At 41.2% G+C, this 72,089-nt stretch overlaps 3 protein-coding genes and 1 long non-coding RNA gene across 4 annotated transcripts; 2 read left to right on the top strand and 2 right to left on the bottom strand.

The window, feature by feature from the left end:
- Positions 1-14,147: 14,147 nt before the first annotated feature.
- Positions 14,148-19,841, bottom strand: LOC140628061 (uncharacterized). Its single transcript, XR_012026480.1, has 3 exons — positions 19,239-19,841; positions 18,955-19,047; positions 14,148-14,310 (listed from the first exon to the last, which is right to left on the bottom strand). It is a non-coding gene; the product is annotated as an uncharacterized lncRNA (long non-coding RNA).
- Positions 19,842-26,512: 6,671 nt separating this feature from the next.
- On the bottom strand, positions 26,513-28,234 carry LOC140627396 (histone H2B-like). Its single transcript, XM_072815653.1, has one exon. The coding sequence runs from the start codon at positions 28,220-28,222 to the stop codon at positions 27,764-27,766; it is 459 nt and encodes a 152-aa protein (XP_072671754.1). The 5' UTR covers positions 28,223-28,234; the 3' UTR covers positions 26,513-27,763.
- A 12,796-nt stretch (positions 28,235-41,030) lies between these two features.
- Positions 41,031-41,712, top strand: LOC140628780 (histone H2B type W-T-like). The gene has a single exon (XM_072818293.1). It carries the CDS (start codon positions 41,124-41,126, stop codon positions 41,532-41,534), a length of 411 nt encoding a protein of 136 aa, XP_072674394.1. The 5' UTR covers positions 41,031-41,123; the 3' UTR covers positions 41,535-41,712.
- Positions 41,713-54,283: 12,571 nt separating this feature from the next.
- Positions 54,284-54,913, top strand: LOC140627521 (histone H2B-like). The gene has a single exon (XM_072815882.1). The coding sequence runs from the start codon at positions 54,296-54,298 to the stop codon at positions 54,752-54,754; it is 459 nt and encodes a 152-aa protein (XP_072671983.1). The 5' UTR covers positions 54,284-54,295; the 3' UTR covers positions 54,755-54,913.
- The last annotated feature ends 17,176 nt before the right edge of the window (positions 54,914-72,089 follow it).

The raw sequence follows: 72,089 nt of genomic DNA, 5'->3' as shown, positions 1-72,089 counted from the left end.
TCAAATTAATAAAATCATGTATGAGGAAGGACAAATCACCACCAATACCAGGTAAATACAAACAATTTAAAAAATCTTATTATGTGCAGCTATACGCCAATAAATTAGGCAATTTAGAAGATTTCTGGAAAACCACAAACTACCAAAACTGAACAGGAAAAAATAGAAAACCTAAGCAGGCTGATAACGGGGGAGGAAATTGAAGCAGTCATCACAAACCTCCCAAGACACAAAAGTCCAGGGCCAGATGGCTTCCCAGGGGAATTCTACAAACGTTTAAAGAAGAAACAATATGTATTCTAGTAAAGCTGTTCAGAAGATAGAAAGAGATGGAGTACTTCCAAACTCGTTCTATGAGGGCAACATCACCTTAATTCCAAAACCAGACAAAGACTCCACCCAAAAGGAGAATTATACACCACTATGACTGATGCACACAGATGCAAAAATTCTCTACAAATACTAGGCAATAGGATCCAACACTACATTAAGAAGATTATTCACCATGACCAAGTGGGATTTATCCCCGTGATGCAAGGCTGGTTCAACACTAGTAAAGCAATCAATGTGATAGTTCATATCAACAAGCAAAGAAACAAGAACCATAGGATCCTCTCAATAGATGCAGAGAAAGCATTTGACTAAATACAGCATCCATTCCTGATCAAAACTCTTCAGAGTGTAGGGATAGAGGAAACATTCCTCAGCATCTTCAAAGCCATCTACAAAAAGCCCACAGCAAATATCATTCTCAATAGGAAATCACTGGGAGCTTTTCCCCTAAGATCAGGAACAAGACAGGGATGTCCACTCACACCACTGCTATTCAACACAGTACTAGAATTGCTTGCCCCAGCAATCAGGCAACACAAAGAAATAAAAGACATTCAAATTGGCAAAGAAGAAGTCAAACTCTCCCTCTTCGCAGATGACATGATGCTGTACATAGAAAACCCAAAAGACTCCATCCCAAAATTGCTAGAACTCATACAGAAGTTCAGCAGTGTGACAGGATACAAAATCAATGCCCAGAAATCCTTGGCATTTTTATACACTGACTATGACACTGAAGAAAGAGAAATTAAGGAGTCAATCCCATTTCCAATTGCACCCAAAAGCAAAAGACACCTAGGAATAAACCTAACCAAAGAGGTAAAGGATCTATACCCTGAAAGCTACAGAACACTTCTAAAAGAAATTGAGGAAGACACAAAGAGATGGAAAAATATTCCATGCTCATGGATTGGAAGAATTAATATTGTGAAAATGCCAATGCTACCCAGGGCAATTTACATATTTAATGCAGTCCCTATCAAAATACCATGCACTTTCTTCAGAGAGTTGGAACAAATCATCTTAAGATTTGTGTGGAATCAGGGATCCCTCTGTGGCTCAGCGGTTTAGCGCCTACCTTCAGCCCAGGGCGTGATCCTGGAGTCCCGGGATCGAGTCCCACATCAGGCTCCCTGCATGCAGCCTGCTTCTGTCTCTGCCTGTGTCTCTGCCTCTCTCTCTCTCTCTCTCTCTGTGTGTGTCTTTAAAAAATTTTGTGTGGAATCAGAAAAGACCCCGAATAGCCAGGGGAATATTGAAAAAGAAAACCAGTGCTGGTGGCATCAGAATACCAGATTTCAGGTTGTACTACAAAGCTGTGGTCATCAAGACAGTGTAGTCCTGGCACAAAAACAGACACATAGATCAAAGGGAAAGAATAGGGAATCCAGAAGTGGACCCTCAACTTTATGGTCAACTAATATTCAACAAAGCAGGAAAGACTATCCACTGGAAAAAAAAGACATTCTCTTCAATAAATGGTGCTGGGAAAATTGGACAGCCACATGCAGAGGAATTAAACTAGACCATTTTCTTACACCATACACAAAGATAAACTCAAAATGGATGGAGGATATAAATGGGAGACAAGAATCCATCAAAATCCTAGAGGAGAACACAGGCAATACCCTTTTTCAACTTAGCCACAGCAACTTCTTGCAAAATACATCCATGAAGGCAAGGGAAACAGAAGCAAAAATGAATTATTGATACTTCATCAAGATAAGAAGCTTCTGCACAGCAAAAGAAACAGTCAACAAAACTGAAAGACAACCTACAGAATGGGAGAAGATTTTTGCAAATGACACATCAGATAAAGGGCTAGAGTCCAAGATCTTAAAGAACTTATTAAACTCAACTGCAAATAAACAAACAATCCAATCCTGAAATGGGCAAAAGACGTGAACTGAAATTGCACAGAGGAAGACATAGACATGGCCAACAAGCACATGAAAAAATGCTACGCATCACTGGCCATCAGGGATATACAAATCAAAACACAATGAGATACCACCTCACCCCAGTGAGAATTAACAAAACAGGAAACAACAAATGTTGGAGAGGATGTGGAGAAAGGGAACCCTCTTGCACTGTTGGTGGGAATGTGAACTGGTACAGCTACTCTGGAAAACTGTGTGGAGGTTCCTCAAAGAGTTAAAAATAGATCTGCCCTACGATCCAGCAATTGCACTGCTGGGGATTTACCCCAAAGTTACAGATGCAGTGAAATGCCAGAACACCTGCACCCCGATGTTTCTATCAGCAATGTCCACAGTAGCCAAACTGTGGAAGGAGCCTCGGTGTCCATCGAAAGATTAATGGATAAAGAATATGTGGTTTATGTATACAATGGAATATTACTCAGCCATTAGAAATGTCAAATACCCACCATTTGCTGGACGTGGATGGAACTGGAGGGTATTATGCTGAGTGAAATAAGTCAATTGGAAAAGGACAAACATTATATGGTCTCATTCATTTGGGGAATATAAAATTTAGTCAAATGGAATAAAGGGAAAGGAGAGAAAATGAATGAAAATATCAGCGAAGGTGACAAAACATGAGAGATACCTAACTCTGGGAAACGAACAAGGGGTACTGGAAAGGGACGTGGGTGGGGGTTTGGGGTGACTGGGTGATGATCAGTGAGGGGGCACTAGGGATGAGCACTGGGTGTTATGCTATATGTTGGCAAATTGAACTCCAATAAAAAATAAAAATAAATACTTGAAATTATAAAGCTCCTTAAAGAAAACATAAGCAATAAACTTTTTAAATTTACTTTTTAAGGTTTTATTTTAATTCCAGTTAATTAACATACAATGTTTTATTAGTTTCAGGTGTAAAATATAGTGTTTAAACAATTCCATGTATCACTCAGTGCTTATCACAATAAGTGCACTCCTTAATCCCAATCACCTATTTAAAACAACCCCCCCCACCCCTCTGGTAAACATCAGTTCTCTAAATTAAAGGTCTGTTTCTTGGTTTGTCTCTCTCTCTCTCTCTTTTTAGTCCCTTTGCTTGTTTGTTTTGTTTCTTAAATTCCATATATGAGCGAAATCATATGGTATTTGTCTTTCCCTGACTTATTTCTCTCAGCATTATATTCTCTAGCTCCATCCATGTCATTGCAAACAGCAAGATTTCATTCTTTTTCATGGCTTAATGGCTAAATAATATTCGTATTTCATATATATATATATATAATACCAAATTTTATTTATCCATTTTTCAATCAAGGGACACTTGTGCTGCTTCCATATCTTGGCTGTTTTAAATAATGCTGTTATAAACACGGAGGTGCATATATCCCTTTGATTGTTTTCTTATATTCTTTGGGTAAATACCCAATAGTGTGATTAGTGGATCATAAGGTATTTCTGTTTTTAACTTTTTGAGTAAACTCCATACTGTTTTCTAGAGTCACTGCACCAGTAAGCATTCCCACCAATAGTGCACAAGGGTTCCTATTTCTCCATATCCTTTGCCAACAGCTGTTGTTTCGTGTGTGTGTGTGTGTGTGTGTGTTTATTTTAGGCATTCTGACAGGTGTGATGGTTACCAGAAGGGAGGGGGTGGGTGAATAAAGTACATGATGGGGATTAGGGAATGCACTTGTGAAGAGCACTGGGTGACATATGGAATTGTTGAGTGGTATACCTAAAACTAATATGCATGTTAACTATACTGGAATTAAAATTTTTAAAAATTTGAAAACAAAACAAAAAAGTGGGCAAAACTAATCAGTGCTGTTAGAAATGAGGTTTCTTGTTATCCTTAGACAAAGTAATTACTGGGCGTGGGTACTTTGGAAAGCTTTCAGGGTGCTGGTACTGTTCTGTTCCTTTTTGTTTTTTAAAATATTTTATTTATTCATGAGAGACACAGAGAGAGGGAGAGAGATAGGCAGAGGGAGAGGCAGGCTCCCTGCAGGGAGACCAACATGGGACTCGATCCCGAGACTCCAGTCCCTGGGCTGAAGACGGCGCTAAACCACTAGGTTTGAATGGTACATCGTTCTCCAACATTTCATTTTCAGGCTGGAGGTGTCCTTAGGTCCACAATGAGTCTCTTGTAGGCAGCAAATAGATGGGTCTTGCTTTTTTATCCAGTTTGAAACCATGCGCCTTTTGATGGGATCGTTAAGCCTATTCACGTTCAGAGTTGCTATTGAAAGATACGAATTTAGTGTCATCATGATACCTATTCACCTGTTTTTGTGGATTATTTCCTTGGACTTCCTCTTTCTTTTACAGAGTCTCCATCAATATTTCTCACAGAGCTGGTTTGGTGGTCACATATTCTTTCAGTTCCTGCCTGTCTTGGAAGCTCTTTATCTCACCTTCTATTTTGAATGAGAGCCTTGCTGGATAGAGTATTCTTGGTTTCATGTACTTCTCATTTAGGATCCTGAGTATATCCTGCCAGCCCTTTCTGGCTTGCGAGGTCTCTGTGGAGAGGTCTGCTCTTAACCTAATACTTCTCCCCATAATGGTTAGGGATCTCTTGTATCTTGCTGCTTAAGGATCTTCTCTTTACCTTTGGAATTTGCAAGTTTCACTATTAAATGTCGGGGTGTTGAATGGTTTTTATTGATTTTAGGGGGGAATCTCTCTATATCCTGGATCTGAATGCCTGTTTTACTCCCCAAGTTGGGGACGTTCTCAGGTATGATTTGTTCAAATACACTTTCTGATCCTCTGTCTCTTTTGGCGCCCTCTGGAACCCCAATTAAACGTAGGATTTTCCTTCTGAGGCTGTCGTTTATTTCCCTTAATGTATTCTCATGATCTTTTAATTGTTTTTCTCTTTTTTCCTCTGCTTCCTTCCTTGCCATCAACTTGTCTTCTATGTCACTCACCCATTCTTCTGCCTCATTAACCCTCATCATTAGGACCTCTAGTTAGGATTTCAATTCATTTAATTGAGTTTTAATTTCAGCCTGATTAGATCTAAATTGTGCAGTCATGAAGTCTCTTGAATCTTTTATGCTTTTTTCTAGAGCCACCAATAGCTTTATAATTGTGCTTCTGAATTGGCTTTCTGACATTGAATTGTAATCCAAATTTTGTAACTCTGTGGGAGAGAGGACTGTTTCTGATTCTTCCTTTTGTGGTGAGTTTTTCCTTCTAGTCATTTTGCTCAGCCCAGAGTGGCCAGAAACAAGAGTTATAGAGGAAAAAGGAGAAAAAGAGAGAAAAAAAGGGGGGGGGACAAACAAAACAAAAAACAAGGGTGGAGTATCCTCTGATTCTATATACTGTAAATCCCTCGACTTCCCCTGGAACTTTCCAGCGCTGCTTGGTCAATAACTTGCTTTTCCCCTGTCCTTCCAGCTGGTTGTTGGGGGAGGGGCCTGCTGTGCTGATTCTCAGGTGTGTGCACCTGGAGGAGCTGCCCATCCCCCTGCTTGGTGCCAGGCTCAGTGGGAGCTGTTTATCCTGTGAGGCCCCTGCTCAGTCTCAGGTACAAGGTGACACCAGGAGGAACAACAACAGTGGTGGTGGCCAGCTCTTCAGCTCTAGAGTCAGCTCCTGCAGTAACTACCACAGCTCCCCTTCCACAGGGGCCTGGATGCTCCGGGGGCCGGAGGTGCTGATCTTCGCAGTTCTGGGGCTCCCAGCAGCAGGAGTGTCTTTGCTGACCTGGGCCCTCCCGGTGTCCGCCTGTCCTGGGGGGAGCGCTGGATATTGGGCTGTGTCCCCAGCGCCCCTGGCTCCGGGGCCTGCACCACTGGAATCGTGCTCCCGGGCCGCACACTCCCCTCAGCGTGGAGCTGCCGCCTGAGCTGCTCCCGAGGTCCTGCTGGCGCGCCCTCCACCCCTTTAGAGTGTTTGGCTTGCAGTGTGTGGCGTGCTCTCTCCCCAGGCGCACTTCCTCTGTTAGTGCCCGTGGGAGCCTGAGGGCATCCCTGCCCCTCCTGGGATCCTGCCCGAGTTCCCTGCCAGCGCCTTTCCATCTGGGAAGATTGGTAAAGTTTCTGCTTCTCCAGGACTGGGATTTCCTGTCCTGGGGGCACTCGCCACCCGGCCTTAGCCAGGCTCCTTGGGGGGCCCCTCCCCCTTGAATGCTTTTTTATTTCTTTATTTTTTTCCATCTTCCTACCTTGATAGAAGCGGGAACTCTTCTCACAGTAGCATTCCAGCTGTTCTCTCTTTAAATCTCAGACTGAATTCGTACGTTTTCAGGATGATTTGAAATTTATCTAGGTAAATTGGTGGGGACAGGTGACTTGGAGAATCCAGCCATCTTGCCTGGCCTCCCTAGTTTCATGTATTAATTACATTTAGATCTTTGTTCAATTTGAGTATATTTTTGATGTAAGAAAGTGATCCTGTTTCACTCTTTTGCATGTACCTGTCCAGTTTTCCCACAATTTATTGGAAACACTGTCTCTTCTCCTTTGTATATTTTTGCATCCTTTGTTGTAGACTAATTGACCATATGAGTGTGGGTTTATTTCTCTGCTCTTTATTCTGTTCCATTGACCTATGTGTCTGCTTTTGTGCCTGTACCATATTGTTTTACTATAGCTTTGTGTTAGTTTGAAATATGAAAGTACTATACCTCCAGCTTTGTTACTTTTCATTTTTACTTTGGCAATTCTGGATCTTATGTGATTTCATACACATTTTAGGATTATTTGTTCTAGTTATGTGAAAAATGCTACTGTTATTTTGATATGGATTTCATAAAATCTGTAGATTGATGAAATCTACATTTTTCTCATATGGACATTTTAACAATATTAATTCTTCTAATCCATGAGCAAGGAATATCTTTCCATTTACTTATGTCAGTTTCTTTCATCAGTATTTTATAGTTTTCAGAGTTTAGGTCTTTTATCTCCTTGGTTCAGTTTATTCCTAGGTATTTTGTTATTTTTGGTTCAATACTAAATGGAATTGTTTTCTTGATTTCTGTTTCTGTTACTTCATTATTAGTGTATAAAATCACAACATATTTCTGTATATTAATTTTGTATCCTGTAATTTTACCGAATTCATTTTTTACTTCTAAATAGTTTTTTGGTGAAGTCTAGCATTTTCTACGTTTAGTATCATGCTGTCTGGAAATTGTGACAGTTTTACTTCTTTCTTACAATTTTGTTGCCTTTTCTTTTTCTTGTCTGATTGCCGTTGCTAGTATTTCCAGTACCATGTTCAATAACAGTGGTAAGAGTGGACATCTTTGTCTTATTCCTGATGTTAGAATAAAAGCTCTGTTTTTCACCATTAAGTATAATGTTATTCGTGTAGTCATATACGGCCTTTATTATATTGAGGTATATTCTTTCTTAATCCAACTTGCTGAGAATTTTTAACATAAACAGATGTTGATTTTTGTCATGCTTTTCTGCATCTGTTGAAACGATCATATGATTTTGATCCTTCATTTGGTTAATGTGGTATATCACATTGGTTGATTTGGAAATATTGAATTATCCTTCCATCCCTGGAGTAAATCCCACTTGATCATGATAAAAGATTCTTTTAATGTATTGTTGAATGTGGTTTGCTAATATTTTGTTGAGGATTTTTGTATCTATGTTCATTAGGGGTATTGGACTGTAGTTTCTTTTTTAATAGTCTGTCTGATTTTGGGTTCAAAATCATTCTGGCCTTGTGGAATGTATGTGGAAATTTTCCTTCCTCTTCTATTTTTTGGAAATAGTTTGAGGAGAATATGTATTAATTCTTTAAATGTTTTAATTTTTAAAAAATTTATTTATCTTAGAGAGAGAGAGAGAGAATGAGCAGGGGTAGGTGCAGAGGGAGAGGGAGAGAGATAATCCTCAAGGAGACTTCCCTCTGAGTACACAGCCCAAATGGGGGCCTGGCCTCAGGACCCTGAGATCATGACCTGAGCCAAAATCAAGAGTTGGTCACTCAATTCACTGAGCCACCCAGGCACCTCTAAATATTATTTTATTTTTTAAGATTTTATTTATTTATTCATGAGACACAAAGAGAGAGGCAGAGACATACACAGAGGGAGAAGCAGGCTCCTTGCAGGGAGCCCGATGTGGGACTTGATCTCTGGACCTGAGGATCACGCCCTGAGCAAAGGCAGACACTTAACCACTGAGCCACCCAGAGACCCCTAAATGTTTTAATTTAAATTTTAGAATTCACCTGTGAATATATCTGGTCCTTGACTTTTGTTTTGTCGGCAGGTTTTTTTTTTTAATTATAATTCAATTTCATTACTAGCAATTGATCTATTCGGATTTTCTATTTCTTCCTGATTCAGTTTTGGGAGATTATATGTTTCTAGGAAATTTTCATTTATTCTAGGTTGTCCAATTAGTTGGCATAATTGTACATAGTAGTTTCTTATAATCCTTTGTATTTCTGTGGTGTCAGTTGTAAATTTTCTTTCATTTCTAATTTTATTTGGGCCCTCTTTTTTTTAATGAGTCTTGCTAAAAGCTTATTGATCTTGTTTATCTTTCAAAAGACCAACTCGTAGTTTTCCTGATCTTTTCTATTGTATTTTTAGTCTCTATTTAATTTATTCCTGCTCAGATTTTTATTATTTTCTTCCTTCTACTAACTTTGGGCTCTTTTTCTAGTTCCTTTAGGTGTGAGGTTAGACTGTTTGAGATTTTTATTTCTTGAGATAGGCCTGTATCACTATAAACTTCCCTCTTAGAACTGCTTTTGCTGTATTTCATTGAATTTTGGATGTTTTATTTCAACTTTTGTTTGACTAGAGAGATTTAAAATTTTTCTTTTTGATTTCTTCATTGATCCATTGTTTAGTAGCATATTGTTTGGCTTCCATAGTTTGCATTTTTTCCTAGTTTTTTTTTTTCTTGTGATTGATCTCTAGTTTCATACTGTTATGGTTAAGAAATATGCTCAATATGATTTCAATCTTCTTACATTTTTTTAGATTTTATTTATTTTTTCATGAGAGAGAGACAGAGACAGAGAGAGAGAGGTGCAGAGACACAGGCAGAAGAAGAAGCAGGCTCTATGCAGGGAGCCTGATGTGGGACTCGATCCCGGGACTCCAGGATCATGCCCTGGGCCAAAGGCAGGCAGTAAACTGCTTCTTACATTTTGAGACATGTTTTGTGGCCTCACATGTGATCTATCCTGGAGAATATTTTTGTGCACTTGAAAACAATATGTATGGTTCTGTTTTTGGAACATATTCTTCTATATCCTCATTTTGCTTGACTCTGTATGTTTCTATGTATTAGGAAGATCAACTATGTCTCCCAGTTTAAAGGAGTGACCTTGTGTAGAAGGTATCCTGTGGGTCCCAGAAGTGCAATACACCTAGTCATCAGAACCTGGTGCTGCAAGAGTATCCTGTGTTGAATACATGTGGTTTCCTATTGTGGCTGAGCTACAACTATTGTGGATACACTAGCTGGTGTGGTTGGCTCCCCTAGTGTTAAGGATGCTGATTGAGGCTGAGGTCCCCACCAGGTATGCTGGTGTAGAAGCTGCTTTGGGGGTTGCAGGTCTGGCCAAGGCTTCCTTATATTTCTGACAAGATGGGCAACATTTTGGTGGGGTGCTGGTCCTCACAGAGGCTACGTAGTACGTGCAAATGGGCAGGAACTGCCTTGGAGTGGCACCTGCTAGGGTAGGCATTTGGACCTATCCATGGAGTGGGTCCACAGGGATATGCTGGGGTGGGACAAGCACTGTTAGCAAGGTAGATAGAGTGTCAGAAATGGTGCTTACCAGCACTGGGCCATCTAGGTAGAAGGCAATTTTTTTTAGAAGGCAATTTTTTTAAATGGCTCCCACCACCATTTTTGTTTCCTGGAGAAATTTACTACATATCTCTGCCCCTCAAGTAGACACCTTAAAATTAGACAATAGATCTTCACATATGGCCCCAAGCACTTTTCAAACTCCTGCCTCTCCACTGGGATTTAGAGCAGAGTTTTGGTTTTTCTATAACCCTCTAATTCTCCTAGAGATAGAGATTCTCAAAGTTAGACATTGTGGGGACTTGTATTCCTGGTACAAGACACTAAGGCTGAGGTGCCCAATATGGGCTTGTACCACTCATTCCTCAGGAAGACATCTTGGTTTCTTTAATTGCAAAAATGGTTTTATAAACCAAGACCTGGGTATTAATTATGTTTATTGTTATGGGAATGACAGGTTAAATTGTACATAATTTCCTAGAAATTACCTAGCTTTCTATTTCCTCTTATGTCATGTGAAAATTTATTTGTGTCATATTTTCTTTTCTCCTACTCCATGATATTTGATGCCACACTTCCCTTCCCTAGGTAATAAACCTCATGGTCTAGGCCTAGTGACTCCAGGATAGCAGGGGAAGGATGGATAAAAATGATCTCTATATACCCCCATGCATGTATTTTCATTTGTGTCTTATCCTTGTTATTTTCCCAATCAGATAAAAGTGATTTCCCTGCATGTCAACAGCTGTGTCACTTAACTTCCCCTACCGACAAGCACAAAGGTATTTTTTCACAATTTTATAACATGTTTCATAATACAGACCTCAAAATAGAAAGCAATTTTGCAAAGACCATATTCATTTTTTTCAACTTGCCTGTTTTTATTTTAGAAACACTTTTCAACTGACCATCAAAAATATAGAGGATTTTCTATAGTTTCTAAATAATTTCCCTTTCTCTCATACCCATTTATAACATTTGTATATGCAAATTCATCTAAGACTTCAATTTGTTGTGCATCAAACAACACATTTACAGCCTACATTTTGTTTTACACTAGAAACGTGTTGAAAGACAATTCTCCATGGGTCTCTCTTGTTTCTGCATGTTTTGCAAGCAAAAACCTGCCCTTTACTCCAGGCAATCTTTTCAAGGATGTCTATATAGGGGAAATCCTTAGAATACAGAAATAATGTCTCCCATAAGAGTGAAGGACAACTTGCATAAAGACCTGAAAAATAGAGATAGTGCTTTCCTCTGGAACAAAAGGCAGGCATGCTTACATTATGAAATATTTGTGCCTTCTAAGCTCAGGTTTTCTCTTTTAACACAATTGATTGCAGGCAAAGATGTCATCTTGCCCTATTTCTATTCCCTGTGGCTCAAGAAACCAATGCAAAATGCTGACACTCCGGCTACTGCTACTGCTTTGAGTATTAAATAGTCCTTCATCTCTGCTCCAGAAGTCCCGTGTTTTCTATCAGCATGCATAAAACTGTGGCAAACTAACTTTTATAGTTCACAGTTCCTGAAAATTTTGGCAATGAGGTGGTGACTATGTGGCAATGATGCTGACCAAGATAAAATTTTCTAGAAGAGGAAGAGTTGGGTCCATACAGGCTAATTAATGAGATTTTGGGAATGTTCATGTGAATCAATAGCAATCTATTGACCAAGTTGTATAAGTAGCTATGTAATAAATGGCCCTCCACCTAATTACTATTAATGAGAAATTGAGGAGGTAGTTACCAACTGATAAGTGGGAAGTAAGCTCAAAGATGCCTTCCTGAATGGTGCCCTAGTTGTTAACTACCCTACAGAAAGCAGATGTCTTCCCCCATTTGGTGGTTACCTTAATGTCTATCCCACTGTAACAACTATAGCACTAGAATTCAGCCTGGAAGATCTCCTTCTCAGACAACAGTTACACAACTGCAATGGGGAGAAACTGGGTGAATTTTTAAAACTTTGATAGTAAAGGAGATGAGATTTGTGGGATATGAAATGCTTATTAAAGAAAAATAGCAATCACTGTTCTTTTAGATCAATCCTATCCAGTCTATTGTTTCAACCTTAGATTTGGCTGCATTTAAAAAAAAAGATTTTATTTTTTTATTTATTCATGAGAGACAGAGACATAAGCAGAGGGAAAAGCAGGCTCCTTGCAAGGAGGCTGATGCAGGACTCGATCCCAGGACCCCAGGACCATGACCTGAGCCAAAGGCAGATGCTCAACCACTGAGCCACTAAGGCACTTCTAGATTTGGCTTAGGTATTCTCAGGGAGATTTTCTTGAGACAGACAAGTTCCCATGAAAAGCCATAGGTGAGGAATTGACTAGTACTGTATTACTGGCTTTTATTGCCTTGGATTGGGTTTCAGTGGGGTGACCCATTGGACAATGAGAAACTGACAAAAAGAAGCTAAATAAATTCTTGTGATCAGTATTGTTTTCCTAGAAAACTCTCAGCTCTAATGTTGAAACTGGACCCCAATTTAGGAGATGTTATGACAATGGCACATTAGATGACCCAGATTAAAGTGGACTCTTTAAAAACAATTTGTTGCTACATAAATGAAGCCCAAGGCAGCCAAAACAAGGAAACCTTACAGCCTCAGCCAGAAAGCAGGATGTCTATGGCTGTGGTTGTTGAGTGACTGGGATCTCAAGGCTAAAATAAAAGGTGCCACCATGATGACTTTTTCACTCAATATAGGCATTAAGCATGCTGAAAACATCTGGTTGAGTTATGAGCTGCTGTCATGCCAGTCAAAACTGAAAGTAATGCAAAGTCTTGTTTAATGGCATAGAACTCTCTCCCTCCATGTCTGTAATACCTCTCCATGCATGCCGAACTTCGGTGTTTCAAAGTTGAAAACAGAAGTGGGGCTGATGCCTAGAGGGGAAAGCCATCGCATTCACATGAGTATGCTAAAGAATTTGATGGAGGGGTGGAACTCAAATTTTAATGGTCTTATTGGGTATAGGTGCTCAAGTTACTATCTTACCTGGACCTCTGGGAAAAAAGTGCATGGATTCAGCTAATGGGATTTGGGCAGGGCTCATAGTGAGGCAGGGAAGCTAATGTAAAATCATGGATAGGACCTTTTTGGCCAATTCAATGTACTATAATCGCTGCTTCTACATATGAATGCATAGTAGGAATAAATTGGTTATATACTTATACTCCCCCATACCATATATAGAGATAATCTCAATTGGGAAGAGCCACATGTAGAGAAAAGTGGGACACATTCATTGCTCTCCAATTTATCTCTCTGGACTCTCCCTGGGTGGTATAAGAGAAATAGTGTACCATTCTAAGTGGAAAAAGACAATAAGGAAAGTGGGCCATAAAAGATGTTTTGCACATAGACCTCAGACTCATCTAAGTGTCTGACACATGATTTTCAACTCTAGCATTCAGAATTGCGAAGAAGTACATGTTACTTAAGTTCACCAGTCCCTGGTAACTGGAATAATCACCCTAGAAAACTAATATAGAAATATCTGAATTCACCATAATTTAAAAACTGCTGTTAATCAAACAAAGAAAAGACAGTAAGAATCACAGTTGATTTCCTCTCAATTTCCAAAATGGGGCAAACCAAGAAGTCTCCTAATGGCTTACCTAAGGATACTTCCTCATACAGTGACCAATAACTGTAGCTCAGAGTCTGTAAGGGCCTCATTGGATGCCTCAGAAGGGTGTGGGGTATGACATGTTCTGAACTGACATTCCCATCATCCCTATGCTGAGGTGGCAAGTCATAAATTTTGAGCTTTAAAAAAACACATTATGAAAAGAACAGAGTCGGATAAATCTAAATAGGATAGAATAGTACCTACAGATTCTAGGGAGCCTGAATAAACTTTGTTTTGAACTTTTGGATTTAGAGATTTCTGTAATGGATTTGGGTCCTTCCTGATGCTTTTCAGTGAATTGCATAATGTGAATAGCGTAGAAAAAAGATTGACTTGGGTATGCTTGTCCTATTAAGATGATTTTCCTTGCATTGTTGCTTGTATTCATTAGTGAAGCAGGATCCATTCTCTTATATCACCTTCTGAATAACCACAGCATTAGATGCTCCCCAGGTACCTTTTTCCTCAATCACCCACTGAAGGGAATAATCAGATGCACTCGATTTCCAGCTTGGTCTTCAACATTAAACTTTATTTTCCTTTCTCCTTTGCAAATTTCATACATGTCCCTCATATTTCCACATCCAGTCTTCATCCACAGCCCAGGGATAGTACATTTTTAACTTGTTTTTCTAGTGCTCCCACTTGATTTCTGAAATTACAAATGCAAAAAACAAAAATAACCAAAACAAAAAAAAAATCCAAAACCAAACACGGGTGCATGTGCCACAACCCACACAAATATCCTAATGGATTTATATCCTCAAAATAACTTTCTACATAAAATGACAGGAATGACACCAAAATGCATGAATAATAGAAAAACAACTTTATGTCATATTGACAAACATGGGAATATTGAACTAGCAGCAATTAGCATGATAGAAATTAAGTGACTGGATGAAATGGAGATTTGTTTTTCTAAATAGATCTCAGTTCATCCTCTAAGAAGGCAAATGTTTTTGCAAAGGGCTTTGGTTACAAAACTGCCTTCCTGATATATATGGTAGATCTAGGCACCACACAGATGGATTTACTTCCCTGGATATTTTGGAAGATTATCTTCAGTATTTATGAAGAAAGCCACCTCCCCATTTGAAACATCCCTTTTGCTTTACGTCTCACTGATAGGCTCCAGAAAATGTTGTAACAGACTCTTAAATACAGTGAGCAAACTGGCTGTTGCTGGAAGGGAGGTGGGTGAAGGATGGGTGAAATAGATAAAGGAGATTAAGAATTACAAACCTCCAGTCACAAAATAACTAGGTCATGGAGGAGAAAAGGACAGCATAGGGAATATACTCAATAATAATACATTGAGTATATTATATTGTATAATATATTGAGTATATCATACAAATAATGTTGTATGGTGACAGATGGTGACTACATTTGTCGTAGTGAGCACCGAGGAATGTACAGGATTGTCAAGTCAATATGTTGTACACTTGAAACTAATATAGCACCATATGTCGATTATACTTCAGCAATAAAGAAAAAGATGTTCACTCTCACACTTTTACTCCACATAGTACTGGAAGTCCTAGCCACAGCAGTCAGACAACAAAAAGCAATAAAAGACATTCCAAATCGGCAAGGAAGAAGTCAAACTCTCACTCTTTGCAGATGCCATGATATTATATATTGAAAACACGAAAGACTCCACCAAAAACTGCTAGAACTGATACAGAATTCAATCCAGTAAAGCCGCAAGATGCAAAATCAACATATAGAAATCTGTTGCATTTCTATACACCAATCATGAAGCAGCAGAAAGAGATATTAAGAAAACAAATCCCATTTACAATTGCACTCCAAAATAATAAGACGCCTATAAATAAACCTAACCAAAGAGGTGAAATACCTGTAACCAGAAAACTATGAAACACTGATGAAAGAAATTGAAGATGACACAACGAAACAGAAAGATATGCTATGCTCATGGATTGGAAGAATAAATATTCTCCTTACTCTGGGAAACGAACAAGGGGTGGTAGAAAGGGAGGTAGGCGGGGGTGGGGTAACTGGATGACAGGCACTGAGGGGGGGCACTTGATGGGATGAGCACTGGGTGTTATGCTATATGTTGGCAAATTGAACTCCAATAAAAAAATTAAAAATAAAACGAAAAAAAAAAAGAAAAAAAATGTCCTGCCGAAAGCAATCTACACATTTAATGCAAAATACCTATCAAAGTACCCTATCAAAATACCACCAGCGTTTTCCACAGACCTAAAACAAACAATCCTAAAAAATTGTATGGAAACACAAAAGATCCCGAATAGCCAAAGCAATCTTGAGAAAGAAAAGTAAAGCTGGAGGCATCACAATTCCAGACTTCAAGTTATATTACAAAGGCGTAGTAATCAAAACAGTATGGTACTGGCACAAAGACACAAAGAGCTAATATTACACTCTATGTTTACTAACTGGAATTTAAATAAAAGCTTGAAAAAGAATAGACACATAGATCAATGGAAGAGAATAGAAAGCCCAGAAATGAATCCACAATGTTATGGTCAATTAATCTTCGACAAGGGAGGCAAGAACATGCAATGGGAAAAAGCCTCTTTAACAAATGGTGCTGGGAAAACTGAGCAGCTACATGCAAAAGAATGAAACTGGACCACTTTCTTATACCATACACAAAAGTAAATTCAAAATGGATTAAGACCTAAATGTGAGACCTGAAAGCATAAAAATCCTAGAAGAGGGCACAGGCAGTAGTTTCTCTGACACTGGTGATAGCAACATCTTTTTAGATAGGTCTCCTGAGGCAAGGGAAACAAAAGCAAAAATAAACTACTGGGACTACATCCAAATAAAAAGCTTCTGCACAGCAAAGGAAACAACCAACAGAACTGAAAGACAACCTACTAATGGGAGAAGATATTTGCAAATGACATATCTGATGATGGATTGGTATCCAAAATATATAAAGAACTTATAAGACTCAACACCTGAAAAGCAAATAATCCAATTAAAAATGGGCAGAAGCCATGAACAGACATTTCTCCACAGAAGACATACGGATGACCAACAGACACATAAAAAGGTGCTCAATATCACTCATCAGGGAAATGCAAATCAAAACCACAATGAGATACCACCTCACATGTGTCAGAATGGCTAACATCAAAAACTCAAGAAACAACAGGTGCTGGCACAAATGTGGAGAAAAAGGAACCCTTGTGCACTGTTGTTGGGAATGCAAATTGGTGCATCCACTGTGGAAGACAGTATGGAGGTTCCTCAGAAAATTAGTAATAGAACTACCCTACAATCCAGGAATTACATCACCGGGTATTTACCCAAAGAATACAAAAACACTAATTTAAAGGGATGTATGCGCCCCTATGTTTATTGCAGCATTATTCACAATAGCCAAACTGTGGAAGCAGCCCAACCATCCATCGATGGATGAAGGGATAAAGAAGATGTGATATAGGGGCACCTGGGTGGTGTAGTCAGTTAAGCATCCAACTCTTGGATTTGGCTCAGGGTGTGACATCAGGGTTGTGGGATTGAGTGCCACAAGGGGCTCTGTGCTCAGTGCAGAGTCTGTTTGGGATTCTCTCTCCCTCTCTTTCTGTCCCTCCCTACCCCACGTGCTCGTGCTCTCTCTTGCTCTCTCTCTCAAATAAATAAATCTTTAAAAAATACAGAAGATGTGAAATAAAGATATAGATAATGGAATATTATTCAGCCATAAGAAATAACAAAATCTTGCCATCTACAACAACAACATGGATGGATCTACAGAGTATAGGCTGAGCAAAATAAGCCAGTCAGGGAAAGATAAATACCGTATGATTTCACTGATATGTGCAATTTAAGAAACAAAACAAATCAGCAGAGAAAAAAAAATGAGAGAGAGAGAGACAGAAAGAGAGAGAGAAAGAGAAACCGAGAAACAGACTCTCAACTGTAGAAGACAAAGGGATGGTTACCAGAGGGGAGACGAGTGGGGGATTGGTGAAATAGGTGAAGGGGATTAAAAGTACACTTACCCACTAAGGGGTGCACCTGATGGGTGAGCACTGGGTGTTATGCGATATGTTGGCAAATTGAACTTCAATAAAAAATATGCAAAAAATAAATGAAAAAATAGAGTACACTTACCTTGATGAGCACTGAATAATATATGGAACTGTTGAATCACTATATTGTACACCTGAAACTAATATAATGCTGTATTTTAACTATACTGGAATTAAAGATTTAAGAAAACAAAAAAAAATTAACAATTAGCTGAAAATGGGTCAATGACCAAAATAGGAGTTTAAAATATAAACTGATTAGGAGGAAACATAAAGGTAAATCTTCATGATCTGGGATATGGCTATAGAATTTTAGATATGATACCACAAGCAATAAAAAAAATAGATAATGTGAACCTGATTGAAATGTAAAAAGCCCATGCTTCAGAAAACATCACCAAGAAAGTGAAAACCCACAGAATGGGAGAAAATATTTACAAATATATGTGCATATATCTGATACGGGACCTGTCTCTACAATAAATGAAGAACACTTAAAACTCTGTAAGAAAGTGACAATAACCAAATTAAAAATGGACAAAGGATCTGGATGCACATTTCTCCAAAGAAGATGCACAAATGTCCAGTAAGCACATGAAAAGATGTTCAACATCATTAGTCACCGGGGAAAGACAAATCAAAACCACCGTGAGATGCCACTTCACACCCACTAGGATGGCTACAAGCAAAAACACAGACAATAACAAAGTGTTATTGAGGATGAGAAGAAAGTGGGACTGTCATTTGTTGCTGGTGGGAAAGTAAAATCACACAGCCACTTTGTAAACCAGTCAGGCAGTTCCTCAAAACCTTAAACAGAGAGATAACATACAACCCAGCAATTTCATGCCCAAATATATACCTAAGAGAAATAAAAATCTATGTCCACATAAAATGATAGAAAAGAATGGTTATAGCTACATTGTTTGTAATATCCAAAGAGTGGGGGGAAACCCAAATGGCAATCAATTGATGAATGGATAAATAGAAGTGGTATGGATGGAATATTATTCAGCCATAAAAGTAAATGAAGTACTGATACATGGCGAAACATGGACGAACCTGAAGACAACATCCAAGTGAAAGGACCCAGTCAGAAAACACTAAATATCGTATGATTCCATTCATGTGAAATGTCCAGAACAGGCAAATCCATAAAGACAGAAAACAGAATAACGGTTGCCTATAGTTGGGGATATGTGGAGAATGGGGAGTGATGTCTCCATTGCTGTGTCTGAAGGACTGCTACTACCCACCTCAAGGACCTCCTTTTGTCCATGGTTACAGGGGAAGAAAAGCTTCAGGTAGGTTCAGTGGCAGGCTCGCAGGGGGAGCAAGTCTTTCTGTACCTGGAGTAAGAAGACCTGGGTTTGATCCCCTCCTCAGATGCTCACAGCTAGCATCTTTCAGGCAATCGCTTCATCTTCCATCATATTGCTACTCAAAATGCGTCCCCCCTCCCCCGGGCTGGTGCTGATCCACAAACTGTTACCCTCTCACAACAGCGTAAACGCAAAAATGGAAAGAAGCATTTAAAAACCTCAACAGCGGGAGCAGCTCGGAGGGGCTCGGGCAGAGGAAGAGGCTCCGTGCGGAGGGGCCTGCGCGGTTCCAGGAGCAGCTCGGAGGGGCTCGGGCGGCGGCTCCGCGGAGGGGGCTGCGCGGCCCGGGAGCGCGAATCCAACAGCGCAGGCCCCGGAGCACAGGGCGCCGGGACACAGCCCAGGATCCCGCCTCCCCCGGGACAGGCAGAGGCCGGGAGGGCCCAGGACAGCGAGGACGCTCCTGCCCCAGCTGAGCAGATCAGCGGCCCCGCCCCGGAGCCTCCAGGCCCTGCAGACGGAGTTCCTGCCGGAGCTGAATCCAGGTTTCCAGAGCGGCCCCGCCACTGGGGCTGTTCCTCCTGCGGCCTCACGGGGCAAACAACCCCCACTGAGCCCTGCACCAGGCAGGGGCACAGCAGCTCCCCCAACTGCTAACACCTGAAAATCAGCACAACAGGCCCCTCCCCCAGAACACCAGCTAGACGGACAACCTCCAGGAGAAGCCAAGGGACTTAAAGTACACAGAATCAGAAGATACTCCCCTGTGGTTCTTTTTTTGTTGTTGTTTTGTTTTTGTTTTGTTTTGCTTTTTGATTTGTTTCCTTCCCCCACCCCCTTTTTTTCTCCTTTCTTTTTCTTTCTCTTTTTCTTCTTTTTTTTTTTTCGTTTTTTTTCTTCCCCTTTTTTTCTCTTTCTCTTTTCTTTCCTTCTTTCTCTCCTCTCTTTTTCTCTTTTTCCCAATACAACTTGCTTTTGGCCACTCTGCACTGAGCAAAATGACTAGAAGGAAAACCTCACCTCAAAAGAAAGAATCAGAAACAGTCCTCTCTCCCACAGAGTTACAAAATCTGGATTACAATTCAATGTCAGAAAGCCAATTCAGAAGCACTATTATACAGCTACTGGTGGCTCTAGAAAAAAGTATAAAGGACTCAAGAGACTTCATGACTGCAGAATTTAGAGCTAATCAGGCAGAAATTAAAAATCAATTGAATGAGATGCAATCCAAACTAGAAGTCCTAACGACGAGGGTTAACGAGGTGGAAGAACGAGTGAGTGACATAGAAGACAAGTTGATAGCAAAGAGGGAAACTGAGGAAAAAAGAGACAGACAATTAAAAGACCATGAGGATAGATTAAGGGAAATAAACGACAGCCTGAGGAAGAAAAACCTACGTTTAATTGGGGTTCCCGAGGGCGCCGAAAGGGACAGAGGGCCAGAATATGTATTTGAACAAATACTAGCTGAAAACTTTCCTAATCTGGGAAGGGAAACAGGCATTCAGATCCAGGAAATAGAGAGATCCCCCCCCTAAAATCAATAAAAACCGTTCAACACCTCGACATTTAATTGTGAAGCTTGCAAATTCCAAAGATAAGGAGAAGATCCTTAAAGCAGCAAGAGACAAGAAATCCCTGACTTTTATGGGGAGGAGTATTAGGGTAACAGCAGACCTCTCCACAGAGACCTGGCAGGCCAGAAAGGGCTGGCAGGATATATTCAGGGTCCTAAATGAGAAGAACATGCAACCAAGAATACTTTATCCAGCAAGGCTCTCATTCAAAATGGAAGGAGAGATAAAGAGCTTCCAAGACAGGCAGGAACTGAAAGAATATATGACCTCCAAACCAGCTCTGCAAGAAATTTTAAAGGGGACTCTTAAAATTCCCCTTTAAGAAGAAGTTCAGTGGAACAGTCCGCAAAAACAAAGACTGAATAGATATCATGATGACACTAAACTCATATCTCTCAATAGTAACTCTGAACGTGAACGGGCTTAATGACCCCATCAAAAGGCGCAGGGTTTCAGACTGGATAAAAAAGCAGGACCCATCTATTTGCTGTCTACAAGAGACTCATTTTAGACAGAAGGACACCTACAGCCTGAAAATAAAAGGTTGGAGAACCATTTACCATTCATTCAAATGGTCCTCAAAAGAAAGCAGGGGTAGCCATCCTTATATCAGATAAACTAAAATTTACCCCAAAGACTGTAGTGAGAGATGAAGAGGGACACTATATCATACTTAAAGGATCTGTTCAACAAGAGGACTTAACAATCCTCAATATATATGCTCCGAATGTGGGAGCTGCCAAATATATAAATCAATTATTTACCAAAGTGAAGAAATACTTAGATAATAATACAGTTATACTTGGTGACTTCAATATAGCTCTTTCTATACTCGATAGGTCTTCTAAGCACAACATCTCCAAAGAAACGAGAGCTTTAAATGATACACTGGACCAGATGGATTTCACAGATATCTACAGAACTTTACAACCAAACTCAACTGAATACACATTCTTCTCAAGCGCACATGGAACTTTCTCCAGAATAGACCACATATTGGGTCACAAATCGGGTCTGAACCGATACCAAAAGATTGGGATTGTCCCCTGCATATTCTCGGACCATAATGCCTTGAAATTAGAACTAAATCACAACAAGAAGTTTGGAAGGACCTCAAACATGTGGAGGTTAAGGACCATCCTGCTAAAAGATAAAAGGGTCAACCAGGAAATTAAGGAAGAATTAAAAAGATTCATGGAAACTAATGAGAATGAAGATACAACCATTCAAAATCTTTGGGATGCAGCAAAAGCAGTCCTAAGGGGGAAATACATCGCAATACAAGCATCCATTCAAAAACTGGAAAAAACTCAAATACAAAAGCTAACCTTACACATAAAGGAGCTAGAGAAAAAACAGCAAATAGATCCTACACCCAAGAGAAGAAGGGAGTTAATAAAGATTCGAGCAGAACTCAACGAAATCGAGACCAGAAGAACTGTGGAACAGATCAACAGAACCAGGAGTTGGTTCTTTGAAAGAATTAATAAGATAGATAAACCATTAGCCAGCCTTATTAAAAAGAAGAGAGAGAGGACTCAAATTAATAAAATCATGAATGAGAAAGGAGAGATCACTACCAACACCAAGGAAATACAAACAATTTTAAAAACATATTATGAACAGCTATACGCCAATAAATTAGGCAATCTAGAAGAAATGGACGCATTCCTGGAAAGCCACAAACTACCAAAACTGGAACAGGAAGAAATAGAAAACCTGAACAGGCCAATAACCAGGGAGGAAATTGAAGCAGTCATCAAAAACCTCCCAAGACACAAGAGTCCAGGGCCAGATGGCTTCCCAGGGGAATTTTATCAAACGTTTAAAGAAGAAACCATACCTATTCTCCTAAAGCTGTTTGGAAAGATAGAAACAGATGGAGTACTTCCAAATTCGTTCTATGAAGCCAGCATCACGTTAATTCCAAAACCAGACAAAGACCCCACCAAAAAGGAGAATTACAGACCAATATCCCTGATGAACATGGATGCAAAAATTCTCAACAAGATACTGGCCAATAGGATCCAACAGTACATTAAGAAAATTATTCACCCTGACCAAGTAGGATTTATCCCTGGGACACAAGGCTGGTTCAACACCCGTAAAACAATCAATGTGATTCATCATATCAGCAAGAGAAAAACCAAGAGCCATATGATCCTCTCATTAGATGCAGAGAAAGCATTTGACAAAATACAGCATCCATTCCTGATCAAAACTCTTCAGAGTGTAGGGATAGAGGGAACATTCCTCGACATCTTAAAAGCCATCTATGAAAAGCCCACAGCAAATATCATTCTCAATGGGGAAGCACTAGGAGCCTTTCCCCTAAGATCAGGAACAAGACAGGGATGTCCACTCTCACCACTGCTGTTCAACATAGTACTGGAAGTCCTAGCCTCAGCAATCAGACAACAAAAAGACATTAAAGGCATTCAAATTGGCAAAGAAGAAGTCAAACTCTCCCTCTTCGCCGATGACATGATACTCTACATAGAAAACCCAAAAGCCTCCACCCCAAGATTGCTAGAACTCATACAGCAATTCGGTAGCGTGGCAGGATACAAAATCAATGCCCAGAAGTCAGTGGCATTTCTATACACTAACAATGAGACTGAAGAAAGAGAAATTAAGGAGTCCATCCCATTTACAATTGCACCCAAAAGCATAAGATACCTAGGAATAAACCTAACCAAAGATGTAAAGGATCTATACCCTCAAAACTATAGAACACTTCTGAAAGAAATTGAGGAAGACACAAAGAGATGGAAAAATATTCCATGCTCATGGATTGGCAGAATTAATATTGTGAAAATGTCAATGTTACCCAGGGCAATATACACGTTTAGTGCAATCCCCATCAAAATACCATGGACTTTCTTCAGAGAGTTAGAACAAATTATTTTAAGATTTGTGTGGAATCAGAAAAGACCCCGAATAGCCAGGGGAATTTTAAAAAAGAAAACCATAGCTGGGGGCTTCACAATGCCAGATTTCAGGTTGTACTACAAAGCTGTGGTCATCAAGACAGTGTGGTACTGGCATAAAAACAGACACATAGATCAGTGGAACAGAATAGAGAATCCAGAAGTGGACCCTGAACTTTATGGGCAACTGATATTCGATAAAGGAGGAAAGACTATCCATTGGAAGAAAGACAGTCTCTTCAATAAATGGTGCTGGGAAAATTGGACATCCACATGCAGAAGAATGAAACTAGACCACTCTCTTTCACCATACACAAAGATAAACTCAAAATGGATGAAAGATCTAAATATGAGACAAGATTCCATCAAAATCCTAGAGAAGAACACAGGCAACACCCTTTTTGAACTCGGCCATAGTAACTTCTTGCAAGATACATCCACGAAGGCAAAAGAAACCAAAGCAAAAATGAACTATTGGGACTTCATCAAGATAAGAAGCTTTTGCACAGCAAAGGATACAGTCAACAAAACTCAAAGACAACCTACAGAATGGGAGAAGATATTTGCAAATGACGTATCAGATAAAGGGCTAGTTTCCAAGATCTATAAAGAACTTCTTAAACTCAACACCAAAGAAACAAACAATCCAATCATGAAATGGGCAAAAGACATGAACAGAAATCTCACAGAGGAAGACATAGACATGGCCAACATGCACATGGGAAAATGCTCTGCATCACTTGCCATCAGGGAAATACAAATCAAAACTACAATGAGATACCACCTCACACCAGTGAGAATGGGGAAAATTAACAAGGCAGGAAACAACAAATGTTGGAGAGGATGCGGAGAAAAGGGAACCCTCTTACACTGTTGGTGGGAATGTGAACTGGTGCAGCCACTCTGGAAAACTGTGTGGAGGTTCCTCAAAGAGTTAAAAATAGACCTGCCCTACGACCCAGCAATTGCACTATTGGGGATTTACCCCAAAGATACAAATGCAATGAAACGTCGGGACACCTGCACCCCGATGTTTATAGCAGCAATGGCCACGATAGCCACACTGTGGAAGGAGCCTCGGTGTCCAACGAAAGATGAATGGATAAAGAAGATGTGGTTTATGTATACAATGGAATATTACTCAGCTATTAGAAATGACAAATACCCACCATTTGCTTCAACGTGGATGGAACTGGAGGGTATTATGCTGAGTGAAGTAAGTCAGTCGGAGAAGGACAAACATTATATGTTCTCATTCATTTGGGGAATATAAATAATAGTGAAAGGGAATATAAGGGAAGGGAGAAGAAATGTGTGGGAAGTGTCAGAAAGGGAGACAGAACGTAAAGACTGCTAACTCTGGGAAACGAACTAGGGGTGGTGGAAGGGGAGGAGGGCGGGGGGTGGGAGTGAATGGGTGACGGGCACTGGGTGTTATTCTGTATGTTAGTAAATTGAACACCAATAAAAAATAAATTTAAAAAAAAATAAAAAATAAAAAAATAAAATAAAAAAAATAAAATAAAAACCTCAACAGCAATCAGACAGAGTGGCTTTATGTCTGCTGAATTGAATAATAAACACGTTGAGCTCATTAAAAAAAAAAAAGAAAGAATCGCAGATGCTTCTTCCTCAATTTCCCATGTGGAATAACCAAGGAAGACACGTATTGGCTCATCTTGAGACACTGCCTCATATATAGAGCCAATGGCTGTGGGTCAGAGGCTGCAGGTCCATCAGAGGCTGATTCAGAAGCGTGGGGCTGCACTGATTGGACGCTCCATAAGACCTGTAGTGTTGTAAGTAATTAAGTTCTGACTTTTCAAGAACAAAAGTTTATAGCCTGAAAAGAACAAAGTCAGATAAATCTGAATGGGTTAACAGTGGCAGCTTTAGTTGGGAGGGGTCCTGAATAGGTGTTGTTTTTTGAATTTTTGGATTTAGACATTTATGTACTGAGTTTGGGTCCTTGCTTATGGCTTTTCAAAGAACTTAATAATATGAATACCATTGAAAAAGTTTGATTTGGGTATGCCTGTCCTATTAATGCTATTTCCCCCCATGTTGTTGCTATAATTTGTTAGTGAGGCAGTAGCCATTCTTTTATTTCATCTCAGTAACCACAGCATTACATCATGATTAGTCACTAGGTGCCTTTCTCCTCAATTACTCACTCATAGGAATAATCAGATGTAGTCAATTCCCACTCTGGACTTCAACATCAAATGGCATTTTCCTTTCTCCTTCCCAGATTTCATGTGTGTCTCTCACACTTCCACTCCAAGTGTCCCATCCACAGCCCAATTATGGTGCATTTTAATGTTGTTTTACTAGCACTCCCATTTGATTTCTGAAATTACAAATGAAAACCACACACATACACACACACAATCCTAATGAATCCAGGTTCTTAAATAACTGTTTACATAATACAACGTGTATGAGGCCAATATGCATGAATAACTTTGAAAAACATCTGCATGTCATATTGACACATGGATTGTGAACAGCAATAAGCATGATAGAAATTAGACTTGTTGAAATGCAGTTTTCTTTTTCTAAATGGTCCACAGTTCTTTTCTGAAAAGGCAACGGCTCCGCAAAGAACCTTTGGCTTCTAAAATTTTCTTCCCGCTGTATATGGAAATTTCTAGGTACCACCCACGAGAATTTATTTGCACTATATTTTGTGGTAGCTTTTCTTGGGATTTATGAAGCAAGCACTTTGTGTCCCCGCTCCAAATACCTTTGGCTTATTCTGTCTTTTAGTGGGCGCCAGAAAAAGTTGTATTTCCATAGTTTACCCAGCTTATGTCTCACTGCTAGGTGCAGAGTAACATTCTTTACAGGTTTCTACATTCAAATAAAAGGTCATTTAGAATTTATTTTAAAAGTTCACACGGAACACATAGCAAACTTGATGAAATCGTGAGTTTTAATGCAACTCCTAACACATTTCAAAGGATTGAATTCTGTCCCCCCCGCCCCGCGTGGGTTTTCTCTCCACAGATATAGGAAGCTAGGAATCAATGAAATAAAACGTACTTGGATAATCACGAACTGCTTTGAAATTCAGCATGTACCTATAGGAAAAGGAAAAAAAGGGGTGGTGGTGGAGAGCCCGTGCAAGAAGGAAAAAACACAGTGGGTAGTAAAGCGCATTACCATTATCCTAAGTCCTCCGACCCATCAGATCACTTGAGGTAGAGGAAGGAATCATCTTAGTTCCCTTAATTTCCAAACAGCCTCTGCCTATCTGGATGCAAAAAACGATAGGGACTTGTCCCACCGTGACATCTGGATGTTTATACTCCAACCACACTGGTTCAAAGCAAGAGCTTGACCAGAAACCCCCAGGCAGACAATCATGCCACCTTCCCCCTTCAATCTCCAGGCTGGGTGTCCGAGGAAGGCTGTTATTGGTTCAGCCCTGGTCACCCCACCACCCTTTGGGCCAATGGCCACGGATCATGTGCTGCCAGTTGCTGATTGGCTGCTGCTAGCAGCGGCTGGGAGCACAGCTGCTCTCATTGGACGATCCCATCAGCCATGCGTAGTCGTGGTTCAGGAAGATTTGGGGTCAAAAGTGCAAGAGTATAGGCTACCAAGGAACGGAATCAGATAAATGTGAGTGCAGTAAAATCGGCCTTTCCCAAGGTGGGGAGCTCGAGTAGGCCACGATTCGAGGTCGTTTGATTGAGTTTTCGGCACAGTGTTTGGGTCCTCTTGTATGTGTGTAGTTGAATTTGGACGAGAGGCTCTGTTGGGGGAGTGTGAATGCGCTATGTGTCAGTTCGGGATCTGCTACAGCACTTCACTCATTGCTGTATCACAAACTCAAACAAATCTCTTGATGATACCACTCGACACAAGAGGGAGAAGGAGAATACTTAAGGCAAGTCAAATCACTGTGGACACACAGCTGTGACCAAAAAGATACCAGAAGAGGCTGGCCTGAAGGAACGGGCCATTTAGGAAAGTGACAAAATGCAACCCGGCCAAGGAAATCCTAACGGTCCACACCACACACGTATATTAAAGTGGACTTGACAACATTTTGTCATGTTCTGCCCACGGTGAACGTGCTTTAAGGATGGGCAGCATGGCATAGGGCCAAACGCTGGAGTAGGTGGCGTTGTGGGGAGCTACAGGTCTTTCCCCGACAAGTGAGGTAGCTCTGAAAAGAGCCTTTGTTTTGTGGGGTGGTCAGAGGGTCAGCTGTTCATTGGCGTCTGTTCATTGGCGTCTGGCGTACCAGATGAAGGCCTCGGAGGCCTCAGACACGACATGCTTGCCAATCCCCCCTGGCAGCAGCAGATGCATGGCGGTCTGGATCTCCCTGGAGGTGATGGTGGAGTGGGCCAGGCGAGAGGCCTCGTCGATGATGCGCTCGAAGATGTCATTAATGAACGAATCTGTGACTCTCAGGGCCTTCTGCGAGAGGCTCAGGCCCTCATGAACCTTCTTCAGAACCCTGGGAAATAGGTGGCGAAACTGCCTGAGCAGCGGACCCGGCGGCGGAGTTGGTGGTGGTGGCGGTGGTGACTGCAGCGGTGGCGGTGGTGACGGCGGCAGCGGCGGTAACGGCATTGGCGCCTCGGCTGCTCCTGCTGAGGGCTCTCCTGATAGGCTGCCGCCTGGCTCCTCCGTAACCAGGCTTTCCTCCCAAGAGGTCTCACAGCCAGGCTCAGCCATGTGGGGCTCACCTCCCCGATAGCTCAGAAGGAAGCGCACTGGCAGCAGCTGAAGGGCCAGGGCTCTTTTATAGCCACTGTATGGCCCGATGTCACCGGAAGCTCCTCTCTGATTGGACAAAAGGCAAAGCCAGGAAGTGAGCGGGTCATTCAGCCAGGTCTTGTCAGATCTCGTGGCACACCTTCGAGCTTGGCATCTCCTCAGTCAGAGCGGGAATCAGGCAGCCTCTAAGTTTCCCATGAGGGCTGCCAGAAGGACCTCTAAACATTCCACAGGAAGCCGTTGAGTACCTCTAGATTTCCAACATGAAAATTTTCTGGAGAGGGAGAGAGTAGGAGAGAAGGGGGAGGAGCAGAGAGCGAGGGAGAGATTTCAAGTAGGCTCTACACCCAGCGTGTAGCCCGAAGTCTGGCTGTATTTCACAAAACCTGAGATCATGACCTGAGCCAAAATCAAGAGCCAGATGCTTAACAGACTGAGCCACCTAGGCACCCTTTTGCAATACTTTTTATTCCATAGTAGTCCTCATCTCCACCTTACCGTTGCTGTGATTATAAAAGAGGGGCACACAATGGGATGCCTGGGTAGTTCAGCCATCTGCCTTCTGCTCAGGGCGTGATCCTGTGTCCGGGGATAGAGTCCCACAGGGGGCTCCCTGTGAGGAGACTGTTTCTCCCTTTGTCTGTGTCTCTGCCTCTCTCTGTGTGTCTCTCACGAATAAATAAATAAAATCCTTAAAGATAAATAAAGGTCGGGCACATTGATTCCAGAGCATCAGAGTATTTGTAGCACATCCTAAGTCAATCACATTTACCGCTTATAAGAAATGATGCACTAATGTGGAATCAAAATTATTCCAATAAAACTACCACTCTTCCACGTTCCGTTATGTTGGAATGCAACATGTTGGAAATCTGGAGTTACTCTATGCCTTCACGATTCTAGGTTGTTTGATTGAGTTTTTGGCACATTGTTTGGGTCCCCTTTTATGTTATTTGAATTCAGATAATGGGATATACTAAAGGGGTGTGAATGGGGTAAGTGTGATTGTTATATCTGGTATTGCACTTAAATTGTTGCTATACCACACATTTTGAAAAAACAAAAATCTCCGGATGACACTATTGGACACAGGTAGGAGAATAAGAATAGGTGAGGTAAATAAAATTATTTTGGAAATAGTTTTGACCATTAAGATCCCTGAAGAGGCTAACCTAGGGAAATACCTAATAGAAATGACCATTTAGCAAAGTGATGAAATGCAGTATGGTTAAGAAAAATCATAGCCAATAGCACTAAAGACATAGAAAGTCGAGCTGATACTGTTTTTTTTTAAACATTTCTTTCACACTAAGAATTTATAAAGATCGACAAAATGACAAAGATCCAAACACTAGAGTAGACTGCACTCTGGAGAGCTTCAGGTCTTTTCCTGCCAAGTGAGGTAGCTCTGAAAAGAAAAGGCTCTTGCCTTTGCTTTGCGGTGTGGTCAGGCGGTCCTGAGGCAGCTCATTGGTGTCTGGTGCACCGGATGACGGCCTTGGTGGCCTCAGACACAGTGTGCTTGGCAGTCTCCCCAGGCGGCCACTGACATATGGCTCTCTGGATCTCCCTGGAGGTGATGGTGGAATGCTTCCTGTATTGCTATGAGGTGCTCTCCTTGGACACAACCCATCATCCAAGTGATTCGTAATACTGTATTTAGTTCCGTCTTGTTAACTTTTTGCTTTAAGTCGCCATAATCATTATAAATATTTTATGCCATCGATATTTCATTTACTTCTATTTGCCAATTCATTCTATTATCATTCCTCTGGCATCTCAGATCATTTTCCATCTTCTAAGTTACATTCTTTAAAATCTCCTTTCATATGGTGTTCAGTGGGTATAAGTACTGAGTTATCATTTTTCTTAAATGTCTTTACTTCTGAGTTAAAGTCTTAAGGTAACCATAATTGAGATGGAGTTAGGTATGCAGGGCACTAAAGAGGCCTTTAAATCCTGAAATCCTGAAAGCTGTCAATTAGGTACCTACCCTCCTCTTAGGGGAGGTAAGATAGTACCTCCAGCTTCACTCCAGCAGAGGAGTGATATTCCTGCAGAGGCAATGGTGAACAATGTTAACCCATGGGAGATGTAGTTAGATAGGGACCATATTGCTTTAGGTGTCTTTGGTGCTTACCCAGGTGTATTGTCACACATCACTGGGAATTATGTTTAAGAAAAATCATGTGCATAATTACTTGCTGAGTATAATAACTGGACTGGCCTCATGAATATTATTCCCCTTTTATGACAGGAAGTTTCTCAGACTTTGGAGAAAAATAGGGATGTGGGAGTCTCCACTTCCCCATTCCTTGACAGCATCAATGATTAGATGGTGGTCCATGAACAAAAACAGTCTGGGAGACCTCTACATTCCACTTAGGAGGCTCTAGCAATAGTGTCAAGCAAACAAACAAGCAAAGCATAATTGCACAAGAAGTGAAGGAAGACAACATCCTTCTCCCTGCATCATTCCATCCCTCAAGCCAGCATTGTTCTGGACCAGGAAAAAAAATTTCCCAACTAGTAAGAATTCCTCTTACTAGGGAAGGAAAAAGTAGAGTGAGTGAACAACTTGTCTAGACTGTCCTGGCACTGCATGAAGGTCTAGCTTCAGTTTCACCCCACTCATAACAGCAAAGACTTGACTAGGAAGAAGGAATAAAAGCAGAGGCTATTATCAACACATATGCAGCAGGAGTGATTTCAGTTTACAGAGAATTTTGTGGCATACAACTCAGCAGCTTCCACCAACGATGAAGTCACTGCCTGGGTGCATAGATCCTGACAATGGTCCTAGAAGTATTTAAGTTTCCTAGAGCCAGCCATTCCTCAGTACCCACCCCCAGGCCCCAGACCACCCTCCTGCCAACACCCCTACCAAAACCACACCCTTCCAGAGCCAGGACCCACATGAGTAACCATTCAAATACTCTGTGGCTGCACAGGTGTAGAACACCAGCCACCCTGGTCCCTTCCTACCTCCACCAAGACCCAGGAGTTAAGCTTACAGCCAATCCGGTTTTCTCGTAGGTGTGCAAGAGCAAGACACCAGCTTAAGTACCCTGGGCTGACGCACCAGCTTGCCTGCACTTGGGGGCACAGATAGCCCCTCTAGCCATGGCCTGATCCTATCATTTGCATCTGCTACAGCGGGTACACACACAGAGGAGAGTGTGCAGTGATGGGTGAATTCTCTGACAGCCAGGCCCCCAGCAACAGCTGCTTATGGAAAGCATGCTCAGCCTTCTGTCACTGGCCTGCAACACCATGCCCACCTATAGATAGCATCTCCAGCTTCACTCCAGCAGGACTCTCACCACTGGCCCTCACTATACTGCATAGGCACAGGGGAAAGATCGTGTGGCCACAGGACAGCATACTGACACCTAGGGCCCCCTGATGTCCTTGTGAGTCTGTATCAGGCCCAGTCATTTGTCCCTGGCCAGCAACACCACACTCACCTATAGATAGTCCCCGCAGCTGTGAACCTGTGAAGCCCTAGCCTGATTCCCATCACTGGCTTTCAAGTCCATATGCATGCCTAGGGGAAGAAAGTGCAGCTGTACAAGAGCACACCATCATCCAGGGCCCCCTGTAGCTGTCTGTGGGCTCAGATCAGGCTCTACCTCCTGTCACTGGCTGACACCACCATGCCCACAGGTGGCTGGTTCCTCTGGTTGTGGACCTGCATGACCCCCAGCCTTACCCCCATCACTGTACTCCACTGCAGTCTGCATACCTATGGGTAGAGTGTGAAGCCATAGGAGAGCACACTGGCACCCAGGTCCCCCACAGATTCCAGTGAGTGCATAGATGGCCTTGGCCTCTGTTACCCACCCTGACCCCCATCACCACAAGTGTGTCTGCAGGTGACCACTGCTGCCACATAGACACCTGCACTAGGCCCTCACAGCAGAGTATGTGTACACCACTGGCTCTGGCCACCATTACTGCCTGCCCTGGTCCCTAGCTATGGGTCCTGGAGTCACCACTCAGGAGCCCAACAGCCCTTGCAGCCACTGCATTCTCTCCACCATGCTCACCAACATACACACGGTTGTTGATACTGTGGACCTCAGTGGCCTGAACTGAAGAGACATTACAGCCTCCTTGGACCCACTGCTGCCGTGTGCCCCTGCCCTTAGTGCCCTGCACCAGTAGATGCAGGGTCATAGCACAGCCCAGTGTGCTGCACATCCACACTGCAGAATCACTCCATAAAGTCTGGAAGAGGTGACTGCTCCTTGAAATGCATAGATACCTACACAAGGCAACAGTGATCCGAGAATCAGGGAAACGTGTTCACCAAAGGAACACAGCAAACCTCCAGTTGTGGGCCCCAAAGAAATGGAGATCCAGGAATTTTCTGACAAAGAATTCACAAAAAAAAATTGTTCTACAAATGCTCAGAGGGTTATAAGAGAACACAGATAAGCAAATTAATGATATCAGGAAAACAATACAAGAACAAAATGAGAAGCTCAACAAAGTGTCAGAAAACATAAAAAAGGACCAACCTGAAATTTCAGAGCTGAAGAATACAAGCAACTGAATAATTCAATAGAGAACTTCAACACCAGACTTGAACAAGCAGAAGGGAGAATCAGTGAGCTAAAAGACATTATCTATTGAAATTATACAATTAGAAGAGCAAAAGGAAAAAAAGAACGGTGAAAAGGAATCAAGAAAGCCTATGTGAGTTTAGGGACACCATCAAAAAGCAATAATGTATGAATTACTGCCACCCCAGAAGGAGAAGAGAAGGACAAAGGATTACAAACTTATTTAAAGAAATAATGGCTGAAAACTCCCCAAAGATGTGGACATCTAAGTTCATGAAGCTAATAGGTCACCTCAAAATTACAATCCAAAACATGCTTCACCAAAACACATACCAATAAAATTGTCTAAAACCAAAATCGAAGGGCAGGCTGGGTGGCTCAGTGGTTTAGCACCGCCTTCGGCCCAGGGCGTGATCCTGGAGACCGAATATCGAGTCCCACGTCAGGCTTCCTGCATGGAGCCTGTTTCTCCCTCTGCCTGTGTCTCTGTCTCTCTCTGTGTCTCTCATGAATAAATAAATAAAATCTTTAAAAAAACAAAACAAAACAAAACAAAAATCGAAGAGAGAGTTTTAAAAGCAGCAACAGAAAACAATTTTTCTCTCATACAAGGGAAGCTCCATAAGGCTATCAGTGGGTTTTTTGGGAGGGACCTTAAAGGCCGGGAGAGAATGGGATGATATATTTAAACTGCTAAAAGAAAGAAATTGCCAACCAAGAGTTCTTTACCCAGCGATGCTGCCCTTCCAAATTGAAGGTGAAATAAAGACTTTCCCTAGTAAACGAGAGCTGAGGGAACTCGTTGTGACTAACCCTATGTCACAAGAAATGCTGAAAGGAGTTCTTCAAGCTGAAACTAATTGGTAACACCAAAACATATGAAAATACACAACACGCTGTTAAAGGTAAGCATACAGTCAGACTCAGAATACCCTAAGACTGTAACGTGGTGATGTGCTGACTAGGTAACTTTAAAATAAAGAATAAGAGACAAAGGTATTGAAAACAATTTGTTAACGGACACACACACACACACACACACACACAAAATATAAACAATGATGTAAAAACAGTAAATTTGGGTGGGGAATAATAGGATAGAGTTTTGGTATGTCATCAAAGTTAAGCTGTCAGCATAAAATAGACTGTCATACCTACAGGATGTTGTGTGTAAACCTCATGGGAGCCAAAAAGTAAAAACTACCTAGATACACAAAAGATAAAGAGAAAGTAATCAAAGCATACCACTACGAAAAATATTCCATTTACAAAGGAGGGCATCAAGAAAGGAATAGTGAAAAGTGGAACTAGAGAACAGCCAAGAAACCAGTAATAAGGCGACATTAGTAAGTCTTATCAATAATTACTCTCTTAATGGATTGAATCCACCAATCAAAGGGCATAGAGTGGTTTAGTGGACAAAAAGCAAGATCAAACTATGTGCTGCCTACGAGGGACTCACCTCAGCTCTGAGGACATACATAGATCCAAAGTGAAGGGATGACAAAAGCTATTCCATGCAGGTGGAAACCAAAGAGAGTGGGGTTAGCTATACTAATGTCGAGCAAAATAGACTTTAAGCTAAAATGGTAACGAGAGACAGAGATGGTCGTTAGGTAATGATGAGGGGGGTCAATTCTTCAGGAAGATGTAACAATCATAAATATGCACTCAACACTGGAGCACCTAAATATATTAAGCAAATACTTAAAAAACTGAAAGGAGAAATAAACAGCAATAGGATAATACAGGGAGACTCCAGCACCCCACTTTCAATATTGCATGGATCTTCCAGACAAGAACATCAACAAGGAAGCACTGCACTTGAGCCATACTTTAGACAAAACGGACTCAACAGACATATATAGAACATTTCATCTGGCAGCAGCAGAATACACGTTCTTCTCAAGTGCGCATGGAACATTCACCAAGATAGATCACAAAACAAGTCTTAGCAAATTTAAGAGCATTAAAATCATACTATCTTTTTTGACTGCAAGAGTATGAAACAAGGTATCACTAGCAGGCAAAAAGGTAGAAAATTCACCAGTATGTGGAGATTAAACAACATGCTTCTGGATAACACTTGGGTCAAAGAAGAAACCAAAAGGGGAAATCCAGACACAAATGCAAATGGAAGCATAGCATATCAGAACTGCTTTTGCAGCAACCTATATGTTTTGTTTTAAGAGGGAAATTTACAGTGACAAACACCTACATTAAGAAACAAGAATGATCTCAACCTAAATTTTCACCTCAAGGAGCTAGAAAAAGAAGAACAAACTAAGCACAACGTCAGCAGAAGGGAGGAAGTAACAAAGATCCGAGTGGAAATAAATGTGCCAGACACCAGAAAAAATGATAGACAAGATTAATGAAACTAAGAACTGGTGATTTGGAAAGATAAATAAAAGTGATGAAACTTCAGCTAGGCTACCTCAGGAAAACAGAGAGAAGACTCAAATAAAACCAGCAGTGAAAGAGGGGACATTACAACTGACACCACGGAAATACAAAGGACCACGAGAGATTACTACAAATGGTTATATGCCAACAAATGGATAACCTAAAAGAAATGGATGTATTCCTAAAACACACAATCCACCAAGACTGTGTCATGAAGAAACAGAGAATCTGACAGGCTAATATCAAGTACGGAGATTGAATCATTACTTAAAACCTGCCAAAACAGAAAATCCCAAGAACATATTATTTCACTGGTGACTTCTACCAAACATTTAAAGAACTAGCACCAAAAAAAGAAAGAAAGAAAGAAAGAAAGAAAGAAAGAAAGAAAGAAAGAAAGAAAGAAAGAAAGAAAGAACTAGCACCAATACATCACAAATTCTTCCCAAAAATTGGAGAGGAAGGAATACTCCCAAACTCATTTTACAAGGCCAGCATTACTATGACACAAAAGCCAGGTAAGAACGCTACAAGAAAAGAAATTGACAGACTAATATCCCTGATGAATACAGATGAAAATATTCTCAAAAAAAAAAGAAAAAAACATGAGCAAACTGAATTCAACAGCACATTAAAAATAAATCATCCACCATGATCAAGGGGGATTCATCCCTGTGTTGCAAGTATGGCTCAACATAGATCAAGGGGGATTCATCCCTGTGTTGCAAGGATGGCTCAACATATGCAAATCAATAATTGTGATACACTGCATTAACAAGACACAGGATAAAATCATAGAATCGTCTTAGTAGATGCAGAAAAAGTATTTAACAAAATTCAATATTCGACTCTCATTTAAAAAAAAAATCTCAAGAAGTGGGAATGGAGAGGACACACCTCAACATAGTAAAGGCCATGTGTGACGAGCTGACTCAATGGTGAAAAGCTGAAAGCTATTGCTCTGAGATCAGAAACAAGACAAGGACGCCCACTTTTGCCACTTTTATTCAACATACTATTGGAAGTCCTAGCCAGACCATTTAGGCAAAACAAAACAAAACAAAACAAAACAACCACGGAGAAGAAATGAAAAGGCATTCAAGTTGTAAGGGAAGAAGTAGAACTGTCACTATTCGCAGATGACATAATATTACTTCTAGAAAGCCCTGGAGACTCCACCAAAAGACAGTTAGAACCAATAAATGGATTCAGTAAAGCTGCAGGAAACAAAATCAAAATTCAAAACTCTGTTGCATTTCTGCACACTGCTAACAACCTATAAGAAAGAGAAATTAAGAAACCAATCCGTTTACAATTGTATCAGAAAGAAGAAGATAACTGAGACTAAATTTAACTGAGGAAGTGAAAGATCTGTACACTGAAAACTATAAGACAATGATGAAAGAGATTGAACAGATGCAAATAAATGGAAAGATATTCCATACTCAGGGAGGGGAAGAATTGGTATTATTAAATGTTCATCCTACCCAAAGCAATCTAGAGATCAGTGCAATCCCTACTGAAATTCAATGGCATTTTTCACAAGAATAGAAGAAACAATCCTAAAATTTGTATGGAACCACAAAAAAACACCCCCCCCCCCAAAAAAAAAAAACCCCAAGTAACCAAAACAGTCTTGAGGAAGAAGAACAAGGCAGGAAGCCTCATACTCCCTGATTTTGAACTATTTTACAAAGCTATAACAATCAAAACAGTATGGTATTGGCATAAAAACAGATGCATAGATCAACAGATGAGACTAGAGAGCTCAGAAATAAACACAGACATATACAGTCAATTAATTTACAAAAAGAGCCAAGAATATACAACAGGGGAAAGAACAGTCTCTTCAATAAATGGTGTTGGGAAAACTGGACAGCCACATGCAAAAGAATAGAACGGGATCACTGTCTTACACCACAGGCTAAAGACTGAATGCAAGACCCAAAACCATAAAACGCTTGGAAGCAATCATAGGTGCTAAGCTCCTTGACATCAGTCTTGGAGATTGATTGATTGATTGATTGATTGATTGAGTTTTTGGATCTGACACCAAGAGGAAGGATAACAAAAGCAAATATAAACAAATGGGGCTACATCAAACTAAAAAGCTTCTGCACAGCAAAGGAAATCCTCAGCAAAATGAAAAGCCAACCTACCGAGTGGGAGAAAATATTTGCAAATCATGTATGTGATAAAGGGTTAATATCTAAAATATATAATGAATTCCAAAAACTCAAAGGCAGAAAAAAGAAAAATCAAACAACTTGATTAAAAACTGGGCAAATGATCTGAATAGACAGACAATTTTCCAAAGAAGACATACAGATGCCCAACAGGTACATGAAAAGGCCTTCCATATCACTAATCAGGGAAATACAAATCAAAGCCACAACAAGGTACAACTTCGCACCTGTTAGAATGGCTATAATTAAAAAGACAAGGAATAACAAATGCTTGTGAGGATGGAGAGAAAAAGGAAGTCTCATGCACTGTTGGTAATATAATGTATGGGATGTAAATTGGTGCAACCACTGTAGAAAACAGCATGGAGGCTCCTCAAAAAACTAAAAATAAAAGTACCATATAATCATCTAGTAATTCCACTACTGGGTATTTATCTGAAGAAAATGGGTACAATGAACGGGCACCACCATGTTCATTGCAGCATTATTTACCATAGCCAAGATATGGAAACATCCTAAGTATCCATTTCTGTTGGCATGATATGGCCTTTTTTTTTTTTATGTTTAGGATTTTCATTTTATTAGCTTTTTTTTTAAAGATTTTATTTATTCATGAGAAACAGAGAGACAGAGAGTGAGAGACAGAGACACAGGCAGTGAGAGAAGGAGGCTCCATACAGGGAGTCTGATGTGGGATTTGATCCTGGGACTCCAGGACCATGCCCTGGGCTGAAGGCAGGCGCTAAACCGCTAAGCCACCCAGGGATCCCCCATTGTCAGCTCTTACATTTAGGTCTTTGATCTATTTTGAGTTAATTTTTGTATATGGTGCTAGGTCAGAATCCAAACTCCTTCTTTTGCATACGAATATCCAGTTTTCTTAGCTTCATTGGTTGAGAAGTCCATCTTTTCTATTGAACTCTTTGGTGAGACATCTGTCTTGAACCAAAGTATCCTCAAAGAGGGCTGATAGCTGAGGGGTGTCTGCTGGCAGCACATTTGATATGCTTTGAAGTCAGACCCACCTGGGTACAAATCGCAGCTGGTAAATAGTAATATTTACCAGTTGTGTGGCGTTAGGGAAGTTCTCTGAGCCTGTGTTTTCTCATCTGTAAAAAGGGAATGATAGTATTATCCACCTCATAGGGTTGTTGTGAGCATTAAATGAGATGACGGAAGTAAAATGCTCAGCACGACAAATGTAACAAGCACTCCGTAAATTTAGGCTGTATCATTTCCTCCCACATGGCACAGGAAGTCAGCTCATTTGCCCAACCCTGGCCTTTGTCTCCACAGTCTGGTTAATTGTCTTCAACTACGTACCTGTGACATGATTGTAACAAGGGCTTTGTTATAACCTGCTAAGCACCCTCATACACTCCTTTTTCAGTGAGGTTTTAGCCTTGGCAGTAAATCGGACATGGCTTGCTTTTGCACTCCTTGCCACACATGTTTTACTGACAACTGCTGTGGGTTGAGATCACTGACATGTTTTTTAAGGATCCAAAACTATCTTGCCACCTCCAAGCATAAAATAATTTTAGGGGATCCCTGGGTGGCTCAGCGGTTTAGCGCCTGCCTTCAGCCCAGCATGTGATCCTGGAGTCCTGGGATCAAGTCCCATATCAGGCTCCCTGCATGGATCCTTCTTCTCCCTTTGCCTGTGTCTGCCTCTCTCTCTGTCTGTGTCTCTCATGAATAAATAAGTAAAATATTTTTTAAAAATTTTAAACTTGGCAAATCCTGATGAAAACATTAAAAATCTTGCTGTTTTTATCAGTATGACTTCTTTGTTGTGCTATGTTTGGAGACTGTGGCTTTTGCAATTTTTCCTGAGGGTCTTAGTCAGAACTTGGGGCAGCTGCTTGTTAGTTATTTCTCTTGATTTGCACCAGCACTCTGCTGGCCATGTGAGAGTTCCTGCCCAAGCTACAGTGGCTTAGCCCAGGACAACAGTCCATTCTGATTAGTAGGAGAAATGGTCCCAATTTGGACAGTTGTTCCCCTGGAACTATAGGCTTGTTATATAGAGATCAGACTCCCTCAAAAAAGCCAAAGTTGAAAGGTCTACAATTTTTGGTGCTTCTGGTGAAGTCTTTCCAAAGCTCCCCTGTTGGGACATCAATGAACAAACATTGGTTGACCTTTCTATGACTGGTATGTTTTTGTAGTATTTCTGAGACAGGCAACAGGAAGCTTAATACCAACTTTGATTAGTTGACATGATACCTGGAAAGCCAGAGGAGGGCAAAGGATCTTCAGAGGGACCCATCTGTGGTAGCTACAGGTTCCAGGCTGTCAGTCCCTCTGGGGCTGGTCCTTCTCCCTCTCCCTTCCTGTAGTGGCACCTGTTGGGTTAGGCTGAGCATCTGACAGTGATGGTAGTTGCTTGAAAATGTAAGCAAACTGGTCCTGAAAAACTGGCCAGTGTGCCCAGATCTATTCTGATTTATTTGTTAGTAGTGGTTTTGCCCTCTGCTAAGATTGTCATCTGGTTGCTTGACAAGAAAGAAAAAAGGTATTCTAGTGACTGACTGAATGGAGGCTTCTTGGGGACTCTTGGTTGCTTGTGTTTCTCTCCATTCTATTCTAGGCACTAGATGTGTCTTGCCCCACCAGGGCAGGCCAGGCATGCACATGAGAGCTCTGCTTGAGAATTTCTGGCATCTCCTGTTATCTCTTGTGGACAAACCTTAAGGTTCACAGGGCACCAGGCATTTTCAGCAGATCCACAGCCAACTACCCCAATCTCATATCCTCACCTCTTGCTTTGTGCAGAAAACATGGGGAAATAAGATTCAGCTCTGGGATATCCCATTCTGCAGGTCCTTCCCTATAGCATTTACAAAGTAGCACCACGAGTCATCTGTGCGTGACTATCATAAATAAATAAAAAAAAGGGGGGGGGAAGGTGCTCAAGAAGTGCTACATCCTGTTATACATTCGTTAACTATTTAAACACAGGTGTCATTTTCTTCCTTGTCTCCCTATGTGCTCCTGTGTTTCTATCACCACCACTTTACCTTTGCTGCCATTTTAAGGGGTATACACATTGACTCTGGGTCTCCAGAGCATCCTGGTTTCTAGCGCATCCTGATCCAATGGCACTTACTGCTTATCAGAAATAAGGTGATGATGTGGAATATGAAGTATTCTGATAAAAACACGACTCTTCTAAGATCTGTTACTATTTTTTTATTTTATTTTATTTATGATAGGCACACAGTGAAAGAGAGAGAGGCAGAGACACAGGCAGAGGGAGAAGCAGGCTCCATGCACCGGAAACCCGACGTGGGATTCGATCCCGGGTCTCCAGGATCACGCCCTGGGCCAAAGGCAGGCGCTAAACCGCTGCGCCACCCAGGGATCCCAAGATCTGTTACTATTTTGATGTTGAAAAACAGCAGACAAAATGCACAATGAAATGGAATGGTTGAAAGTTTTTCTGACCGAGGTACCAAGAAGTTTAGAGGACACTGGATTCCCTCTCTAATTGTCTGATGTGATGTCAAACTCGAGGGCATGCAATCATAAGTGACACAGCCTGGCATAGAACCCCACTTCCCTGTATTGTATTTTGTCCAATCAGATACAGAGGTTGCCTGTGACGTCAGGAAATGCAGCGACTATAAAGGGGCCAGTGCCCCTCAGCAGCCGCCATTGTCCGTCCTTCTGAGCTGTTGGGAGGGTGAGCCCCACATGGCTGAGCCTGGCTGTGAGACCTCTTCGGAGGAATGCCTGGGCACTAAAGAGCCCAGGGAAGCCGAACCAGAGACCCCGAAGAGGAAGAAGCCAAGGCGTCAATGCCACCGTCGCTGCCGGCGCAGCCGCTCAGACAGTTTCGCCATCTACTTCCCCAGGGTTCTGAAGCAGGTTGACGAGGGTCTGAGCCTCTCACAGAAGGCTGTGAGCATCATGGATTCGTTCGTTAAGGACATCTTCGAGCGCATCGCTGACGAGGCCTCTCGCCTGGCCCGCTCCACCAAGCGCTCCACCATCACCTCCAGGGAGATCCAGACCGCCGTACGCCTGCTGCTGCCGGGGGAGATTGGCAAGTACGCGGTGTCTGAGGCCACCAAGGCCCTCATGAGGTACACCTTTAGCAAGTGAGCTGCCTCAGGACCACCTCACAAACCAAAGGCTCTTTTCAGAGCCACCTCACTTGGCAGAAAAAGACCTGTAGCTCTAAAAAGTGGGACAAACTCTAGTTTTTGTTCTTGTGGCATTCTGCAGATATTTAAAGTATTTTTTACCATGAACAAAACATGATCAACTCTCCTTTAAAATATATTTGAGTGCCGTTTATTCCTTGGACAATTGTGAACTCTCCTTAACCATGCTGCATTTCTTGGCTTTCCCCAACAGTCATTTCTGTTAGATATTTCTGTAGGTCAGGCTCAATGGGGTTTTTTTTCCAGTTGTAATGATGTTTACCCTTTTCTCTCTCATTTTCTCATGAGCCTATGGTGAGTTTCCCAGAGGCTCATAATCAGTGATACGGCAAGAGATAAAGTGCAGAAACTGATATAAGAATCCATCTGACTTCTGTTAGGTGAATTATTGAGGAGATTTTTAAAATCTGAAACGTCTCTCTCTTCTATGCTTTTTTTTTATTTTTATTTATTTTTTTTTCCTCTATGCTTTTTTAGAAAAATTTTTTCATATGCACTTATAATTTATGTTAACATGATGTAATTATGTTAAAATAAAATACATAATTTTATTACAATTTTAAATGGATCCTGCAATAAATTTCTTTAAATTTCTGTTATAATGTTTTGTACAGTGAATATTGGCAGATATGATTGACATAATAGCTTCAGCAGTTCCTGTTTACTTTTAGGAGTGTAAGGTTTCCCAAGACAAAGCTTTTCTAGATATTTACTCATTTGCAGTGCAATCAGATCAACAAAACTATTTAGGCCCTTTTTTAGTGTTTGAATCTTCTTAAAATTTAATTTCCAAATATTCACAAATACTTTTAAATCGTAATGCTGATTAAAAGCTTTCTTTTCATTTGCTGGCTCTAATAAGAATGATAGTAGCATTTCATCAGCAAAGGTGATATTAAGATTTTGTTTGAAATCTATGTGCTCAGAACAACAATTTTAGTTTTCTAAGCCATTTAAGGTAACTTACTAGGTATCAAAAGCGCCCTCTTGGTAGCTTTAGCAGCCATTGAGAACACTATTTTCTCTTGATTTATTTAAGTAAATTATAGCATTTCCAATATTAAAATTTCCTTAGATTTGTGTAAGGGAACCCCTTAATTGGAGGCACTTTGAAGTATCAGAGATACGTATTGTGTGATTTGTTTCCTGATGTTTAGGCCTACCTTCCTTGATTGGAAGTGATCTGAAAGCTGTAAATTAATCTGAGCTCTTTCATTACTCCCAATTTTATTGGCATTCATGTCTCTTTCTTAACCTGATAGAAATGCAGGCCGTACACAACTTGCCCTACTTCATTCTCCAACTCATTCCTCTTTCTTAAAAAGATGTTGTTGTCACAATACCCGAGTGATTGATTTTGCATCTTCTCACAATAAGGGCTCCAAGATCCCTGACTAAAATGAAGAGTTTCAATGTGCTGCCTGGGGTTTTCTGTTCTAACTACCTTTAGAAGGTGCTCAAACAGGTTCACCCTGATAACAGTTCTGTAAGTATGACCATAATGTGACCTGCTATTAGTCATATTCTCCATCATTGAGTAAACTGGTTTTGAGAGCACTCAGCAGATTCAATTTTTTGTTTTTCAAAATCACATGAGTTTGTGAAATAAGAGTATGCTCAGTGGAAGTACCTCTTTTTATTGGCAGTCTACTGATGATAAATCAAAGTCAACCTACTGGGTTGTTCTTTCTCTTCACCCTTTCATTGTATGCATACTCTAGAATTTTCATTTTTGCCCAAATGTCCTGTAATTGAATTAGGTTCAACTGGATTTCAAAAGTTGTTTGCTTTTAGGTTTTTTTCCTCACATTATTTTACATTCTTGTCATATTTTAAAATTCACATGTGAATTACTGTTTAACTGATCTTCATGTTCAATGCCTATTCGAAATTTTTAATACAGTCGTTTTAGGATCTTATTTTCCTTTGCTTGCTACTTCTGCATTGAGGTCTTCCTGACCACCTAATCTAGTACTGCTCTCTCCCCCATTATGTATGTGTGTGTATATACTTAGTTCTTTGTAGAATTATTTGGTTCAGATATCCGTTTCCTTAACTATTATCTTTAATTCACACTGGATAGTGAACTTCCTGATATGAGAGTCCTTGTCTCATTTGCTGTCATATATCAGGAGTAAGAACCATATTTGGCACTTGTTACAATCATGTCACAGGTACGTAGTTGAAGACAATTAACCAGACTGTGGAGACAAAGGCCAGGGTTGGGCAAATGAGCTGACTTCCTGTGCCATGTGGGAGGAAATGATACAGCCTAAATTTACGGAGTGCTTGTTACATTTGTCGTGCTGAGCATTTTACTTCCGTCATCTCATTTAATGCTCACAACAACCCTATGAGGTGGATAATACTATCATTCCCTTTTTACAGATGAGAAAACACAGGCTCAGAGAACTTCCCTAACGCCACACAACTGGTAAATATTACTATTTACCAGCTGCGATTTGTACCCAGGTGGGTCTGACTTCAAAGCATATCAAATGTGCTGCCAGCAGACACCCCTCAGCTATCAGCCCTCTTTGAGGATACTTTGGTTCAAGACAGATGTCTCACCAAAGAGTTCAATAGAAAAGATGGACTTCTCAACCAATGAAGCTAAGAAAACTGGATATTCGTATGCAAAAGAAGGAGTTTGGATTCTGACCTAGCACCATATACAAAAATTAACTCAAAATAGATCAAAGACCTAAATGTAAGAGCTGACAATGGGGGATCCCTGGGTGGCTTAGCGGTTTAGCGCCTGCCTTCAGCCCAGGGCATGGTCCTGGAGTCCCAGGATCAAATCCCACATCAGACTCCCTGTATGGAGCCTCCTTCTCTCACTGCCTGTGTCTCTGTCTCTCACTCTCTGTCTCTCTGTTTCTCATGAATAAATAAAATCTTTAAAAAAAAAGCTAATAAAATGAAAATCCTAAACATAAAAAAAAAAAAGGCCATATCATGCCAACAGAAATGGATACTTAGGATGTTTCCATATCTTGGCTATGGTAAATAATGCTGCAATGAACATGGTGGTGCCCGTTCATTGTACCCATTTTCTTCAGATAAATACCCAGTAGTGGAATTACTAGATGATTATATGGTACTTTTATTTTTAGTTTTTTGAGGAGCCTCCATGCTGTTTTCTACAGTGGTTGCACCAATTTACATCCCATACATTATATTACCAACAGTGCATGAGACTTCCTTTTTCTCTCCATCCTCACAAGCATTTGTTATTCCTTGTCTTTTTAATTATAGCCATTCTAACAGGTGCGAAGTTGTACCTTGTTGTGGCTTTGATTTGTATTTCCCTGATTAGTGATATGGAAGGCCTTTTCATGTACCTGTTGGGCATCTGTATGTCTTCTTTGGAAAATTGTCTGTCTATTCAGATCATTTGCCCAGTTTTTAATCAAGTTGTTTGATTTTTCTTTTTTCTGCCTTTGAGTTTTTGGAATTCATTATATATTTTAGATATTAACCCTTTATCACATACATGATTTGCAAATATTTTCTCCCACTCGGTAGGTTGGCTTTTCATTTTGCTGAGGATTTCCTTTGCTGTGCAGAAGCTTTTTAGTTTGATGTAGCCCCATTTGTTTATATTTGCTTTTGTTATCCTTCCTCTTGGTGTCAGATCCAAAAACTCAATCAATCAATCAATCAATCAATCAATCAATCTCCAAGACTGATGTCAAGGAGCTTAGCACCTATGATTGCTTCCAAGCGTTTTATGGTTTTGGGTCTTGCATTCAGTCTTTAGCCTGTGGTGTAAGACAGTGATCCCGTTCTATTCTTTTGCATGTGGCTGTCCAGTTTTCCCAACACCATTTATTGAAGAGACTGTTCTTTCCCCTGTTGTATATTCTTGGCTCTTTTTGTAAATTAATTGACTGTATATGTCTGTGTTTATTTCTGAGCTCTCTAGTCTCATCTGTTGATCTATGCATCTGTTTTTATGCCAATACCATACTGTTTTGATTGTTATAGCTTTGTAAAATAGTTCAAAATCAGGGAGTATGAGGCTTCCTGCCTTGTTCTTCTTCCTCAAGACTGTTTTGGTTACTTGGGGTTTTTTTTTTTTGGGGGGGGGGTGTTTTTTTGTGGTTCCATACAAATTTTAGGATTGTTTCTTCTATTCTTGTGAAAAATGCCATTGAATTTCAGTAGGGATTGCACTGATCTCTAGATTGCTTTGGGTAGGATGAACATTTAATAATACCAATTCTTCCCCTCCCTGAGTATGGAATATCTTTCCATTTATTTGCATCTGTTCAATCTCTTTCATCATTGTCTTATAGTTTTCAGTGTACAGATCTTTCACTTCCTCAGTTAAATTTAGTCTCAGTTATCTTCTTCTTTCTGATACAATTGTAAACGGATTGGTTTCTTAATTTCTCTTTCTTATAGGTTGTTAGCAGTGTGCAGAAATGCAACAGAGTTTTGAATTTTGATTTTGTTTCCTGCAGCTTTACTGAATCCATTTATTGGTTCTAACTGTCTTTTGGTGGAGTCTCCAGGGCTTTCTAGAAGTAATATTATGTCATCTGCGAATAGTGACAGTTCTACTTCTTCCCTTACAACTTGAATGCCTTTTCATTTCTTCTCCGTGGTTGTTTTGTTTTGTTTTGTTTTGTTTTGCCTAAATGGTCTGGCTAGGACTTCCAATAGTATGTTGAATAAAAGTGGCAAAAGTGGGCGTCCTTGTCTTGTTTCTGATCTCAGAGCAATAGCTTTCAGCTTTTCACCATTGAGTCAGCTCGTCACACATGGCCTTTACTATGTTGAGGTGTGTCCTCTCCATTCCCACTTCTTGAGATTTTTTTTTTAAATGAGAGTCGAATATTGAATTTTGTTAAATACTTTTTCTGCATCTACTAAGACGATTCTATGATTTTATCCTGTGTCTTGTTAATGCAGTGTATCACAATTATTGATTTGCATATGTTGAGCCATCCTTGCAACACAGGGATGAATCCCCCTTGATCTATGTTGAGCCATACTTGCAACACAGGGATGAATCCCCCTTGATCATGGTGGATGATTTATTTTTAATGTGCTGTTGAATTCAGTTTGCTCATGTTTTTTTCTTTTTTTTTTGAGAATATTTTCATCTGTATTCATCAGGGATATTAGTCTGTCAATTTCTTTTCTTGTAGCGTTCTTACCTGGCTTTTGTGTCATAGTAATGCTGGCCTTGTAAAATGAGTTTGGGAGTATTCCTTCCTCTCCAATTTTTGGGAAGAATTTGTGATGTATTGGTGCTAGTTCTTTCTTTCTTTCTTTCTTTCTTTCTTTCTTTCTTTCTTTCTTTCTTTCTTTCTTTCTTTTTTTTGGTGCTAGTTCTTTAAATGTTTGGTAGAAGTCACCAGTGAAATAATATGTTCTTGGGATTTTCTGTTTTGGCAGGTTTTAAGTAATGATTCAATCTCCGTACTTGATATTAGCCTGTCAGATTCTCTGTTTCTTCATGACACAGTCTTGGTGGATTGTGTGTTTTAGGAATACATCCATTTCTTTTAGGTTATCCATTTGTTGGCATATAACCATTTGTAGTAATCTCTCGTGGTCCTTTGTATTTCCGTGGTGTCAGTTGTAATGTCCCCTCTTTCACTGCTGGTTTTATTTGAGTCTTCTCTCTGTTTTCCTGAGGTAGCCTAGCTGAAGTTTCATCACTTTTATTTATCTTTCCAAATCACCAGTTCTTAGTTTCATTAATCTTGTCTATCATTTTTTCTGGTGTCTGGCACATTTATTTCCACTCGGATCTTTGTTACTTCCTCCCTTCTGCTGACGTTGTGCTTAGTTTGTTCTTCTTTTTCTAGCTCCTTGAGGTGAAAATTTAGGTTGAGATCATTCTTGTTTCTTAATGTAGGTGTTTGTCACTGTAAATTTCCCTCTTAAAACAAAACATATAGGTTGCTGCAAAAGCAGTTCTGATATGCTATGCTTCCATTTGCATTTGTGTCTGGATTTCCCCTTTTGGTTTCTTCTTTGACCCAAGTGTTATCCAGAAGCATGTTGTTTAATCTCCACATACTGGTGAATTTTCTACCTTTTTGCCTGCTAGTGATACCTTGTTTCATACTCTTGCAGTCAAAAAAGATAGTATGATTTTAATGCTCTTAAATTTGCTAAGACTTGTTTTGTGATCTATCTTGGTGAATGTTCCATGCGCACTTGAGAAGAACGTGTATTCTGCTGCTGCCAGATGAAATGTTCTATATATGTCTGTTGAGTCCGTTTTGTCTAAAGTATGGCTCAAGTGCAGTGCTTCCTTGTTGATGTTCTTGTCTGGAAGATCCATGCAATATTGAAAGTGGGGTGCTGGAGTCTCCCTGTATTATCCTATTGCTGTTTATTTCTCCTTTCAGTTTTTTAAGTATTTGCTTAATATATTTAGGTGCTCCAGTGTTGAGTGCATATTTATGATTGTTACATCTTCCTGAAGAATTGACCCCCCTCATCATTACCTAACGACCATCTCTGTCTCTCGTTACCATTTTAGCTTAAAGTCTATTTTGCTCGACATTAGTATAGCTAACCCCACTCTCTTTGGTTTCCACCTGCATGGAATAGCTTTTGTCATCCCTTCACTTTGGATCTATGTATGTCCTCAGAGCTGAGGTGAGTCCCTCGTAGGCAGCACATAGTTTGATCTTGCTTTTTGTCCACTAAACCACTCTATGCCCTTTGATTGGTGGATTCAATCCATTAAGAGAGTAATTATTGATAAGACTTACTAATGTCGCCTTATTACTGGTTTCTTGGCTGTTCTCTAGTTCCACTTTTCACTATTCCTTTCTTGATGCCCTCCTTTGTAAATGGAATATTTTTCGTAGTGGTATGCTTTGATTACTTTCTCTTTATCTTTTGTGTATCTAGGTAGTTTTTACTTTTTGGCTCCCATGAGGTTTACACACAACATCCTGTAGGTATGACAGTCTATTTTATGCTGACAGCTTAACTTTGATGACATACCAAAACTCTATCCTATTATTCCCCACCCAAATTTACTGTTTTTACATCATTGTTTATATTTTGTGTGTGTGTGTGTGTGTGTGTGTGTCCGTTAACAAATTGTTTTCAATACCTTTGTCTCTTATTCTTTATTTTAAAGTTACCTAGTCAGCACATCACCACGTTACAGTCTTAGGGTATTCTGAGTCTGACTGTATGCTTACCTTTAACAGCGTGTTGTGTATTTTCATATGTTTTGGTGTTACCAATTAGTTTCAGCTTGAAGAACTCCTTTCAGCATTTCTTGTGACATAGGGTTAGTCACAACGAGTTCCCTCAGCTCTCGTTTACTAGGGAAAGTCTTTATTTCACCTTCAATTTGGAAGGGCAGCATCGCTGGGTAAAGAACTCTTGGTTGGCAATTTCTTTCTTTTAGCAGTTTAAATATATCATCCCATTCTCTCCCGGCCTTTAAGGTCCCTCCCAAAAAACCCACTGATAGCCTTATGGAGCTTCCCTTGTATGAGAGAAAAATTGTTTTCTGTTGCTGCTTTTAAAACTCTCTCTTCGATTTTTGTTTTGTTTTGTTTTGTTTTTTTAAAGATTTTATTTATTTATTCATGAGAGACACAGAGAGAGACAGAGACACAGGCAGAGGGAGAAACAGGCTCCATGCAGGAAGCCTGACGTGGGACTCGATATTCGGTCTCCAGGATCACGCCCTGGGCCGAAGGCGGTGCTAAACCACTGAGCCACCCAGCCTGCCCTTCGATTTTGGTTTTAGACAATTTTATTGGTATGTGTTTTGGTGAAGCATGTTTTGGATTGTAATTTTGAGGTGACCTATTAGCTTCATGAACTTAGATGTCCACATCTTTGGGGAGTTTTCAGCCATTATTTCTTTAAATAAGTTTGTAATCCTTTGTCCTTCTCTTCTCCTTCTGGGGTGGCAGTAATTCATACATTATTGCTTTTTGATGGTGTCCCTAAACTCACATAGGCTTTCTTGATTCCTTTTCACCGTTCTTTTTTTCCTTTTGCTCTTCTAATTGTATAATTTCAATAGATAATGTCTTTTAGCTCACTGATTCTCCCTTCTGCTTGTTCAAGTCTGGTGTTGAAGTTCTCTATTGAATTATTCAGTTGCTTGTATTCTTCAGCTCTGAAATTTCAGGTTGGTCCTTTTTTATGTTTTCTGACACTTTGTTGAGCTTCTCATTTTGTTCTTGTATTGTTTTCCTGATATCATTAATTTGCTTATCTGTGTTCTCTTATAACCCTCTGAGCATTTGTAGAACAATTTTTTTTTGTGAATTCTTTGTCAGAAAATTCCTGGATCTCCATTTCTTTGGGGCCCACAACTGGAGGTTTGCTGTGTTCCTTTGGTGAACACGTTTCCCTGATTCTCGGATCACTGTTGCCTTGTGTAGGTATCTATGCATTTCAAGGAGCAGTCACCTCTTCCAGACTTTATGGAGTGATTCTGCAGTGTGGATGTGCAGCACACTGGGCTGTGCTATGACCCTGCATCTACTGGTGCAGGGCACTAAGGGCAGGGGCACACGGCAGCAGTGGGTCCAAGGAGGCTGTAATGTCTCTTCAGTTCAGGCCACTGAGGTCCACAGTATCAACAACCGTGTGTATGTTGGTGAGCATGGTGGAGAGAATGCAGTGGCTGCAAGGGCTGTTGGGCTCCTGAGTGGTGACTCCAGGACCCATAGCTAGGGACCAGGGCAGGCAGTAATGGTGGCCAGAGCCAGTGGTGTACACATACTCTGCTGTGAGGGCCTAGTGCAGGTGTCTATGTGGCAGCAGTGGTCACCTGCAGACACACTTGTGGTGATGGGGGTCAGGGTGGGTAACAGAGGCCAAGGCCATCTATGCACTCACTGGAATCTGTGGGGGACCTGGGTGCCAGTGTGCTCTCCTATGGCTTCACACTCTACCCATAGGTATGCAGACTGCAGTGGAGTACAGTGATGGGGGTAAGGCTGGGGGTCATGCAGGTCCACAACCAGAGGAACCAGCCACCTGTGGGCATGGTGGTGTCAGCCAGTGACAGGAGGTAGAGCCTGATCTGAGCCCACAGACAGCTACAGGGGGCCCTGGATGATGGTGTGCTCTTGTACAGCTGCACTTTCTTCCCCTAGGCATGCATATGGACTTGAAAGCCAGTGATGGGAATCAGGCTAGGGCTTCACAGGTTCACAGCTGCGGGGACTATCTATAGGTGAGTGTGGTGTTGCTGGCCAGGGACAAATGACTGGGCCTGATACAGACTCACAAGGACATCAGGGGGCCCTAGGTGTCAGTATGCTGTCCTGTGGCCACACGATCTTTCCCCTGTGCCTATGCAGTATAGTGAGGGCCAGTGGTGAGAGTCCTGCTGGAGTGAAGCTGGAGATGCTATCTATAGGTGGGCATGGTGTTGCAGGCCAGTGACAGAAGGCTGAGCATGCTTTCCATAAGCAGCTGTTGCTGGGGGCCTGGCTGTCAGAGAATTCACCCATCACTGCACACTCTCCTCTGTGTGTGTACCCGCTGTAGCAGATGCAAATGATAGGATCAGGCCATGGCTAGAGGGGCTATCTGTGCCCCCAAGTGCAGGCAAGCTGGTGCGTCAGCCCAGGGTACTTAAGCTGGTGTCTTGCTCTTGCACACCTACGAGAAAACCGGATTGGCTGTAAGCTTAACTCCTGGGTCTTGGTGGAGGTAGGAAGGGACCAGGGTGGCTGGTGTTCTACACCTGTGCAGCCACAGAGTATTTGAATGGTTACTCATGTGGGTCCTGGCTCTGGAAGGGTGTGGTTTTGGTAGGGGTGTTGGCAGGAGGGTGGTCTGGGGCCTGGGGGTGGGTACTGAGGAATGGCTGGCTCTAGGAAACTTAAATACTTCTAGGACCATTGTCAGGATCTATGCACCCAGGCAGTGACTTCATCGTTGGTGGAAGCTGCTGAGTTGTATGCCACAAAATTCTCTGTAAACTGAAATCACTCCTGCTGCATATGTGTTGATAATAGCCTCTGCTTTTATTCCTTCTTCCTAGTCAAGTCTTTGCTGTTATGAGTGGGGTGAAACTGAAGCTAGACCTTCATGCAGTGCCAGGACAGTCTAGACAAGTTGTTCACTCACTCTACTTTTTCCTTCCCTAGTAAGAGGAATTCTTACTAGTTGGGAAATTTTTTTTCCTGGTCCAGAACAATGCTGGCTTGAGGGATGGAATGATGCAGGGAGAAGGATGTTGTCTTCCTTCACTTCTTGTGCAATTATGCTTTGCTTGTTTGTTTGCTTGACACTATTGCTAGAGCCTCCTAAGTGGAATGTAGAGGTCTCCCAGACTGTTTTTGTTCATGGACCACCATCTAATCATTGATGCTGTCAAGGAATGGGGAAGTGGAGACTCCCACATCCCTATTTTTCTCCAAAGTCTGAGAAACTTCCTGTCATAAAAGGGGAATAATATTCATGAGGCCAGTCCAGTTATTATACTCAGCAAGTAATTATGCACATGATTTTTCTTAAACATAATTCCCAGTGATGTGTGACAATACACCTGGGTAAGCACCAAAGACACCTAAAGCAATATGGTCCCTATCTAACTACATCTCCCATGGGTTAACATTGTTCACCATTGCCTCTGCAGGAATATCACTCCTCTGCTGGAGTGAAGCTGGAGGTACTATCTTACCTCCCCTAAGAGGAGGGTAGGTACCTAATTGACAGCTTTCAGGATTTCAGGATTTAAAGGCCTCTTTAGTGCCCTGCATACCTAACTCCATCTCAATTATGGTTACCTTAAGACTTTAACTCAGAAGTAAAGACATTTAAGAAAAATGATAACTCAGTACTTATACCCACTGAACACCATATGAAAGGAGATTTTAAAGAATGTAACTTAGAAGATGGAAAATGATCTGAGATGCCAGAGGAATGATAATAGAATGAATTGGCAAATAGAAGTAAATGAAATATCGATGGCATAAAATATTTATAATGATTATGGCGACTTAAAGCAAAAAGTTAACAAGACGGAACTAAATACAGTATTACGAATCACTTGGATGATGGGTTGTGTCCAAGGAGAGCACCTCATAGCAATACAGGAAGCATTCCACCATCACCTCCAGGGAGATCCAGAGAGCCATATGTCAGTGGCCGCCTGGGGAGACTGCCAAGCACACTGTGTCTGAGGCCACCAAGGCCGTCATCCGGTGCACCAGACACCAATGAGCTGCCTCAGGACCGCCTGACCACACCGCAAAGCAAAGGCAAGAGCCTTTTCTTTTCAGAGCTACCTCACTTGGCAGGAAAAGACCTGAAGCTCTCCAGAGTGCAGTCTACTCTAGTGTTTGGATCTTTGTCATTTTGTCGATCTTTATAAATTCTTAGTGTGAAAGAAATGTTTAAAAAAAAACAGTATCAGCTCGACTTTCTATGTCTTTAGTGCTATTGGCTATGATTTTTCTTAACCATACTGCATTTCATCACTTTGCTAAATGGTCATTTCTATTAGGTATTTCCCTAGGTTAGCCTCTTCAGGGATCTTAATGGTCAAAACTATTTCCAAAATAATTTTATTTACCTCACCTATTCTTATTCTCCTACCTGTGTCCAATAGTGTCATCCGGAGATTTTTGTTTTTTCAAAATGTGTGGTATAGCAACAATTTAAGTGCAATACCAGATATAACAATCACACTTACCCCATTCACACCCCTTTAGTATATCCCATTATCTGAATTCAAATAACATAAAAGGGGACCCAAACAATGTGCCAAAAACTCAATCAAACAACCTAGAATCGTGAAGGCATAGAGTAACTCCAGATTTCCAACATGTTGCATTCCAACATAACGGAACGTGGAAGAGTGGTAGTTTTATTGGAATAATTTTGATTCCACATTAGTGCATCATTTCTTATAAGCGGTAAATGTGATTGACTTAGGATGTGCTACAAATACTCTGATGCTCTGGAATCAATGTGCCCGACCTTTATTTATCTTTAAGGATTTTATTTATTTATTCGTGAGAGACACACAGAGAGAGGCAGAGACACAGACAAAGGGAGAAACAGTCTCCTCACAGGGAGCCCCCTGTGGGACTCTATCCCCGGACACAGGATCACGCCCTGAGCAGAAGGCAGATGGCTGAACTACCCAGGCATCCCATTGTGTGCCCCTCTTTTATAATCACAGCAACGGTAAGGTGGAGATGAGGACTACTATGGAATAAAAAGTATTGCAAAAGGGTGCCTAGGTGGCTCAGTCTGTTAAGCATCTGGCTCTTGATTTTGGCTCAGGTCATGATCTCAGGTTTTGTGAAATACAGCCAGACTTCGGGCTACACGCTGGGTGTAGAGCCTACTTGAAATCTCTCCCTCGCTCTCTGCTCCTCCCCCTTCTCTCCTACTCTCTCCCTCTCCAGAAAATTTTCATGTTGGAAATCTAGAGGTACTCAACGGCTTCCTGTGGAATGTTTAGAGGTCCTTCTGGCAGCCCTCATGGGAAACTTAGAGGCTGCCTGATTCCCGCTCTGACTGAGGAGATGCCAAGCTCGAAGGTGTGCCACGAGATCTGACAAGACCTGGCTGAATGACCCGCTCACTTCCTGGCTTTGCCTTTTGTCCAATCAGAGAGGAGCTTCCGGTGACATCGGGCCATACAGTGGCTATAAAAGAGCCCTGGCCCTTCAGCTGCTGCCAGTGCGCTTCCTTCTGAGCTATCGGGGAGGTGAGCCCCACATGGCTGAGCCTGGCTGTGAGACCTCTTGGGAGGAAAGCCTGGTTACGGAGGAGCCAGGCGGCAGCCTATCAGGAGAGCCCTCAGCAGGAGCAGCCGAGGCGCCAATGCCGTTACCGCCGCTGCCGCCGTCACCACCGCCACCGCTGCAGTCACCACCGCCACCACCACCAACTCCGCCGCCGGGTCCGCTGCTCAGGCAGTTTCGCCACCTATTTCCCAGGGTTCTGAAGAAGGTTCATGAGGGCCTGAGCCTCTCGCAGAAGGCCCTGAGAGTCACAGATTCGTTCATTAATGACATCTTCGAGCGCATCATCGACGAGGCCTCTCGCCTGGCCCACTCCACCATCACCTCCAGGGAGATCCAGACCGCCATGCATCTGCTGCTGCCAGGGGGGATTGGCAAGCATGTCGTGTCTGAGGCCTCCGAGGCCTTCATCTGGTACGCCAGACGCCAATGAACAGACGCCAATGAACAGCTGACCCTCTGACCACCCCACAAAACAAAGGCTCTTTTCAGAGCTACCTCACTTGTCGGGGAAAGACCTGTAGCTCCCCACAACGCCACCTACTCCAGCGTTTGGCCCTATGCCATGCTGCCCATCCTTAAAGCACGTTCACCGTGGGCAGAACATGACAAAATGTTGTCAAGTCCACTTTAATATACGTGTGTGGTGTGGACCGTTAGGATTTCCTTGGCCGGGTTGCATTTTGTCACTTTCCTAAATGGCCCGTTCCTTCAGGCCAGCCTCTTCAGGCATCTTTTTGGTCACAGCTGTGTGTCCACAGTGATTTGACTTGCCTTAAGTATTCTCCTTCTCCCTCTTGTGTCGAGTGGTATCATCAAGAGATTTGTTTGAGTTTGTGATACAGCAATGAGTGAAGTGCTGTAGCAGATCCCGAACTGACACATAGCGCATTCACACTCCCCCAACAGAGCCTCTCGTCCAAATTCAACTACACACATACAAGAGGACCCAAACACTGTGCCGAAAACTCAATCAAACGACCTCGAATCGTGGCCTACTCGAGCTCCCCACCTTGGGAAAGGCCGATTTTACTGCACTCACATTTATCTGATTCCGTTCCTTGGTAGCCTATACTCTTGCACTTTTGACCCCAAATCTTCCTGAACCACGACTACGCATGGCTGATGGGATCGTCCAATGAGAGCAGCTGTGCTCCCAGCCGCTGCTAGCAGCAGCCAATCAGCAACTGGCAGCACATGATCCGTGGCCATTGGCCCAAAGGGTGGTGGGGTGACCAGGGCTGAACCAATAACAGCCTTCCTCGGACACCCAGCCTGGAGATTGAAGGGGGAAGGTGGCATGATTGTCTGCCTGGGGGTTTCTGGTCAAGCTCTTGCTTTGAACCAGTGTGGTTGGAGTATAAACATCCAGATGTCACGGTGGGACAAGTCCCTATCGTTTTTTGCATCCAGATAGGCAGAGGCTGTTTGGAAATTAAGGGAACTAAGATGATTCCTTCCTCTACCTCAAGTGATCTGATGGGTCGGAGGACTTAGGATAATGGTAATGCGCTTTACTACCCACTGTGTTTTTTCCTTCTTGCACGGGCTCTCCACCACCACCCCTTTTTTTCCTTTTCCTATAGGTACATGCTGAATTTCAAAGCAGTTCGTGATTATCCAAGTACGTTTTATTTCATTGATTCCTAGCTTCCTATATCTGTGGAGAGAAAACCCACGCGGGGCGGGGGGGACAGAATTCAATCCTTTGAAATGTGTTAGGAGTTGCATTAAAACTCACGATTTCATCAAGTTTGCTATGTGTTCCGTGTGAACTTTTAAAATAAATTCTAAATGACCTTTTATTTGAATGTAGAAACCTGTAAAGAATGTTACTCTGCACCTAGCAGTGAGACATAAGCTGGGTAAACTATGGAAATACAACTTTTTCTGGCGCCCACTAAAAGACAGAATAAGCCAAAGGTATTTGGAGCGGGGACACAAAGTGCTTGCTTCATAAATCCCAAGAAAAGCTACCACAAAATATAGTGCAAATAAATTCTCGTGGGTGGTACCTAGAAATTTCCATATACAGCGGGAAGAAAATTTTAGAAGCCAAAGGTTCTTTGCGGAGCCGTTGCCTTTTCAGAAAAGAACTGTGGACCATTTAGAAAAAGAAAACTGCATTTCAACAAGTCTAATTTCTATCATGCTTATTGCTGTTCACAATCCATGTGTCAATATGACATGCAGATGTTTTTCAAAGTTATTCATGCATATTGGCCTCATACACGTTGTATTATGTAAACAGTTATTTAAGAACCTGGATTCATTAGGATTGTGTGTGTGTATGTGTGTGGTTTTCATTTGTAATTTCAGAAATCAAATGGGAGTGCTAGTAAAACAACATTAAAATGCACCATAATTGGGCTGTGGATGGGACACTTGGAGTGGAAGTGTGAGAGACACACATGAAATCTGGGAAGGAGAAAGGAAAATGCCATTTGATGTTGAAGTCCAGAGTGGGAATTGACTACATCTGATTATTCCTATGAGTGAGTAATTGAGGAGAAAGGCACCTAGTGACTAATCATGATGTAATGCTGTGGTTACTGAGATGAAATAAAAGAATGGCTACTGCCTCACTAACAAATTATAGCAACAACATGGGGGGAAATAGCATTAATAGGACAGGCATACCCAAATCAAACTTTTTCAATGGTATTCATATTATTAAGTTCTTTGAAAAGCCATAAGCAAGGACCCAAACTCAGTACATAAATGTCTAAATCCAAAAATTCAAAAAACAACACCTATTCAGGACCCCTCCCAACTAAAGCTGCCACTGTTAACCCATTCAGATTTATCTGACTTTGTTCTTTTCAGGCTATAAACTTTTGTTCTTGAAAAGTCAGAACTTAATTACTTACAACACTACAGGTCTTATGGAGCGTCCAATCAGTGCAGCCCCACGCTTCTGAATCAGCCTCTGATGGACCTGCAGCCTCTGACCCACAGCCATTGGCTCTATATATGAGGCAGTGTCTCAAGATGAGCCAATACGTGTCTTCCTTGGTTATTCCACATGGGAAATTGAGGAAGAAGCATCTGCGATTCTTTCTTTTTTTTTTTTAATGAGCTCAACGTGTTTATTATTCAATTCAGCAGACATAAAGCCACTCTGTCTGATTGCTGTTGAGGTTTTTATTTTATTTTTTTTATTTTATTTTTTTATTTTTTATTTTTTTTTAAATTTATTTTTTATTGGTGTTCAATTTACTAACATACAGAATAACACCCAGTGCCCGTCACCCATTCACTCCCACCCCCCGCCCTCCTCCCCTTCCACCACCCCTAGTTCGTTTCCCAGAGTTAGCAGTCTTTACGTTCTGTCTCCCTTTCTGACACTTCCCACACATTTCTTCTCCCTTCCCTTATATTCCCTTTCACTATTATTTATATTCCCCAAATGAATGAGAACATATAATGTTTGTCCTTCTCCGACTGACTTACTTCACTCAGCATAATACCCTCCAGTTCCATCCACGTTGAAGCAAATGGTGGGTATTTGTCATTTCTAATAGCTGAGTAATATTCCATTGTATACATAAACCACATCTTCTTTATCCATTCATCTTTCGTTGGACACCGAGGCTCCTTCCACAGTGTGGCTATCGTGGCCATTGCTGCTATAAACATCGGGGTGCAGGTGTCCCGACGTTTCATTGCATTTGTATCTTTGGGGTAAATCCCCAATAGTGCAATTGCTGGGTCGTAGGGCAGGTCTATTTTTAACTCTTTGAGGAACCTCCACACAGTTTTCCAGAGTGGCTGCACCAGTTCACATTCCCACCAACAGTGTAAGAGGGTTCCCTTTTCTCCGCATCCTCTCCAACATTTGTTGTTTCCTGCCTTGTTAATTTTCCCCATTCTCACTGGTGTGAGGTGGTATCTCATTGTAGTTTTGATTTGTATTTCCCTGATGGCAAGTGATGCAGAGCATTTTCCCATGTGCATGTTGGCCATGTCTATGTCTTCCTCTGTGAGATTTCTGTTCATGTCTTTTGCCCATTTCATGATTGGATTGTTTGTTTCTTTGGTGTTGAGTTTAAGAAGTTCTTTATAGATCTTGGAAACTAGCCCTTTATCTGATACGTCATTTGCAAATATCTTCTCCCATTCTGTAGGTTGTCTTTGAGTTTTGTTGACTGTATCCTTTGCTGTGCAAAAGCTTCTTATCTTGATGAAGTCCCAATAGTTCATTTTTGCTTTGGTTTCTTTTGCCTTCGTGGATGTATCTTGCAAGAAGTTACTATGGCCGAGTTCAAAAAGGGTGTTGCCTGTGTTCTTCTCTAGGATTTTGATGGAATCTTGTCTCATATTTAGATCTTTCATCCATTTTGAGTTTATCTTTGTGTATGGTGAAAGAGAGTGGTCTAGTTTCATTCTTCTGCATGTGGATGTCCAATTTTCCCAGCACCATTTATTGAAGAGACTGTCTTTCTTCCAATGGATAGTCTTTCCTCCTTTATCGAATATCAGTTGCCCATAAAGTTCAGGGTCCACTTCTGGATTCTCTATTCTGTTCCACTGATCTATGTGTCTGTTTTTATGCCAGTACCACACTGTCTTGATGACCACAGCTTTGTAGTACAACCTGAAATCTGGCATTGTGAAGCCCCCAGCTATGGTTTTCTTTTTTAAAATTCCCCTGGCTATTCGGGGTCTTTTCTGATTCCACACAAATCTTAAAATAATTTGTTCTAACTCTCTGAAGAAAGTCCATGGTATTTTGATGGGGATTGCACTAAACGTGTATATTGCCCTGGGTAACATTGACATTTTCACAATATTAATTCTGCCAATCCATGAGCATGGAATATTTTTCCATCTCTTTGTGTCTTCCTCAATTTCTTTCAGAAGTGTTCTATAGTTTTGAGGGTATAGATCCTTTACATCTTTGGTTAGGTTTATTCCTAGGTATCTTATGCTTTTGGGTGCAATTGTAAATGGGATGGACTCCTTAATTTCTCTTTCTTCAGTCTCATTGTTAGTGTATAGAAATGCCACTGACTTCTGGGCATTGATTTTGTATCCTGCCACGCTACCGAATTGCTGTATGAGTTCTAGCAATCTTGGGGTGGAGGCTTTTGGGTTTTCTATGTAGAGTATCATGTCATCGGCGAAGAGGGAGAGTTTGACTTCTTCTTTGCCAATTTGAATGCCTTTAATGTCTTTTTGTTGTCTGATTGCTGAGGCTAGGACTTCCAGTACTATGTTGAACAGCAGTGGTGAGAGTGGACATCCCTGTCTTGTTCCTGATCTTAGGGGAAAGGCTCCTAGTGCTTCCCCATTGAGAATGATATTTGCTGTGGGCTTTTCATAGATGGCTTTTAAGATGTCGAGGAATGTTCCCTCTATCCCTACACTCTGAAGAGTTTTGATCAGGAATGGATGCTGTATTTTGTCAAATGCTTTCTCTGCATCTAATGAGAGGATCATATGGCTCTTGGTTTTTCTCTTGCTGATATGATGAATCACATTGATTGTTTTACGGGTGTTGAACCAGCCTTGTGTCCCAGGGATAAATCCTACTTGGTCAGGGTGAATAATTTTCTTAATGTACTGTTGGATCCTATTGGCCAGTATCTTGTTGAGAATTTTTGCATCCATGTTCATCAGGGATATTGGTCTGTAATTCTCCTTTTTGGTGGGGTCTTTGTCTGGTTTTGGAATTAACGTGATGCTGGCTTCATAGAACGAATTTGGAAGTACTCCATCTGTTTCTATCTTTCCAAACAGCTTTAGGAGAATAGGTATGGTTTCTTCTTTAAACGTTTGATAAAATTCCCCTGGGAAGCCATCTGGCCCTGGACTCTTGTGTCTTGGGAGGTTTTTGATGACTGCTTCAATTTCCTCCCTGGTTATTGGCCTGTTCAGGTTTTCTATTTCTTCCTGTTCCAGTTTTGGTAGTTTGTGGCTTTCCAGGAATGCGTCCATTTCTTCTAGATTGCCTAATTTATTGGCGTATAGCTGTTCATAATATGTTTTTAAAATTGTTTGTATTTCCTTGGTGTTGGTAGTGATCTCTCCTTTCTCATTCATGATTTTATTAATTTGAGTCCTCTCTCTCTTCTTTTTAATAAGGCTGGCTAATGGTTTATCTATCTTATTAATTCTTTCAAAGAACCAACTCCTGGTTCTGTTGATCTGTTCCACAGTTCTTCTGGTCTCGATTTCGTTGAGTTCTGCTCGAATCTTTATTAACTCCCTTCTTCTCTTGGGTGTAGGATCTATTTGCTGTTTTTTCTCTAGCTCCTTTATGTGTAAGGTTAGCTTTTGTATTTGAGTTTTTTCCAGTTTTTGAATGGATGCTTGTATTGCGATGTATTTCCCCCTTAGGACTGCTTTTGCTGCATCCCAAAGATTTTGAATGGTTGTATCTTCATTCTCATTAGTTTCCATGAATCTTTTTAATTCTTCCTTAATTTCCTGGTTGACCCTTTTATCTTTTAGCAGGATGGTCCTTAACCTCCACCTGTTTGAGGTCCTTCCAAACTTCTTGTTGTGATTTAGTTCTAATTTCAAGGCATTATGGTCCGAGAATATGCAGGGGACAATCCCAATCTTTTGGTATCGGTTCAGACCCGATTTGTGACCCAATATGTGGTCTATTCTGGAGAAAGTTCCATGTGCGCTTGAGAAGAATGTGTATTCAGTTGAGTTTGGTTGTAAAGTTCTGTAGATATCTGTGAAATCCATCTGGTCCAGTGTATCATTTAAAGCTCTCGTTTCTTTGGAGATGTTGTGCTTAGAAGACCTATCGAGTATAGAAAGAGCTATATTGAAGTCACCAAGTATAACTGTATTATTATCTAAGTATTTCTTCACTTTGGTAAATAATTGATTTATATATTTGGCAGCTCCCACATTCGGAGCATATATATTGAGGATTGTTAAGTCCTCTTGTTGAACAGATCCTTTAAGTATGATATAGTGTCCCTCTTCATCTCTCACTACAGTCTTTGGGGTAAATTTTAGTTTATCTGATATAAGGATGGCTACCCCTGCTTTCTTTTGAGGACCATTTGAATGAATGGTAAATGGTTCTCCAACCTTTTATTTTCAGGCTGTAGGTGTCCTTCTGTCTAAAATGAGTCTCTTGTAGACAGCAAATAGATGGGTCCTGCTTTTTTATCCAGTCTGAAACCCTGCGCCTTTTGATGGGGTCATTAAGCCCGTTCACGTTCAGAGTTACTATTGAGAGATATGAGTTTAGTGTCATCATGATATCTATTCAGTCTTTGTTTTTGCGGACTGTTCCACTGAACTTCTTCTTAAAGGGGAATTTTAAGAGTCCCCTTTAAAATTTCTTGCAGAGCTGGTTTGGAGGTCATATATTCTTTCAGTTCCTGCCTGTCTTGGAAGCTCTTTATCTCTCCTTCCATTTTGAATGAGAGCCTTGCTGGATAAAGTATTCTTGGTTGCATGTTCTTCTCATTTAGGACCCTGAATATATCCTGCCAGCCCTTTCTGGCCTGCCAGGTCTCTGTGGAGAGGTCTGCTGTTACCCTAATACTCCTCCCCATAAAAGTCAGGGATTTCTTGTCTCTTGCTGCTTTAAGGATCTTCTCCTTATCTTTGGAATTTGCAAGCTTCACAATTAAATGTCGAGGTGTTGAACGGTTTTTATTGATTTTAGGGGGGGGATCTCTCTATTTCCTGGATCTGAATGCCTGTTTCCCTTCCCAGATTAGGAAAGTTTTCAGCTAGTATTTGTTCAAATACATATTCTGGCCCTCTGTCCCTTTCGGCGCCCTCGGGAACCCCAATTAAACGTAGGTTTTTCTTCCTCAGGCTGTCGTTTATTTCCCTTAATCTATCCTCATGGTCTTTTAATTGTCTGTCTCTTTTTTCCTCAGTTTCCCTCTTTGCTATCAACTTGTCTTCTATGTCACTCACTCGTTCTTCCACCTCGTTAACCCTCGTCGTTAGGACTTCTAGTTTGGATTGCATCTCATTCAATTGATTTTTAATTTCTGCCTGATTAGCTCTAAATTCTGCAGTCATGAAGTCTCTTGAGTCCTTTATACTTTTTTCTAGAGCCACCAGTAGCTGTATAATAGTGCTTCTGAATTGGCTTTCTGACATTGAATTGTAATCCAGATTTTGTAACTCTGTGGGAGAGAGGACTGTTTCTGATTCTTTCTTTTGAGGTGAGGTTTTCCTTCTAGTCATTTTGCTCAGTGCAGAGTGGCCAAAAGCAAGTTGTATTGGGAAAAAGAGAAAAAGAGAGGAGAGAAAGAAGGAAAGAAAAGAGAAAGAGAAAAAAAGGGGAAGAAAAAAAACGAAAAAAAAAAAAGAAGAAAAAGAGAAAGAAAAAGAAAGGAGAAAAAAAGGGGGTGGGGGAAGGAAACAAATCAAAAAGCAAAACAAAACAAAAACAAAACAACAACAAAAAAAGAACCACAGGGGAGTATCTTCTGATTCTGTGTACTTTAAGTCCCTTGGCTTCTCCTGGAGGTTGTCCGTCTAGCTGGTGTTCTGGGGGAGGGGCCTGTTGTGCTGATTTTCAGGTGTTAGCAGTTGGGGGAGCTGCTGTGCCCCTGCCTGGTGCAGGGCTCAGTGGGGGTTGTTTGCCCCGTGAGGCCGCAGGAGGAACAGCCCCAGTGGCGGGGCCGCTCTGGAAACCTGGATTCAGCTCCGGCAGGAACTCCGTCTGCAGGGCCTGGAGGCTCCGGGGCGGGGCCGCTGATCTGCTCAGCTGGGGCAGGAGCGTCCTCGCTGTCCTGGGCCCTCCCGGCCTCTGCCTGTCCCGGGGGAGGCGGGATCCTGGGCTGTGTCCCGGCGCCCTGTGCTCCGGGGCCTGCGCTGTTGGATTCGCGCTCCCGGGCCGCGCAGCCCCCTCCGCGGAGCCGCCGCCCGAGCCCCTCCGAGCTGCTCCTGGAACCGCGCAGGCCCCTCCGCACGGAGCCTCTTCCTCTGCCCGAGCCCCTCCGAGCTGCTCCCGCTGTTGAGGTTTTTAAATGCTTCTTTCCATTTTTGCGTTTACGCTGTTGTGAGAGGGTAACAGTTTGTGGATCAGCACCAGCCCGGGGGAGGGGGGACGCATTTTGAGTAGCAATATGATGGAAGATGAAGCGATTGCCTGAAAGATGCTAGCTGTGAGCATCTGAGGAGGGGATCAAACCCAGGTCTTCTTACTCCAGGTACAGAAAGACTTGCTCCCCCTGCGAGCCTGCCACTGAACCTACCTGAAGCTTTTCTTCCCCTGTAACCATGGACAAAAGGAGGTCCTTGAGGTGGGTAGTAGCAGTCCTTCAGACACAGCAATGGAGACATCACTCCCCATTCTCCACATATCCCCAACTATAGGCAACCGTTATTCTGTTTTCTGTCTTTATGGATTTGCCTGTTCTGGACATTTCACATGAATGGAATCATACGATATTTAGTGTTTTCTGACTGGGTCCTTTCACTTGGATGTTGTCTTCAGGTTCGTCCATGTTTCGCCATGTATCAGTACTTCATTTACTTTTATGGCTGAATAATATTCCATCCATACCACTTCTATTTATCCATTCATCAATTGATTGCCATTTGGGTTTCCCCCCACTCTTTGGATATTACAAACAATGTAGCTATAACCATTCTTTTCTATCATTTTATGTGGACATAGATTTTTATTTCTCTTAGGTATATATTTGGGCATGAAATTGCTGGGTTGTATGTTATCTCTCTGTTTAAGGTTTTGAGGAACTGCCTGACTGGTTTACAAAGTGGCTGTGTGATTTTACTTTCCCACCAGCAACAAATGACAGTCCCACTTTCTTCTCATCCTCAATAACACTTTGTTATTGTCTGTGTTTTTGCTTGTAGCCATCCTAGTGGGTGTGAAGTGGCATCTCACGGTGGTTTTGATTTGTCTTTCCCCGGTGACTAATGATGTTGAACATCTTTTCATGTGCTTACTGGACATTTGTGCATCTTCTTTGGAGAAATGTGCATCCAGATCCTTTGTCCATTTTTAATTTGGTTATTGTCACTTTCTTACAGAGTTTTAAGTGTTCTTCATTTATTGTAGAGACAGGTCCCGTATCAGATATATGCACATATATTTGTAAATATTTTCTCCCATTCTGTGGGTTTTCACTTTCTTGGTGATGTTTTCTGAAGCATGGGCTTTTTACATTTCAATCAGGTTCACATTATCTATTTTTTTTATTGCTTGTGGTATCATATCTAAAATTCTATAGCCATATCCCAGATCATGAAGATTTACCTTTATGTTTCCTCCTAATCAGTTTATATTTTAAACTCCTATTTTGGTCATTGACCCATTTTCAGCTAATTGTTAATTTTTTTTTGTTTTCTTAAATCTTTAATTCCAGTATAGTTAAAATACAGCATTATATTAGTTTCAGGTGTACAATATAGTGATTCAACAGTTCCATATATTATTCAGTGCTCATCAAGGTAAGTGTACTCTATTTTTTCATTTATTTTTTGCATATTTTTTATTGAAGTTCAATTTGCCAACATATCGCATAACACCCAGTGCTCACCCATCAGGTGCACCCCTTAGTGGGTAAGTGTACTTTTAATCCCCTTCACCTATTTCACCAATCCCCCACTCGTCTCCCCTCTGGTAACCATCCCTTTGTCTTCTACAGTTGAGAGTCTGTTTCTCGGTTTCTCTTTCTCTCTCTCTTTCTGTCTCTCTCTCTCTCATTTTTTTTTCTCTGCTGATTTGTTTTGTTTCTTAAATTGCACATATCAGTGAAATCATACGGTATTTATCTTTCCCTGACTGGCTTATTTTGCTCAGCCTATACTCTGTAGATCCATCCATGTTGTTGTTGTAGATGGCAAGATTTTGTTATTTCTTATGGCTGAATAATATTCCATTATCTATATCTTTATTTCACATCTTCTGTATTTTTTAAAGATTTATTTATTTGAGAGAGAGAGCAAGAGAGAGCACGAGCACGTGGGGTAGGGAGGGACAGAAAGAGAGGGAGAGAGAATCCCAAACAGACTCTGCACTGAGCACAGAGCCCCTTGTGGCACTCAATCCCACAACCCTGATGTCACACCCTGAGCCAAATCCAAGAGTTGGATGCTTAACTGACTACACCACCCAGGTGCCCCTATATCACATCTTCTTTATCCCTTCATCCATCGATGGATGGTTGGGCTGCTTCCACAGTTTGGCTATTGTGAATAATGCTGCAATAAACATAGGGGCGCATACATCCCTTTAAATTAGTGTTTTTGTATTCTTTGGGTAAATACCCGGTGATGTAATTCCTGGATTGTAGGGTAGTTCTATTACTAATTTTCTGAGGAACCTCCATACTGTCTTCCACAGTGGATGCACCAATTTGCATTCCCAACAACAGTGCACAAGGGTTCCTTTTTCTCCACATTTGTGCCAGCACCTGTTGTTTCTTGAGTTTTTGATGTTAGCCATTCTGACACATGTGAGGTGGTATCTCATTGTGGTTTTGATTTGCATTTCCCTGATGAGTGATATTGAGCACCTTTTTATGTGTCTGTTGGTCATCCGTATGTCTTCTGTGGAGAAATGTCTGTTCATGGCTTCTGCCCATTTTTAATTGGATTATTTGCTTTTCAGGTGTTGAGTCTTATAAGTTCTTTATATATTTTGGATACCAATCCATCATCAGATATGTCATTTGCAAATATCTTCTCCCATTAGTAGGTTGTCTTTCAGTTCTGTTGGTTGTTTCCTTTGCTGTGCAGAAGCTTTTTATTTGGATGTAGTCCCAGTAGTTTATTTTTGCTTTTGTTTCCCTTGCCTCAGGAGACCTATCTAAAAAGATGTTGCTATCACCAGTGTCAGAAAAACTACTGCCTGTGCCCTCTTCTAGGATTTTTATGCTTTCAGGTCTCACATTTAGGTCTTAATCCATTTTGAATTTACTTTTGTGTATGGTATAAGAAAGTGGTCCAGTTTCATTCTTTTGCATGTAGCTGCTCAGTTTTCCCAGCACCATTTGTTAAAGAGGCTTTTTCCCATTGCATGTTCTTGCCTCCCTTGTCGAAGATTAATTGACCATAACATTGTGGATTCATTTCTGGGCTTTCTATTCTCTTCCATTGATCTATGTGTCTATTCTTTTTCAAGCTTTTATTTAAATTCCAGTTAGTAAACATAGAGTGTAATATTAGCTCTTTGTGTCTTTGTGCCAGTACCATACTGTTTTGATTACTACGCCTTTGTAATATAACTTGAAGTCTGGAATTGTGATGCCTCCAGCTTTACTTTTCTTTCTCAAGATTGCTTTGGCTATTCGGGATCTTTTGTGTTTCCATACAATTTTTTAGGATTGTTTGTTTTAGGTCTGTGGAAAACGCTGGTGGTATTTTGATAGGGTACTTTGATAGGTATTTTGCATTAAATGTGTAGATTGCTTTCGGCAGGACATTTTTTTTCTTTTTTTTTTCGTTTTATTTTTAATTTTTTTATTGGAGTTCAATTTGCCAACATATAGCATAACACCCAGTGCTCATCCCATCAAGTGCCCCCCCTCAGTGCCTGTCATCCAGTTACCCCACCCCCGCCTACCTCCCTTTCTACCACCCCTTGTTCGTTTCCCAGAGTAAGGAGAATATTTATTCTTCCAATCCATGAGCATAGCATATCTTTCTGTTTCGTTGTGTCATCTTCAATTTCTTTCATCAGTGTTTCATAGTTTTCTGGTTACAGGTATTTCACCTCTTTGGTTAGGTTTATTTATAGGCGTCTTATTATTTTGGAGTGCAATTGTAAATGGGATTTGTTTTCTTAATATCTCTTTCTGCTGCTTCATGATTGGTGTATAGAAATGCAACAGATTTCTATATGTTGATTTTGCATCTTGCGGCTTTACTGGATTGAATTCTGTATCAGTTCTAGCAGTTTTTGGTGGAGTCTTTCGTGTTTTCAATATATAATATCATGGCATCTGCAAAGAGTGAGAGTTTGACTTCTTCCTTGCCGATTTGGAATGTCTTTTATTGCTTTTTGTTGTCTGACTGCTGTGGCTAGGACTTCCAGTACTATGTGGAGTAAAAGTGTGAGAGTGAACATCTTTTTCTTTATTGCTGAAGTATAATCGACATATGGTGCTATATTAGTTTCAAGTGTACAACATATTGACTTGACAATCCTGTACATTCCTCGGTGCTCACTACGACAAATGTAGTCACCATCTGTCACCATACAACATTATTTGTATGATATACTCAATATATTATACAATATAATATACTCAATGTATTATTATTGAGTATATTCCCTATGCTGTCCTTTTCTCCTCCATGACCTAGTTATTTTGTGACTGGAGGTTTGTAATTCTTAATCTCCTTTATCTATTTCACCCATCCTTCACCCACCTCCCTTCCAGCAACAGCCAGTTTGCTCACTGTATTTAAGAGTCTGTTTGTTTGTTCATTTATCTCACCTTTTTAAAGACTCCATATATAAGTGAAATCATATGGTATCTCTCTCTGTCTTATTTCACTTAGCATAATACACTCTAGGTTCATCCATGTTGTTGCAAATGGCAATATCACATTCTTCTTTATGGCTGAGCAATATTCTATGTGATATATATATCTCACATTTTCTTTATCCATTCATCTATTGAAGGACAATTGGGCTGCTTCCATATCTTGGCTATTGTAAATAATGCTGCAATAAACATAGGGATGCATATGTCCTTTCGAATTAGTGCTTTGGTTTTCTTTGGGTAAATATCCAGTAGTGAAATTACTGGATCTTATGATAGTTCTATTTTTAATATTTTAAGGAGCCTCCCTACTGTTTTCCACAGTGGTTGTGCCACCTTTTATTCCCAAGAACAGTGCACAAGGGCTCCCTTTTCTTTATATCCTGATCAACACTCGTTATTTCTTGGCTTTTTGATACTAGCTATTCTGATTGGTGTAAGGTGATATCTCATTGTGGTTTTGACTTGCATTTCTCTGTTGAGTAATGATGCTGAGGATCTTTTCATGTGTCTGTTGCCCATCCGTATGTGTTCTTTGGAAAAATGTCTACTTAGGTCCTCTGTCCATCCTTTAATCAGATTGTGTTTTTGCTTTTCAGTTGTTTGAGTTCTTTATATATTTTGGATTTTAACCACTTAAATATATATATTTTACAAATATATCATTTGTAAATATCCTCTCCCACTCACTAGTTTGACCTGTTGTTATGTTAACGGTTTCCTTTGCTGTGCAAAAGCTTTTGATTTTTGCTTTTGTTTTCCCTGCCTGAGGAGACGTATCCATAAATATGTTGCTAAGGCTAATGTCCAAGAGATTACTGCCTATGTTTTCTTTTAGGAGTTTTATGATTTAAAGTCTTACACCTAGCTCTCTAATTAATTTTGAGTTTATTGCTGTGCATGGTATAAGAAAGTGGTCCAGTTTCATTCTTTTGCCTGTAGCTCTCCCGTTTTCCCAATACCATTGACTGAAAAGACTATCTTTTCTGCGTTGTATATTCTTGCCTCCTATGTTATAAATTAATTAAGCATCTGTGATTCTTTCCATGCTATCTGTTCTTTGATTAGTTATAGGTTTTTAATCATGGAAATTTAAGGATATTATATTAGTTTTCTAGTTATATTATGTTAGTTTTCTAAGGCTGCTAAACCAAATAGCAGGGACTGGTCAACTCAAATAACATATCATTTACTGCCTCATACCCCTGGAAGCTAGAAGTCCGAAATCATGGGTCAGATGTATGGGCGAGTCTCAGGGCTATGAAGCAAGCATCTTTTACAGGCCACACTCTTTGGCTTGAAATAGCCGTGTATTCATATGGTTTTTATTTGTTTGGTTTTTGTTTTTGTTTTTGTTTTTCTCTGAGCATGTCTCCAACTCTGAATGCTCCCTCTTAATTTTTTTCCTTTTTTAAAATTTATTTATAAATTTATTTTTTATTGGTGTTCAATTTGCCAACATATAGAATAACACCCAGTGCTCATCCCATCAAGTGCCCCCCTCAGTGCCCATCACCCTGTCACCCCCACCCCCCGCCCACCTCCCCTTCCACAACCACTTGTTCGTTTCCCAGAGTTAGGAGTCTCTCATGTTCTGTCTCCCTTTCTGATATTTCCCACTCATTTTTTCTCCTTTCCCCTTTATTCCCTTTCACTATTTTTTATATTCCCCAAATGAATGAGAACATACACTGTTTGTCCTTCTCCGATTGACTTACTTCACTCAGCATAATACCCTCCAGTTCCATCCACGTCGAAGCAAATGGTGGGTATTTGTCATTTCTAATGGCTGAGTAATATTCCATTGTATACATAAACCACATCTTCTTTAACCATTCATCTTTCGATGGACACCAAGGCTCCTTCCACAGTTTGGCTATTGTGGACATTGCTGCTATAAACATTGGGGTGCAGGTGTCCCGGTGTTTCATTGCATCTGTATCTTAAACATCGGGGTGCAGGTGTCCCGGTGTTTCATTGCATCTGTATCTTTGGGGTAAATCCCCAGCAGTGCAATCACTGGGTCGTAGGGCAGATCTATTTTTAACTCTTTGAGGAACCTCCACACAGTTTTCCACGAATGCTCCCCCCCCTCTTTTTTTTAAAGATTGATTGATTGATTGATTTATGATAGACACAGAGAGAGAGAGAGGCAGAGACACAGGCAGAGGGAGAAGCAGGCTCCATGCCGGTAGCCCGATGTGGGACTCGATCCCGGGACTCCAGAATCGTGCCCTGGGACAAAGGCAGGCGCCAAACCGCTGAGCCACCCAGGGATCCCCAAATGCTCCCTTTTTATAAGGACACTGGTAATGTTGGATGAGGCCTACTCTAATGATTTCACTTGAACATGAATACCTCAGTAAATTGTCTATCACCAGATAATCTCACATTTTGAAGGACTGGGGGTGGGTGGTGGTGGTGGTGGTCATCTGGATTACAACATACATATTTTAGGAGCACAAAATTCAATCCATAGTAGTCAGCCTCTGGACCCCCAAAATTCATGTTCTCTATACACAATACATTCATCCCATGCAAATATCACCAAAAGGCTTCACCCAGCCCAACATCAATGCTAAGGTGAAATATCATCTAAATATTCTGTACGTCAGATAAGGGTCTGCTTCCATCTCTGATTAATGCTGAGGCAACATCCCTTTCCAACTGAGAATGTATATCGGAAGCAGATAACTTCTTGTCTTCTGTCACACAGTGACTGGACAGGTCCAGGATAGACATCACTATTCCAAAATTGAGAAATCAGAAGGAAACAAGGGCTCATTGGTCCAGAACAAGTTTAAAACGAGTAGGGAAAATTATATTAGACTTTAAGGACTGGAAAGAATCCTCCTTGAATCTAGGCTTTGACCTCTGATCCCACAAGGGTGACAGCCCCACATTCTCTGCCGTGACCTCCCACCTGTCCAGGGCTGCTACAGTACATTCTTCTGAACACCACAGGTGGTCTGAACCTTTGGAACCCAGGAGGTGGCCTTGGTCTCAGGAATCATGGAGAAGGTGGCTCTACAGACCTTGCCATTGGGCCTCTGGGTCTGTAGTGGCAGTGGCAGCCCTGACAGCCTCTGAGGCTTCTGTGGGGTCATTTGCCCCTTTTCCTGAAGAAAGTGCATGTTCCCAGTGAGATGTATCTGTGGGCCCTTTTCTTGACTGCAGAATCCCAGCAGTCCAACAGTCTTCCTTCATGTTGTCCCATCTGTTTCCCCTTCAATCCAAGCTGACCACATTTATGCTGGCATTAAATTCACAAAATAAAACACCTGTTGGCTTCCCCTTAGATTCAAAGGTTTCAAGCCATCACACAGGAAGGTCCTCCACACATCTTTCTTGGACAGCTGTATCTCTATTCCTGGCTTCTGCTGAGATGGTCAATTGGACCCACGTGTCACATACCTAGGCTCCCAACTAATGGTTTTCCAGGCACACCCTTGGCCCTTTTCCTAAAGCGGGCTACCTAGATAGGCTGAGAAGGTTGCAAATATTATGTGATCATTTTTTTTGTTTTAAGGTCCCTTCTTTAATTGATCTCCCCTGGCATTTATTATAGCAGTAAGGATAAACTGGGCTGTTTCTGGAACCTTGTGCTTTGAAATCTCCTCAGCTTACAGTCTCAGTTTATCACGTAAGAGTTCTACTCTGCATGAAACACTAGAACATGATTCAGCCAAATGGTCTGCCAGTTGATAACAAGGACAGCCATTTCTCAAAGTCAAAACAAAACAAAACAATTTTTTAACCTATCAGAAGAGGGATAGGAACCCTGCCCCCTCCGCCCCCAGAGAGATAGATCACAAAGTTTATTTAGTACCATCAGAACAAGACAAGTTCATGAGAAAGATGGTGGGCAGGGAAGGATACTAGAGAGGGCTTTTCTGAGTAGCAAAGGGGTGAAGGTGTGCAATGCCTGCTCTAGTACTGGGTACAAAGTCTTGTTTCTGTTTTGTTTTGGTTCAATGTGGAATATCTCTGCTGAGCCATTATAATGTCAGAGTTCACCTTAGGATCATTAGAGTAAGGATTTAGAATAGGGACACATCGTCATAATGGTTATTATGTATTATTATTCTGAAATATTTGAAAGATATCATTAAGGATTTGAGAAAAAGGATGTATGCAGGGAAATCAGGAAAAGTTGTCATAAAATCAACTAAAAGTAAACGGCCCTTGGTAGAGCCTCAAATTGCCATACACATAGGAAACAAAATTTGGAATGCCAAAGGCTGTTTACAAACCATGCTCATTTCGAAAGATAGTATTGTTGAGCGGTTTTGCATAAACAGCATTTCACTA

Source organism: Canis lupus, chromosome X, assembly GCF_048164855.1.
Source record: "Canis lupus baileyi chromosome X, mCanLup2.hap1, whole genome shotgun sequence".
Classification (NCBI taxonomy): domain Eukaryota; kingdom Metazoa; phylum Chordata; class Mammalia; order Carnivora; family Canidae; genus Canis; species Canis lupus.
The sequence above is the reverse complement of the archived record's forward strand: the minus strand, read 5'-3'. Positions and strand labels throughout refer to the sequence as shown.

Excerpts from the sequence above, each read along its gene's own strand:
- LOC140628780 (XM_072818293.1), top strand. The coding sequence starts at position 41,124 with ATGGCTGAGCCTGGCTGTGAGACCTCTTCGGAGGAATGCCTGGGCACT.
- LOC140627396 (XM_072815653.1), bottom strand. The coding sequence starts at position 28,222 with ATGGCTGAGCCTGGCTGTGAGACCTCTTGGGAGGAAAGCCTGGTTACG.
- LOC140627521 (XM_072815882.1), top strand. The coding sequence starts at position 54,296 with ATGGCTGAGCCTGGCTGTGAGACCTCTTGGGAGGAAAGCCTGGTTACG.